This window comes from Erpetoichthys calabaricus, chromosome 9, assembly GCF_900747795.2.
Source record: "Erpetoichthys calabaricus chromosome 9, fErpCal1.3, whole genome shotgun sequence".
NCBI classification, from domain to species: Eukaryota; Metazoa; Chordata; class Cladistia; order Polypteriformes; family Polypteridae; genus Erpetoichthys; species Erpetoichthys calabaricus.
Genome location: NC_041402.2, coordinates 43,137,494 through 43,194,287, shown reverse-complemented (window position 1 = coordinate 43,194,287; position 56,794 = coordinate 43,137,494). Strand labels below are relative to the sequence as shown.

Genomic DNA, 56,794 nt, shown 5'->3' with positions numbered 1-56,794 from the left:
TATCGCGAATGTAATGGATTCTCTGTCCTGTCGGAGGAAGAGAAAGCCCGTTTAAGAAGTACGTAGTGTTTCACACACATAGAGCACATAGAAGAACACATACAAAACAAAGCATTTAACATGCTACTTTAGTTACAATGGTATTTGAGAAACTAATAAATTAAAGATTTTAACATGACGTTTATGATGTTCTACTTTAATAACAAAATAAACTATGTGATTAAAGTGGAATTTTCAAGATTAAAGTTCTGTGCTTTTTTCCCCACTGTGTCCCTATTTTTTTTTCTTTTCTCTGTACCCTAATAAGCTTTCATATGACACTCAGACGGTGGGCTATGACTCGCCTTTTCACGGCGACTTTGATATCTGACAACTTTTTTTTTATTTCGGGCACTGTGCGACTTTGTGAACTTGAACTTTTGAGTTTCTCTGACACTCTGTCACTCGATCAACTTCCTTTTGTTGTTTATACCACTGTTTAAACCAACAAATAGTACATTTTTCCTTGCCTACACTTGGTATTCGCTGAAATTCTTCTATTTTCCCCTGTGCCTTTGCCATTGTCTTTTTCACAGAACGCTGAGCTTAAGGGCTATTTATATTGATTTGCATATTCAAAGAGGCGTAATTCTGGGAGGAGTTTGGGAGTGGCGGCAGGCGCATGCACGTGCGTAACTTTTCACGCTGACCGGGATTTATGGAGTGGAAGAACATGGAAGTTGGCGAACGCACAGATTTGTGCATCTGGATTTTTTTTGTGTGTACGCACATTTACGCTTTTGTCCGTACACCATGTTTTAATGTGAATTCTACGTACGGCATTATGCATGAGGCCCCAGGTGTGCATGTTGTCTTTTTCATGTGTGTTTACTGCAGCAACCAAAGAAAACCTACAGGGAACAATGACCAGGCCAGATGAGACAACAGAACACTAACCACTGCATTTCTTAATCTTTTATATAAAGATATGAACTGATGTCCCTACAGTTGCCAATTGCGAACAGTGCAGGTACACACACCTTAATGCCGTGTAAGATGCTAAATAGTTATTTTAGTACTGTACCCCTGAATGGCATGATTTATCTAAAGGACCTTATATCTCGTCTTCAGACTGATTCAAATAGTGCAAACAGCCAGATAGGTATTCCAAAAGCTGAACTCTGGACTGAGAATCATCTGGGATCAAGGCCTTTAATTTTGCCACACAAGGAACTAAAATTCTTGTTATAGATTAAATGTACTATACAGCAGGCCCATGAGACACTAGCTGGTAAACATGTAACCCTGTACTCTCATTTGTATTGGTGTTGGTCACAGTAGTAGTTGGTGCTTAGACATTGGAGTTCTTTGAAAGTCTGAGTGACTATGCTGTCATTTATCAAATGGTGCAGACACAACCTAACAAAAACAGCTTACCAGCTTGGCAAAACAATTATACCAAGAGGTTACTAAAGGTTGCTAAAATTTGTGGGAAAAAATGCAAGAGTTTTTTATGCACTAAGCCTACGATAATTAATTTCACATCTTCCAAAAAAAAAAAAACACTTGGCTTGTATAACCTGCTAATGCATGATTGAACAGCCTTTATTTTAGACAGTGCCTTTGTAAAGTGAACACCATCCAAATATGGATTACAGCTGTAATGCTTTACAGTGCTTTGCAAACAGCTGAAGCAATGAAAATTGGTGTATGTCATATTATCAGTCAATGGCAAGGTTTAAAACCAGAGCGTTATGATTTACAGTCCAATACCATATCTACTTGGCCAAAGTGACGTTTTACAGTTAAATTATACAACACGTGTGGAAATACATACAGAATACATCTGCATTTTTTTCCCAGCTGTGTGGGGCTAAAATGAAATTAGGAGGGAGTCTTAGCAATGTTTGACATATTTTGATGTTTTTATACTGTATGTATTTAACCCTCTTCCCCAAGTCATTAGTCCTCCGATTAAAGGTATATGTAGGGCCAACTACTGTAAGGCTTCAGTTAACTGTCAGGACTGCCAGTAACCTACCAGTTACCTTAAGAGGCATTTTATGGCAAAAAAATACTCCTTAAAAGAGATCCAAAAATAGTTACTGATGCTTAACAGTTTAGCTACAAACCAATTTCTACAACTGTAAGGAGGCAATGAAGCACAAATGGAGCCATAGCTAAAATGCAGATTTGTCATAGCAGAGTGCTGTTTTGCTAAAAATCCCTAGAGATAATCATGCCCTAAATTCATTCTGAAATGCTTCCAGGCACTTCTTTGCCTCAGGACATGGTTAACCTCTCATCAACGAAGTAAACAGCAATTATGTTTCCAATGTATAAATTTCTACAAATGAATCCTAATCATATAAGCAGATCTACAACAAAATGCCTGGAAAGAAGGAATGCAGTGATTTGAAAGGCAGAACTAAACCTCTTAGAAATCACGGGATAGAATTTGAAATGAGAAAACCCTCAAATGTTGCTAAATAAAAGCAGTCCGCCACTGCAGAATGGGATGAAAAATCCTTCATGGCGCTGGGAGTGACTGAACAATTACATGAAATGTATGGTTACATTTATTACTGGTAAAATAAAGGTTTTATCACTAGTTACTAAACCTGCAAAAGAATGTTCAACTATCCAACTAACTAAGTTCTACGTGTTTATTAATTTAATGTAAAAAATTAAGAAATATTCAGAAAATTGGATACAGTTGCATAGAACTGAGCACGCAATGACCCAAAATAAGGCACAGATGTAATTGAGGATTGCCAGTGAGTGTTGAAGTATTGAATGTTGAAAATGCAGCAATTAAAATGTTTATTTGTATAAATTATATTGTTGTTAGTTACAGTACATGGAACAGTAAGCGACATGGGCAATATCAAGGGTATCTTTTTGTGTGGTTTAAGGGATGTGGTCATACAGTCAGTTAGCGCAGTGGGAAAGATTAAGCTGGCGACCTTTTGGTTTACAGTCTAAATGTCTAAGCTACTAGATCACATTTTCTGTTTATCTGTAATTTTGGGCCACACCTGTGCTTTTGTGTCTGTTATCTATGTCTGTCTTTTAGTAATGTGTATATATATATATATATATAATATATATATTTACAGGTATACACACACATTATATATTTAACAATATTTAAAAATGTAAATGTTTCATTCTTATATAAAATATAGAGATCAAAACAAATATAAATGCTTCAATATATAAAGTACTGTATGTCAAAATGGTATAGAATTCCACAAGAAAGCTGGCATCACACCTACCAGTGTGAGCATTAAAAGACTTTGCCGGTGATTCTGAGACAAAAATGGGTTTTCCTGGTGATCTTTTCAGTTCTGAAGCAGATGGTTTGATTATGAAATTACTTTCTTGATCGGTCTGTCAGGAACTTGGCTGCCTTGAAAGTGCAAGGTGGCTTTGTTGTGGTGTCGGAAGTAGTTTGTTTTTTTTTGTTTTTTTTTTTTGATTGTGTTTACTTCATTTGAAAAGATTCAAGCTTTGCTTCTTCCAACCTTTCTATGTTGCTTATGTGTTTCTGTGGCTCCTTGCTTTGAATGTTCATGTCCACTCTTGAGGTTTTTCCATTCATGTCTGGATCCACAACTCTGTATTTCTGTTCTCAATCAACAGGTAGAGTGTTATTTGTTCATCAGTTCCTTTATCGTTTTTCTCTGTATTTGTTTACACCGCTCTTCTTTTGATTTTTTGATCAGCTAGTCATCATTGTAGTTATCCATGGGCATGGTGGTAGTAGGAAGCTGCTGTCTTAAGGTATGACGGTGATGAACAATCATCTTTTAAAGGACAGAATATTTTGTGATGTTGTTACATCCTCTAGTCTCAAAATTGTACCACTAAACTCTCCTGTTGAAGCGCCACAATAATTGTCAAATAAATATATGCATTAAAGCAAAACAATACATCCCAAACTTAATTCTGTGAATTCACATCTCCTGAACAAATGTCCAAGCTCCAAATGCACACACGTTGATTTGATTTAAAAAAATAAATAAATAAACGCTATCATTCAAACTGATGGGGGAACTTCTAAGGTTTTTGTTTTCCATGTGGAAAGTGCTCCTTTGCAAAATTCCTAAAAGATAAAAATAAAAAGTGAATGCATTTGAGGATTATATATATTATGTGATTCCAAAAAATGCTTGATTAAGAACCAAAACTATTAAGCATCAATGTGATAGGAGGACTACAAGATTTATAAGTTGAATCAAATAATAAATACCTGCAAGTCATATGTGAATGAAACTTAAAGCAGCTTCCTTAAACAAAGGTTATTCATATGAAAAGGGACTATCTATGGTGTTATGACTGGAATATGAATTTTTATACATTTTTTTAGTATTAATTGTCTATGTAGGCGTTTTCTTGTTATGGAGAATCCATTGTATTGTTAGTTTCCACTTTTTTATGTTGTTCATGTGTTGCTATTTTGTTTTCATAGGTGCCACTCTTTTGGGGTATTTTTGCTAACCTATCGTCTATGGGGGGGAGGAGCAAAAGCTTTAGATTCTTCAAAAATTTCAATCTCCGATTTTCGACAGATTTTGACGTTTTAGGGTCCCCTGATACTGAAAACATCAATATCTTGATGATGGCTGTATGCCTGTGTGTGTGTGCGTGTTTTTGTGAGCTAAAATGGCTAGACAGAAAAATACCAAACTCGAAACTTGAGCCAGTTATGAGATGACAATGTGCCAATTAGTTTTTGAGCCAAATAGTGGAAGAGAAAGAGGCACTCTAGAGGAACCCTCAAATACCATAATTCTTCAATAAATTATGAATTCTTCTCGTCAATTGCTATCATAATGACCTATTTTATAATCAGAAAGATCAGCATCAAAGCGGTAAATAATTGCTGAAATGTTATAGAATAGTTTGGGCAACTTGGTGCAAAGCTTACTGACGCTTACATCCAGATTTTTGTTGACTGTTGCTCTCATCATAATCACAACAGTATAAAGGTCAGTGTGATTCACTTCCAGGTTGTCCAAGACTGTCATGAATCTGTACAATTTAACTTTCAGAAATAAAAACTTTAAAGGTCATAAAGTTTTGCTGGACTTCTGATACTGAGTTTTGTTTAGTGTTCAAGATTATATGTTTCATTTAGATTTTGACCCTAGCCTTCCTCTTGAACATGTTTTACACACTGGTCCTTTCTCTAAAAACCTTTAACTTGCTGTGTCAAGGTAAATTACATAGTTGAATAAGAACTCATTTTAGCATTCTTTAATTTGAATGCTAAAAATCAGAGCAAAAAAGTGGGGAACAGGAAAATGCAAATTTACAGTCTGCATGGAAGGAAAGTGTTAAGAAGTGTAAATGAATATAGTGGAAACCAAGGGCGCGTACAGCTGCCCTAACCCGACACAGACAGACAGAGATACAAGTGGGACACACAACACCCTTTATTTCAGAGCTGGGAAGCGCTTTTTCCTTGCTCCCCAGAACATAGCACAATACAGCACCAAAGTATGTATAGTAATCCCTCGCTATATCGCGCTTCGACTTTCGCGGCTTCACTCTATCACGGATCTTATATGTAAGCATATTTAAATATATATCGCCGATTTTTTGTTGGTTCGTGGGTTTCAGTGGACAATGGGTCTTTTAATTTCTGGTACATGCTTCCTCAGTTGGTTTGCCCAGTTGATTTCATACAAGGGACCCTATTGGCAGATGGCTGAGAAGCTACCCAATCAGAGCACATATTACGTATTAAATAAAACTCCTCAAATATATTGTGAGCAGGGGGGCTGTTTGCACCCCTAGAGGATACGGACGCTCCTCAAAAAACGCTGAAAGACTACCTTCACATTGCTCCCTTCCTTGCTGGGCTTACTTGTTACTTTGTTGCGCGATATGCTTCCTGCACGGTGCTTCGCATACTTAAAAGCCCAAACAGCACCTATTGATTTTTGATTGTTTGCTTTTCTCTCTCTCTCTCTTGCTCTGACATTCTCTGCTCCTGACGGAGGGGGTGTGAGCAGGGGGGCTGTTCGCACTCCTAGAGGATACGGACGCTCGTATGAAAATGGAGAAAGACTACCTTCACATTGCTCTCTTCCTTGCTGGGCTTATTTGCAGCTGCTTTGTCAAGCGATATGCTTCCCGCAAGGTGCTTCACATACTTAAAAGCTCAAACAGCACCTATCGGTTTTTGATTGTTTGCTTTTCTTTCTCTCTCTCTCTCTGACATTCTCTGCTCCTGATGCGCACTCCTTTGAAGAGGAAGAGATGTTTGCATTCTTTTAATTGTGAGACGGAACTGTCATCTCTGTCTTGTCATGGAGCACAGTTTAAACTTTTGAAAAAGAGACAAATGTTTGTTTGCAATGTTTGAATAAAGTTCCTGTCTCTCTACAACCTCCTGTGTTTCTGTGCAAATCTGTGACCCAAGCGTGACAATATAAAAATAAACATATAAACATATGGTTTTTACTTCGCGGATTTTCACCTTTCGCAGGGGGTTCTGGAACGCAACCCCCGTGATGGAGGAGGGATCACTGTAAAGGCAATTCTTTCTTTCCTTCCATTTCCCAGTCCTTCTTCCTCCACTTCTCTTCCGGCAGGCTTTGTCTTTCTTCCTCCCGACTCTGGCCTCCTGAGTAGTGGCAGCTGGCTCCTTTTATAGGACACCTTGAAGCACTCCATGTGTCCAACGACCTTCTTTTAGTAGCACTTCCAGGTGTGGCGGAAGTGCTGCCAAACAGGGCTCAGCAAATGTCCAGGTGCTCCCTGGCAGTGGCCACAGCCCCAGCAGGATTGACCTTCCATGATCCAAATCTGTTACCCCGCCGCAACCTTTTTGTACTAATCAACTGGCCCTTGCAGTGTCTTCCACTGCCATTCAATGTTCCATAACAGACATTCTGTGTGCTCCTGGCACTGTTCTTTTCTTGTCAGCCATGTTGTGTGGCCACTCTGCTGCTCACCATGCAAAGGACCTGATGCCTAATAACGTGATGGAGAGAGACTGCCCCTCCAATTCTTTGGTCAATTATGATTTTTCTCTTGAGCATGGAGTGTATGAGTCGCATTTACAATGAAAATGGCCATTTAGCCTGTGCAATGTTTTTCACTGTCAGCAGAGCTTTTCGTTGTTCTTTTCCTGTCAGCCGGTGCGTGCCCATGCTGCTGCTTGTTGTGAGAAAGCAGAAGACCAATTTTCTGGCTGAGGTAGCCTGTACCTCCAATGCTTGGGCTGTGTTATGCATATCACAGCATAAGCACTTGATTAAGACTAAAATCAAGGTTCAAGGCTCAGTGGTCCATGAATTTTTGCATAACACAGGCCTTAGCATTTCATATATAGATAATAAGGAAACAGTCAGTCAGTTTCTGTATCTTGTAGTAAATTTAATTTAATGACTGAATAGAAAGAATTATTAATTTCTAAAATGAAACCTTTATGTGTTCTAGATGTACAACCAAGCAAATGGCTACATTCACATCAAATACTATAAAGTAATAGGTGCCTGCCAAGAGTTTGCAGTATATCCAAAGTGTTTAAGGTGGCATGGACTTGATTGACTGTGCAGCAATAATCAGACAGCAGATTTACATGTTGAATTTTTGAGATTAGCACTGTCAGAGGATATTCCAACATAAAAAGGCTTAAAAAATTTGGCTGCTATTTTTCTAGGAAGGTGTCCCAGAGTGTAAAATCAATATATTTTGAAACTAAGGACTGCTTATATAAAGTTTAAATTTTGCTTAGATTAACCAGGATGAACTATAAGGCAATTTAACTACTGGGAAAATTCACATTAAAAGTATTCTCTCTTACACATTCTTCCTGTGTTGTGCCAGTAATTTAAAGCTTTAATGCATCTGTTTCAGTCAGTTTATAACTCAACAGTTGAGGTAATGTAAAACAGTGCAGATGCTACAGTGGCAAAAACTTGTTCACTTTGTAACTTGGGAACAGAAAAGGGTTCAGTAGTGTCTGGTGAAGGTTTGCCTAACTCTGATCTGAAATTCCTTGGGGCTATATGTGCTTTTGAACTTCCATCCATCCATTTTCCAACCCGCTGAATCCAAACACAGGGTCACGGGGGTCTGCTGGAGCCAATCCCAGCCAACACAGGGCACAAGGCAGGAACCAATCCCAGGCAGGGTGCAAACCCACACAAACACACCCACACACCAAGCACACACTAGGGCCAATTTAGAATCGCCAATCCACCTAACCTGCATGTCTTTGGACTGTGGGAGGAAACCGGAGCGCCCGGAGGAAACCCATGCAGACACGGGGAGAACATGCAAACTCCACGCAGGGAGGACCCGGGAAGCGAACCCAGGTCTCTTAACTGCGAGGCAGCAGCGCTACCACTGTGCCGCCTGCTTTTGAACTTGTCAGAGTGATATAAACCTAGAATGCAGTCATGGGAATGGTAACCTGTGTGGTTTGCTGCTTGTATAGGTCAAAGGACGATTGTAGTCCGTTGTGTTACAGGGATTCTCATACACCACAGGTAAAGCTGGGTCTGGAACAGAAACATTATGGGTGTCCCATGGACATGTATCTGAGGAGTGTGTAATGGAACTGTTACAGGTGGAAACTTAGAATTAAACTTCAGGATATTGGAAAACGGGTAGCGCTGCTGCCTCGCAGTTGGGAGACCTGGGGACCTGGGTTCGCTTCCCGGGTCCTCCCTGTGTGGAGTTTGCATGTTCTCCCTGTGTCTGCATGGGTTTCCTCCGGGCGCTCCGGTTTCCTCCCACAGTCCAAAGACATGCAGGTTAAGTGGATTGGTGATTCTAAATTCGCCCTAGTGTGTGCTTGGTGTGTGGGTGTGTGTGTCCTGTGGTGGGTTGGCACCCTGCCCGGGATTGGTTCCTGCCTTGTGCCCTGTGTTGGCTGGGATTGGCTCCAGAAGACCCCTGTGACCCTGTGTTCGGATTCAGCGGGTTGGATAATGGATGGATGGATGGATGGCTTATCCATTACATAGAACAAATGTGGGGTCTTTTTTCATAAGATACTCACTATACTAACTATTTAGTTATATACTACTATATAACTAAAATATAACAAACGTTTCTTGCACAGAGAGACTCACAGTATTCAGCTTGGGGAAAGATTATATGTTAAATACTGTGTGTTGTGTATATATACAGTCAAAGTAAAAAGTATATGAACCCTTTGGAATTATCTGGTTTACTGCATGAATTGGTCATAAAAGTGATCTGATCTTCATCTAAGTCACAGGTACTGATATACACAATGAGCTTAAGTCAATGACACACAAAAAATTCTACTCTTTCATGTCTTTATTTCACAAACGCATTCAACGTTCACAGTGGTATTGGAAAACGTAAGTGAACCTTGGGATTTAATAACTGGTTGACCCTCCTTTGGCAGCAATGACCTCTACCAGGCGCTTCCTGTAACTGCAGATCAGACCTGCACATCGTGTGGGGGGAATTTTAGCCCATTCTTCCCTGCAGAACTGCCTTAACTCTTCCATATTCTTTGGTTGTCTTCTGTGTATGGCTCTCTTCAAGTCATTCCACAGCATCTCAATAGGATTGAGATCTGGGCTCTGACTGAGCCACTCCAAAAGGCGGAGTTTGTTCTTCTGAAGCCATTGTGCTGTGGATTTGCTGCGATGTTTGGGGTCATTGTCCTGTTGCATCACCCAGCCTCTTCTGAGCTTAAGTTGATGGACAGACACCCTCACATTATCCTGGAGAATTTGTTGATAAACTTGTGAATTCATTTTCCCCTCAATGATGGCAAGCTGTCCAGGCCCTTATGCAGCAAAACAGGCCCAAATCATGATGTTCCCTCCACCATACTTTACTGTAGGGATGATGTTTTGATGTTGATATGCAGTGTCCATTTTACTCCAAATGAAGTTCTGCTTGTTCCTTCCAAATAGTTCAATTTTGGTTTCATCACTCTACAAAACATTTTCCCAGTACCGTTTTGAAGTGTCCAAGTGCTCTTTCGCAAACTTCAGGCGTTCGGCAATTTTCTTTTTTAATAGCAGTGGCTTCCTTCTTGGTGTTCTGCCATGGACTCTTTTCTTGTTCAGTGTTTTGCGTATAGTTGACTCATGAACACAGATGTTAGCCAGTTCTAATGACTTCTTCAAGTCCTTTGCTGTCACTCTAGGGTTCTTCTTTACCTCATTGCTGATTTTGCATTGTACTCTTGGGGTCATCTTGGCAGGGCGCCCACTTCCAGGCAGAGTAGCCACAATACCAAATTGTCTCCATTTATAGACAACTTGCCTAATGGTAGACTGATGAATATCTAAAATCTTTGACATGACTTTGTAACCCTTTCCAGCCTTATATAGATTAACAATTCTCGATCGTAGCTCTTCAGACAGCTCTTTTGTGCGAGGTGTGATTCCCTTCTGGATAGGCTTCTTGTCAAAAACTTAAACTTTATAGTGTTTTTTTATCAATCAAAGTAATTCTAGGCCACACCGCTGAACTCGTTTCATTAAATGGACTCCAGGTGTGCTAAATTCGGACTGCAATGAGCTTTTTAAAAAGTCATTAGCTTAGGGTTCACTTACTTTTTCCAACCTTCAGTTTCACAGTTTGAATGATTTATTCAATATGGTCAAAAGTTTGCTGAAAATCTGTGTATCTTTAGTTATAGGAGACTGTGTTTGTTCATTATTGTGACTGACATAAAGATCCGACCATGTTTTATATGGGAATTAGACATAAATATAGATAATTCCTAGGGGTTCACGTACTTTTTACTTTGACTGTATTTGTATATGTATATACAGTATATGTATATGTATGTGTATTCTTATGTGGAAAATAGCAAAATAGCTGATACAGCTCAGGAGTCTGGCCACTGATGTATGGTGGCCCCCTCCAAGACCTTTTTCTACCTTGTTCACGCTGCTGCCGGGATAGACTGCAGCCCTGTGTGACCCTAAATTGGATTAAGTGGGGTTCAGTATATTATGTTTTATGATATTGTATGTATGGACGTGAGTTTCATAAGAATGAATTCAACTGAATGATTTTATTTTTTTTTACAACTATAAAGTGCCTTGTTTGTGCATGTACAGAATGAAAAACAGAGATATATAACTGTATCTCAAAGACCTACCAAGAACTGACTTAGAAAATTAACCAGTTTTATGAAGCCATCATGGAGACAAAGAAAGGAGGCCCACACATTTCAGTATTAATGTAAGTAATTTGTGATGTTACTGAAATTGAAAAGTGCTGTCTTAAATAGGCTAGCTGAACATCTGTCCATTTTAATGTTGTATGTTCAGTCTTATTTATATTGAAGTCACAGATCTTTTTAAAGGCTAGTTATATTAATAATTCTAGAATGCAGTGCAATTGGAAGTGTGCTTTACATTTTAGAGATTAGCTTCCTGTTTATGTTATCATTATTTTGCATCCATGTAACTTCACAAGGTAAAGAAATCTGAGGTCCCTTCCTGGTATTTATTATGTATACATCAAGAATCCAGTAACAAATTACACAAAATGATCAATTAGCTATAAGAGACCACGGTAAACAGGATATAAATGAGGCTTGAGGTTGTTTATGACCTGCGGGTTCTGTGCACTTAAACATTTCAGAATGTAATGCATCACTCTGTTGCAGCTGCTTACTCTGTTTATTGTGTTAGAGAGAAAATAAAGTTTTGATGAAATCCTGCCTTTCAGTCCAAAAAGCCTTGGCATTTTCCAGAACTTGTTTGGTATTTTGTAAGATGTATTCTGTAAACCGTCTCCCCCATTGTGAAATAAATTATATGTATGCAGATTGTTTACTTTAAAATTAACTTACCACATAATGTACCAGCTTAATAAGAAATATTTACTGGACTCATCCTTCTTAATAGAATAAAAAGCTCTTCCACTTAAAAGTGTTGTGTTTTTGTACAGGATATTTAATAGTATCATGTCAGACAGCTTGTCAATAATAAGTGGATGAGATCACAAGGATAACTAAAACTCTAGGCTATGGTCGGGTTTACATAGCATTGTTTAAGAGAGTTCAAAGACAATGTGGAAGTCAGAATGAAACTAATGCCAACCCATATTCTTTCCTTAAATTACCTGATTATTTGAGCACAAGGACATTTCTTTAAATGATTAAGTTTTGAACACAATTTCCTGTACATGGCATGTTGTGACTATTTTAATGTCATGAATTATTCTAAATACGTATTGTGCCCAAAGCACCAAAATGGCAGCACCCATGAAAACCAAAATTGAGAAAGAATGATATCATGAAAACAATAATAAAAATATAAACAATCATATAAAATGTAATGTTCCTGACCATACTTAATGCTTAACATTCCCAGCGATTACTTGTTGTTTTCTGTATTTAAGCCAATTTAAGTCTGCCTACACTGTACTTACACTTTGTCTCCTATGGATAGTTTCATTACCCTTTTATAGTAGAAATGGAAGGAGTCCTCTGAGAAAATGTATACTGACACGTGGAAAATGTGGAAACTTCACACAGACAATGGCCAGGCTAGGAATTGAATTCGGAACCTCAGAGTAATGGGGCAGCAGTGCTAATGACTGAGCTATCCGAGCAAAACCACCTTTTCATTGTACTTCTTGAAAATAGCAGCCATCCTACCTCCAGTTGACGCACTTAATGATGGTCTTCAATTTTGTTTCAGCAGTTCACTGATCTTCACACCTTGCTCCGCTGTACACTTCTGAGCTCTGGTGTAGAAATACATACTAGAAAAAATGATAAAAACAGAAAACTGGAGTTAGAGTATCTAATTACATGATACATATGTTCTCATCATCATCCATTCATCCATTTCTGTCTGGTGTTTTTTTATATAGTAGGGGTTGCCACAGAGGTGTAGGCTGTTTAAATCTCTAGAGCTGCAAAAACAGACGGAAAGCAATGTTAAAAATGTAAAATGCCACACCTAAAATCTCAGGATGGTTTAAACCCCTTTTATAAATTAAAATCCTGCATCTGATCCCTTAAAATTGGAATCTTGTTTTTAAATCCGATAGCCAATTTAGTTATACACATACTTTTCTCTAAGACAGATGTGCTAAGGCACTAAACAGCTGTTCATGCTGGAGTCTGAGCAACATAATACACCTTCCAATTCCTACAGATGTAAACATATGGACACAACTGTGGAGTGTAATAGTGTTATGTAAATTACTTTTTACAAAAGTATCAGATATACAGTAGATAAGTATAGTCATGGCCAAAATTATCAGCACCCCTGGAATTTTCCCAGAAAATGCACCATTTCTCCCAGAAAATTGTTGCAATTACAAATGTTTTGGTATACACATGTTTATTTCCTTTATGTGCATTGGAACAACGCAAAAAACAGAGAAAAAAAGCCAAATCTGACATCATTTCACACAAAACTCAAAAACCGGGCTGGGCAAAATTATTGGCACCCTCTACTTAATATTTGGTTGCACACCCTTTGGAAAAAATAACTGAAATCAATCGTTTCCTATAACCATCAACAAGCTTGTTACACCTCTCAGCTGGAATTTCCAACCACTCTTCTTTTGCAAACTGCTCAAGGTCTCTCAGATTTGAAGGGCGCCTTCTCCCAACAGCAATTTTGAGATCTCTCCATAAGTGTTCAATCAGATTTAGATCCGGACTCATTGCTGGCCACTTCAGAACTCTCCAGCGCTTTGTCTTCAACCATTTCTGGGTGCTTTTAGAGGTATGTTTGGGGTCGTTGTCGTGCTGGAACACCCATGACCTCTGACGCAGACCCAGCTTTCTGACACTGGGCCCTACTTTGCGCCCCAATATCGTTTGGTAGTCTTCAGATTTCATGATGCCTTGCACACAGTCAAGGCATCCAGTGCCAGAGGCAGCAAAACATCCCCAAAACATCTTAGAATCTCCGCCATGTTTGACTGTAGATACTGTGTTCTTTTCTTCGTAGGCCTCATTCCGTTTTCTGTAAACAGTAGAATGATGAGCATTACCAAAAAGCTCTACCTTGGTCTCATCTGTCCACAAGACATTCGCTCAGAAGGATTTTGGCTTCCTCAAGTACATTTTGGCAAACTCCAGTCTGGCTTTTTTATGTTTCTGTGTCAGCAGTGGGGTCCTTCTGGCTCTCCGGCCATAATATTTCATTTCTTTCAGATGGTGACGGATAGTTCGAGCTGACACTATTGCACCCTGAGTCTGCAGAACAGCTTGAATATGTTTTGAAGTTGATTGGGGTTGTTTATCCACTATTCGGACTATCCTTCGTTGCAGTTTTTTATCAATTTTTCTCTTCTGTCCACGTCCAGGGAGATTAGCTACAGTGCCATGTGTTGTGAACTTCTTGATTATGTTGCGCACAGTGGACAAAGGAACATGAAGATCTCTGGAAATGGACTTGTAGCCTTGAGATTGTTGATATTTTTCCACAATTTTTGTTCTCAAGTCCTCAGACAATTCTCTGCTCTTCTTTCTGTTCTCCATGCTTAGTGTGGCACACTCAGACACACAACAGAAAGGTTGAGTCAACTTTTCTCCATTTTAACTGGCTTCAGGTATGATTGCTATATTGCCAGCACCTGTTTCTTGCCACAGGTGAGTTCAAACGAGCATCATATGCTTGAAATAAAACGATTTACCCACAATTTTGAAAAGGTGCCAATAATTTTGTCCGGCCCATTTTTGGAGTTCTATGTGACATGATGTCAGATTTGTCTTTTTGTCAGTTTTTTGTGTTGTTCCAATGCACATAAAGGACATAAACATGTATATACAAAAAAATTTGTAATTGCAGCAATTTTCTGGGAGAAATGGTGCATTTTCTGGGAAAATTCCAGGGGTACCGATAATTTCGGCCATGACTGTAAATGTGCCTCAATCACTGTGCAGCCACTGACATGCAAAAGTTATAAAATATGTATATTTATTTGTTTTAGGACTGAATATAGAAGGTTGAATACATATATGCTGACTAAAGTAATGGTCTTTGCCAGTGTAAAAGAGCATCGAACTGAGCCCACAGTTCACTTTACTTTTGAGAAGGTAATTTGTTCATTGGAGTATTTTTACTTGATTTACCAAAGATCAAAAAGCAAACATGTTTGTCTTCTACTTATAATTGCATGATTCATAGTAGTTCTGCTTTTTCTCCACTAGGCTGCACCCTAAAGTTTTCTGTTAGTTTCAGGTGTTCCACTTTCACGCCCATTAAAATGCCTTTGTAACAGAAGAAAAATGTTGTTGGACCAGCACTGAAAGCCGAAGAAAGCTGACAGCTATTTTGGCACAGAGTCACGTGAATCAAGGTACTGGCTGGCACAGGAGCAAGGCAGACACCTGCACTGTGCTGAACATCAGGTCCATCACAGGTATTACTGTAATTTAAAACAAATCCTACATATCTGTTTTAAAACAAGGGGACAATTCTTCAGCATGTTAATCAGTTTTCCAGGAAAGCACTTTGAATTTCATTTGATCAGGGCTACTAAGATGTGCTGTGCCAACTGCTTTCAGATCGTCACATTGTCTTTTCAGGGTGTAGAGGCAAACACAAATTCTATTTATAATTAAATAACAATGATGTTGCATATGTTCTGTGGTTAAAGCAAATTGGATTTTGTATATCATCTCTAATATATTTTCTAACTTACTGATTTGAGGTGGGCTTCCATGTCAGGGAAATTCCACTCATTCAGAGGCAGGCTGGCATTAAATGGCTGTTAGGAAAAAATAATGTAGTAGAAAAAAAAGATAAAAAATGCTTTGTAACTGTACTGTAATGATGTGACCAGGGCAGGGCTGTTTTAATGAAGTCTAGCAGAGACTGACTCTGCTTAATCACATCTAAAGCATTTGGAAATTCTATTCAAGTACTGCATACTCCCCCTGCTGATGAACTATAAATGTTATGATCTTTGACAACTTTCTCAGATCTTCATTATTTCTATGTGTTCTCCTTTCATTGCATAGCCATAACCGTATGAAATGAAAGCTCAGTGTGTCGCCCTCTCCAGTAACAATAGGCACTCTTGTTATATCTGTTCATATTTCAAACAGATTACCTACTTCATTTTCTTAAGGAGTCACAGACTAGCCTGCCATCAGCAGGACTCCAGTCAATCAGAAGTATACACTCTGAGCTTGAGGCAAGTTTATCAGACAATATGCTTTTGGACAGTGAGGATAAATCAGAGTCTGAGGCAAACATCTATGCATGCACAGGGAGAAAACGCAAACGCCAGGCCGACACCAAGTATAATTAAATAAACAAGTAGGTCTACCTGTCATGATACTTGTTCTTATTATATGTACAGTACATTAAGTAACCATTGCCAACCTAAGACTGATTACTTTGATTTATAATAAATCAAACACCATTGTTTCAGCTCTTTTACAGATTGAATATTTGAATTATTTTAGAGTTTGATCCATTTTTCCTGAAACCCTTTATAGACGAAATCATTGCAAAAGTGAATAGATAGCTAATTAAGTTGCTTTGCAACTCACGTCCAAGACAGAGGAAGACTCCAGCGTTTGTGGATGACTGCGCAGAAGCACTTGCAAATCTTCCAAATTCATGTCTACATTTTCTGTATTCTCTGTCATTTCGGGCCTGCAAACCAAAATAATGTAGATTAACATAAAATCTGTTGTGAAAAGGACAGACCGTTCATTCTAACTAGCCAAGGCTAATAAATCCCATTTGCCTAATTTCTCCAAAATATTGAGTCCCACAAAGTCCTACTGTCTACCACAGTGGTCCCCAACCTTTTTGACAGCAAGGACCACTTTATTAGATGCAAATTTTTCCACACACCGGTCGGGGGGGGGGGGGGGGGGCAGTTTTATACACAATTTACATAACATTTCTATTATTATTAAGTTATTAAGCAGTTCGCATACGTTTGCAACCTGAGATTTTTCTTCTTTTTTTGCATATAACAAAGACATATGCTTTGCATTTGCCATTCCAACAGACTGCACATCACAAACATTAACACTGTTCGTGTCTGCCGTTTCTATAGGAGGGTGACAATGAGTTAAATTCCAATGGATGTTTTTCTAATGTTGACAAGCAATAAGCAAAAGGTATCACTGAAAACCACAGAAAACAAAAACAGCAAAAAAAAAAAAAAAAAAAACAGTACGAGGAAAGTTCGAAGAAAGAATTTTTTTTACAATGTTTCTGTTTGGGGATCGTTGTGCAAACGTGCACATCTGAGCTGCGACCACAGATCTAACTGCTCTGTGGATGATTCATTCAGGCATTTCAAGGTCACTTCGTTGTAATGAAAGCATCTGCTGAATGTACTTCGTAGTAACGCGATTTCTATAGACTCGTGTCATATGGGGAAACTGTCGGGACTGTAACAATACTTTGTTGTAATACTCTCTCACTTCGGTCTCTCTCCTCTCTCTGCGCCGCTGCAAATCCCCGCCCGCCAAGCGTTCTGAAAAGTCTGAGTGAGTCTCCGTTGCCGGCAGTTCTCTCGCAGCCCGGCTGTCAGACGGCAGGTAGTGGGTCGCGGACCGGTGGTTGGGGACCCCTGGTCTACCACATGACTTGGTAGTTTCTTCCCAGTGTCTGTAGTTTACTGCATAAAGAGAATTTTCCATTTGTGCAAAATCTACCTTTAACAAGTTGTTATCTGTGTTTCTGTGTTCTTGTTAAAGAACTCTTTTAAAACAACATAATTCCTGTTCTAATTTAAATCATTCAGTCATGTCACTTCTTAATCTCTATTTGCTTAAAGTGAAATGGTTCAGCTCCTTCAGTCTTTATTCATAACTCATACCTCTTAGCTTCAGAATCAGCCTAGTTGTTCTTCTCTTCAGTTTCTATAGTGCTGCTAATTCTTTTTTTCTAATATGGAGACCTAACCTGTACACAGTACTCCAGATGAGGCTTATGTGTTATACAGCTTAACAATAACGTCACTTCATTTGTACTCCACACATCATGATATACACTATATGGACAAAAGTATTGGAACACACCTCTTAATTATTGAATTCAGGAATGCCACAGGTGTATAACATCAAGCACCTAGCCATGCAGTATCTGTTTACAAACATTTGTAAAACAAAATGGGTTGTTCTGAAGAGCTCAGTGACTTCAAGTGTGGTAATAAGATAGAATACCAACTACCACGTAAAGTCACAGAGTTGGATCAACAACTGCTAAGATGATTCCATAGCTGAAGAGTTCCAAACTTCCACTGGCATTAATGTAAGCACAAAAACTGTGCAGCGGGAGCTTCGTGAAATAGGTTTCAATGGCCGAGCAGCTGCATGCAAGCCTCACATCACCAATTCCAATGCCAAGCATCGAATGGAGTTGTGTAAAGCATACTGCTACTGGACTGTGGAGCGGGGGAAACATATTCTATAGCGTGACGAATCACACTTCTCTGGCAGTCAGATGGGCGAATCTGGCTTTGGTGGATACCTGGAGAATGTTTTTGCCTGACTGTATTGTGCCAACTGTGAAGCTTGGTGTAGGAGGGATAATGGTGTGGGGCTATTTTAAAGGGTTTGGGCTAGGCCCCTTACTTCACGTGAAGGGCAATCTTAATGCTTCAGCATACCAAGACCTTTTGGACAACACTATACTTCCAACTTTGTGGAAAGAGTTTGGGGTAGGCCTTTTTCTATTCCAGTATGACTGTGCCCCAATGCACAAAGCAAGGCCCATAAAGACACGGTTGGATGAGTTTGGTGTGGAAGAACTTGACTGGCCCACACAAATCCCTGTCTTCAACCCCAGCGAACTTGGAATGGAGATTGCGAGTCAAGCCTTCTCATCCAACATCAGTGCCTGACCTCATAAATACTCTACATAATGAATGGGCACAAATTCTCACAGCAACACATCAGAATCTTGTGGAAAGCCTTCCAAGAAGAGTGGAAGCTGTTATAGCTGCAAAGAGGAGACCAACACCATATTAAAGACTATGCATTTAAATGCATTGTCAATAAAATACCTTTTGGTGTAATGGTCAGGCGTCCCAATACTTTTGTCCTTATAGTGTTTATAATCTAACATTCTGTTAGCTTTTTAATGCCTTCTATACGTGGTCTGGATGTATATTACAAGTCCTCTACAACTAGGTCTTTCTCATCAGGTGTACTTTCAAGTTTCAAACCTCCAGTTCATGTAATTAAACATTTTTACTTCCTAAGTGTAAAACTTACTTACATTTACTTACATTAGACTTAATTTTCTGCAGACTTGCCCAAGTCCATTTGTAATGGTTCAGTTGGTTTTTGATTATTTAAAGTTAATCACCTTCTACTTTATATTCTTATCATGATCATAGTGACTTACAAGATTTAGAGTTCAATGATGGAAGGATGGATTGTGCCTGTCTATACTGGACACCTTATGTCATTTTTTTGCAATTGGATTCTAGGTGCTTGAAGCAATCTGCTCAGGGACCCACAGTATCTCAGATTTGGAGCCTGAGCCGGCAGCATTGATGCCCTACTCTGCAGGCAAAGCTACCTACAAAGAGTGCATTACTGTACTACTGAGGCAATATATTAAGGTCAAAGTCAAAGTGAACTTTATTGTCATCTCAACCATATACAAGTATACAGATAGACGAAATCATGAAGCTCAGGGTCCACAGTGTAACAACATGATGTACAAATAATAAATTACAAATAGAATTAAAGTTTAAATTTAAAATTAAAACACACAAGACAAGACATTGTGCAGAGACAAGACAAAGAAGTATCAGCAATATTAACGTGCAGTTAGCAATATGAACATTGATGCAATGTATGGTATTTGCAATCTAGATATATAAATACTGTATAGTCAATAGATATATAATATAATAAATAAATAATAAATAATAGATTGTGGCACACGGCTGGGGGTGGCACCCAGCCGGGACGCCCAGGAAGACAGGAGGAGGGCTCATACCTCCTCCAGACCACGAGGGGGTGACCACCCTGGTTGCTTTGGGGGCCACGGGTACAGAGCTTGGAAGTTCAGCCCTGTAGGGACCCATGGTCACCACCAGGGGGCGCCCCCATGCCTGAAGTTTCCTGGACCCCAGTACTTCCGCCACACATGGAAGTGCTGGGGGGAAGATGTGTGGGGACACCCGGAGTGTTTCCGGGGATACAGCCGGCACTTCCGCCACACTGGGGCGTGTCAGTGGGAGATTGCTGGTACACACCTGGAGCACATCCGGGTACAGATAAAAGGGGCCGCCTCCCTTCACAAGGAGGCTGGAGTCGGGAGAGAAGGTGGACAAGGTCTCAGGAGGAGACACAGAGGCGGCATGAAGAGAAAGGCAGTGTGGTTGGCCTGGACTTTGGGGAGTCTATGGGTTGTGGAGCACTGAACTTTGTAAATAGAACTTGTAAATAAACGTGTGGTGGTGACTTTAAACATGTCTGCCTGTCTGTGTCTGGGACTCGTTCAACAAGATATATATAATACAGAAATAATCAGTGTATGACAATAGATGTTTAAGACATGTGTAAACAATGACAGGTCAGAATGTTTCACGGCAGAAGGATATCAAGAGTGTCAAAATACTTAAAGGTCAGTATGAAATTTTCAGTTCTTTTCTACATGCACACTCGTCTTTGCAGGAAAGTGGCTTGCATGTATAAAAGTTCTGTTTTTTTAGAGGTGGTTGAGGCAGTGTGGAAGATCCCAGGGGACAGCATGGTGTTAAGGTGTCTAACAGCTTGGGGGTAAAAACTCTCCTGCAGTCTGGCAGATCTGGCTTTGATGCTGCAGTATCTTCTCTTGGATGGCAGAAGTGTGAAAAGTCCATGTGAAGGGTGTAAGGGGTCCTGCACAATGCTGCAGGCCTTGCAGACACTGCGTTTGTAAAATATGTCCTATAGTGAAGGGAGAGGCACCCCAATAATGTTCTCTGCTGTCTTCACTATCCTTTGCAGGCGCTTGCGGTCGAATATGTTACAGTTGCCATACCAGTCAGTGATGCAGCTGGTCAGAACTCTCTCAGTGGGTACCTCTGTAGAACATGGTGAGAATGGAAGGGGGAAGACTTGCTCACTTCAGCCGCCTCAGGAAGTGTAGTCTCTGCTGGGCTTTCTTGATTAGTGATGAGGTATTATGTGTCCACATAAGTTCCTCAGTTATGTTCACACCGAGGAACTTGGTACTCCTAACAGTCTCCACATCTAAATCATTGATGCTGAGTGGGATGTGGGCAGGATGTGATTTTCTGAAGTCCACAATTATCTGTTTTGTCTTGTCAACATTGAGAGATGGATTGTTGTCTTCACACCATGCAGACAGCCATTCCACCTCATCTCTGTATGCTGTTTCATCATCCCTGCTTATCAGTCCCAGCACCATCGTATCATCTGCAAACTTTGCATCCGGCGCCGCCGTGAGTGGCAGCCTTTTCAGCAGCTCCGTGTATTGTGAATTTCCCATTGGGATTAATAAAGTATCTATCTATCTATCTATCTATCTATCTATCTATCTATCTATCTATCTATCTATCTATCTATCTATCTATCTATCTATCTATCTATCTATCTATCTATCTATCTATCTATCTATCTATCTATCTATCTAACTTGATGATGTGTGGTTGGTGTTGTGCATGGCTGTGCAGTCGTGAGTCAGCTGGTGTTATTATAATAAGAGCCACCACACGGGTGTAAATGGTGAGGACAACTACTTAAATGCTTCAGTTGTCCCAGAAGAAAAGTAATGAGAGTCCACGTACTGCATTTTTCTTTCATAAAAATGATGATAAATGCAACATTTAAACTAATTAGTTCCTGAAAACAATTACCTCCTTAGAGCTGTATATTTCTTGGTTAAAAATTCACAAATTAATGCTAGCAGTGTGTTTTGCTTATTCTCAAGTTTCAATGTCATGGGCTTTAGAGTATTGAGAGATACCTGCTGTACTTACCGCTCAACACCTGGATGCTTGGCTCTTTTCTCAGAGAGCCCTCCAGAGGTCCCCAAAGCTCGGCCTTCCAAGACAGACTGTACCATAGAAACTGGCAGGACAGGCGGTTCAGCGCACACCTCACAGGAGCCTAGAGGCACAGCCTCCCCACATGCTTGGACGCTGGGACTTGCTGGCTCTTGTTTGATCAACATCAAGCACTTGTCCCTGGCAGCAGAAAGACAAAATGTGTGAAATTAGTGATAATCTAACTTTTAAAATAGTCAGGAAAGCAATTTTAGTTGAAGATTTTATTGTGAACACTCATCTTTGCCCTAAAATTGTTTTAGTCTAGTACAGGGTTGCATGGGCCAGAGACAATCCTGACAGCACTAGGTGAAAGGTACTAGTTCATTTCAGGGCCCACATATGCACAGTCACTCTTACAGGCGACAATTAAATGAAAATGTCCACAAATGGCATATGAGAAGAAAACCAAAGAACATGGAGAAAACCATGTGGAACATGCAAACTGCACACGGACACTGATTAGTCGAGATCTGAACCCAGGACCGTGGAGCTGCAGGTCAGCAGCATTTACTCTATCACTGCAAAACTGTATTGGCAACACAGATTATATGAAAAATTACGCAACATGTTCTTATCCTGTATGGTACAAGTGTAGCTGTCCATTAATTCTAGAAAGATGTACGTTAGCACACAGTAATTCAGTGAGATTTATTACTCCCAAGACTAACAGCATGCTTTAAAAAGGTCAAGTTAATTGTCATGTGTATATAGTCTCTTAAGAAGAGTTGGCAAAATACAAAACAAAAACAAATAAATAAAAAGTACAACATGTAGTATGCAACATATATACATACAAATACATAAAGTACAATGTGTACATATAGTATGTATGGACAGCAGGGTTGTAACACTGCTTTTCATGGTTCAGAGAAACAATGTGAATGATCATTAGAAAATGATTCTGAGATAGAACAATCCTCGTGAGAAATGTTTTTTTATCTCTAAATGTAGCTGACTATTGGTTCACTTATGGCTGGGCCAGACTTGCACAGGAATTTGAGTTTTGTTCTGTCAATGCAACATCCTCACCTGGACTCTTCTGATGGTGTTGGCAGGGTTAGAGAAGCTGACTGAGACATGTCTGTAACATCAGAAATGATTGGTCCACTTGCTATTTCTGTGTTGTTGGAGCACATGGCACCTTCTGAGGAGGGCTGCAAGAAAAGAAGAATATATTTTAAAAGCAATGCCACCTATGTTGAGCACTCTCAAATGACATCTGGAATAATTATTTAGAAAATGATTTGACAGAGTTACTATTTAAATTTTGTCAGTTGCCTGGGAAGACATTGTGGAACAGGCTAGTAGCAAGGCTGAAAAAGTTACTTTTGGATTAGCTAGAGGCTGAGCTGTACCTGTGCCATTTACTCCTTCCTGATTTCCTCTGTTGCAGATTTTTGACATTGAATGTTTTTAATATCTTTAACCAAAATCTAATATTAGTTAAAGGGATCTGAATGAACAAATAACACATTTTGTAATGAATTTCTTTTTTTTTTAAATAACAAATTTAACCAACACCAACTGGGATTGTGTGAAAAAGTATTTATACCCTAGTTAAATGAACTTGAGTCAGTAAAACACAGCCAGTCCTGCTTAACATAAATCTCACTTATTTTGTCCCTTCCCATTGTAGGCAAGCTACAAACACATAACACCACAGTAAAAGGACATTTCTGAACAGATTAGGAAAAGGGGGTTGAGGGGGTTGATATCTCTCACTTCTGCAAGGGATTATAGGGCGGCTATTTCTAAGGTTCTGGGCCCCTACCAAACCATATTGACAGATGAAATCTTAAAATTGAAAATACAGGCTGTCCGCAATTACTTCAAGGAAGCAGCATATAGTGATCCCTGGAAGTTCCTAACATCCATTCACATCCAAAGAATGGCAGGCTTCCATTGCTTCAGCAAAGCTCAATGTTCATGAGTGTTTTATAGGCAGATAAGATATAAGTGGAACATTTTGGACAATAGGTGTCCCATTTTGTCTAGCGTAAAGCAAGCACAACTTTCCATGGTAAGAGCTTAATACCAACAGTCAAACACAGTGATGATAGCATGATAGTGTGGAGTTGCATGATCAGATGTCAACATCTATATGTTTACATCTTTAGAAATTAATTTATTATTGGATTCTCATCTGGACTTTTTCCCTAGAAATCTTGGTGCAGTGCATTACGAGCATGGCGAGTGGTTTCATCAGGACATTTCTGAAATGGAAATGAGATACTAAGGCAAGTGGAGTCCCAGTGTGCTTGTTGACTATTTCTGCCAAATACAGCAGAAAATTGAACACTCCTTCCCTTTAGCTGAGATACTTCCAGTCTGCATATATAGTATAAATATATGTTCATGGTAAATTTTAATTATGTGTCACTTTGAATATTTGCATGACAAAGTCTGATTTAGATATTTGAATTCAGCATGGAAAATACTGTAAGATTCACCTATATTGATTCATGGGACAAAAATAAGTTACATTTTGTTATCCAGCATAATGTGTTCTTAGATTTGTATACCTTAAGCTGTCAGGCAAGTTAATGGATTTAAGTCTAGTGAAATTCCTGCCATGTTTGTTTATATTTGCTCTGTGACAGCTTTTTTGTTGAAGAAGTCCTTTGACCATATGCAGTTGTGGTATGATACTGTCTGCTTTTGTCTTCTCCACCAAGGGTTTATGACACTGTCGGGCAACCAGTGCGCTGTGGAATTTTCTAGGGGTGCAGTGAAAACTTTTGTAAAATATTTAAAATTGCTAGTGTTTTTGAACTTTTGGAAGCTCTTATCTCTGTGAGCAAGGTTTTTCAACACTTACGGAAAAGAAGTCTAAGAAACGCGAGAGACTTCAAATGATCGACAAGGAAATGCGCGTCTGTCTTTCGAAAATTGATCCTCACATCAATTTCATATGTGCTGAAAAACAATCTCAACGTTCACATTAATTAAATTTAAGATTTATCCTTTGATTCCTTTATTAATAAAATGTCTTTCAAACTTGTAAAATTAACTGTTTTTATTGGTGATTGTCCATAGATTGTGTCGTCACGACTTTATTTATGGGCAGTCCCTCAGGTGCGCCACGAAAGAAAATTTTTGGACTTAGTGCACCGCAACTCGAAAAAGGTTGCCTTTCGCTGGTTTATGAGAAATATAGTCGTGCTCATAAGTTTAAATACCCTGGCAGAATTTGTGAAATATTGGTCATTGTTTGGAAAATATAAGGAATCATCCAGAAAACTTTCATTTTAATTAGGGAGTGTGCTCATGCAAGGCAATTTATCACCTAATTGTGTGTGCCCTTTTAAAAATTATAATGATAACTGAAATCACCCAAATGGGCCTGATCAAAAGTTTACATGCCCTTGAATGTTGGGGCTGATAATATACATACAGAATGACACACAGATGTTCAAACTAGGGGTAATTGAGGGAGAGTGTCCACACCTGTAACCATTTGGATTATAATTGGTGTCTGTATATAAATAGTCAATTAAAATTCAGGCAGAGCTGCACAGGCTTTGCTGGATAGCAAGCCACGGGGCGAGCAAAAGAACTTGTCAAAGGACCTGCGAGAAAAAGTTGTTGGTTTGTATAAATCAGTAAAAGGATATCAAAAGATTTCCTGAGATCTGAAAATGCCTGCCAGGAATGTTCAAACTCTGATTAAGAACCGGAAAGTTAGAAGTCCTGTTATTACCAGACCACAGTCAGGTAGACCAACCAAGATTTCACCCACAACTGCCAGGATCATTTGTCGAGTTGCCAAGAAAAAGCCACAAACAACTTTGGCTGAGATACAGGCTTCTTTGCAAATTAGTGGTGCTGCTGTTTCAAGATGCACAATAAGGTGGTACTTGAACAAAAGTGGACTGTGTAGTCGAGTTGCAAGAAAAAAAGCCTTTACTGTGCCAACATCACAAAACAGCCTAATTACAAGATGTCAAATAGCATCTAGACAAGCCACAAAACTTTTGGAACAAAGTCCTTTGGAGTGATGAGAGCAAAATTGAACTTTATGGTCACAACCATAAATGCTGTGTTTGGAGAGGACACAACAAGGCCCATGACGTAAAGTAAACCATCCCTACTGTGAAGTATGAAGGTGGATCTCTGATGTTCTGGGGGTGTATGAGCTACAGTGGCACAGGTAACTTAGTGAAAATTTATGGCAAGATGACTGCAGCATGTTACCAGAAAATATTGGAGGACAACTTGCATTCATCAGCCTGGAAGCTGCACATTTGACGCACTTGTGTTTTGGATCATTGTCATTTTGGAAGATCCAAATCCAAGTTGACCTTTCGGTTGGTACAGCAAAGAAAAGTGAAGGTGGTGAAGTGGCCATCACAGTCTCCTGACTTCAATTTCATTGAGACACTTTGGGGAGATCTCAGACATACAGTTCATACAAGGGAACCCTAGAAATTACAAGACCTGGAGGCTTTTTGCCAAGAAGAATGGGCTGCTCTACCACCTGAGAAAATCAAGGGTCTCATCCACAACTATTACAAAAGACTGCATGCCATCATTGATGGTAAAGGGGTCAATAAACAGTATTAAGAACTAAGGGTATGCAAACTTTTGAACAGGGACCATCTCATTATTTTCCTTATTACTATGTTTTGTTAAATGGTTGGGCTGTTCTGTGATGTTTTATAATTTAACTTGGATTCCATTGAAAGTACAATAAATGTTTATTGCCTGTTCAGTCACCTTTTCTTTAAAGTATGGTAAATATCTTACAAATTCTTCCAGGGTATGTAAACTTATGAACACAACTGTATATGAAGGCAAGTAAAGCAAGAATGTTCATTGCATTCATGCAGAAGACACCCTGTAACTTAAGCTCTTAAAAGTAAGTGACAGTTAGGCTCAATTGTATCATGTGGTCTGTATAATCATATAGGCAAATTGATTTTGTGGCCAGGGCGATGGACTGTAAACTACTACGCTGTTGCATTCCCACCACTGACTCGCTGTACAACCCTGAGCAAGTTGTTAAGCTTCCTGTAATTAAAACTATTAAAAGAAAATCTACCAATTGTTCAGTGGTCTTGTAAAGCACCTTGGGATGGTGTCCACTATAGCAACGTGCAGTAAAAAGGTAATACATTCACTCTTTGTGCCACTCATTCCAATTGAAAAATCCTGAATGATTGTCAACCATCCATTTTCCAATGCAGGGGTTTGAAGTACTGAACACAGTACAGAAAGCAAACATGAACATTCATTGATGACGAGCCAGTTTAATATCAGGAATCAGTACTGCTTTGCCCTGACCAGGGGCCTCATGTATAAACGGTGCATATGCACAAAAATGTTGCGTACACCCATTTCCACTCTTACTTCGAAAGGTTTAAAAACTAAACTTGGCATAAAGCCATGCACATTTTCACGGTAGCCCCCTACCTTGCGTACACACGTTTCTGCTTGGTTTTGCAAACTGCAGGCACCCAGCGTCACAGCAGTGCTACTGCTTCTGTGATCTGCTTTTCTTTTTTTAGATTCACATCTATGATACAGGTTTATCAAATGTACAGAAATTAATTGCATATTGTTTACAAATTTAACTCACTTAATTGTAATCCTTTTGTAACAATAACATGGTGCATGGAAAAGCCAAACTATCCAAAATTCATGGTTGCTTTAGCATTGTTAGAAGACTTGCAAATGGAAGAATTAGAAGAGAGTATGTATTTACAAATAATGGCTTCTAAGTCGATGTCAGTTTCCAAGTGCTATCCTCTTGGAGCTGTGTTCTGAACTGGCGGCGGCTTTACAAAGGCAGACTTTGAAGAATTGTGCTCTACCTGCTCCTTTTAAAGTCCTACCCACTCTCAGGTTTTTAGCCAAGGGAGCTTTTCAACGTGAACTTGCTGATGATCGGGTATTTCTCAGTCATCACTGAGTCATGCCATTCCAGCTGTATAGATAAGATTTCCTTGCACTGTGGTTGCATCAAAGAGCAATTTGCAGCAACGTCTGGTTTTCCAGTTGTAATCAGAACGGTTAACTGCATGCACATTGCTATTGCAATGATTCCGGACAAGTTACATCAGCCAGGGATGAATCACCAAATGAATGAGCTGACATTACATCATCTATAGCTGGAGAATCTATAAAAACGATAGATCCGCACAGTGCAGGGGCTTTTTCCAACTAGTGCGGCAAAAGGCAAGGAGTCCTTTTAAGGATTGTGAGTCATCCCAAAGTAAAGAGCAAAGAATCGGTCCGTTGTGGTGCTCAGTGCCGTCACTACGCTATAAAGGCGCCTTCAGATAATGAATTTGCTTATGTAAATAGAAAGTATTTTCAGTCTATTAATGTGCTGCTCTGTAGTGCACAGAAAGTGTGCTGCAGTGTGCAAGTATGTACCTGAAGAGAGGTGTTATGATGAGCCTGACTATGCCCCACCAAATGATCACCCAAGTTGTACAGCGTTACAGCTTCATTTAATTGTAATTAGCAGAATGTTAAAACAGGTAATCAGATGCAGCATTTTTTTTTAACCAGTTCATTTAATTTGTGGTCAATATCATATAGTACAGCCCTTATATTTCTTAGTTCATTGGACACATCTCTTACAGCATCCACTATTCCATTTTGTGACTCCTGAACAGCATCCGTCAGCACACAGCCAGATGGTCTTCCTGCAGTTTCCGAGGCAGAGGTGTGTGTGAGGCCAGTGCCCGAAGACTACTTAGCACAGCAGCACCATCACTGCCTGAGCATTGCATGGGGGTCAGTTTTTGTAATATTGTCTGAAACAGAATAAACAGATGGTGGGCTGCAACTCATCTTTTCATGTCAACTGTGATATCTGACCACTTCTTTTTTCTTTCGGGAACACTGCAACTTTCTGAACTTGATGTTTCGAGTGTCTCCGCCACACTTTTGTTTCTTATACCACTGTGTAAGCCAACAAATAGTACATTTTTCCTTGCCTTGCATTCACTTTTTTCATTGTTTTTTAACCAAATGCTGAATGGAAGATGATATTTATATTGATTTGCATATTAAAATATGCAAAAACTCAGGGTGGGGCTGTAGGTGTGTGCACGTGCGTTAAATTTCACATTCATTCGGATTTGTAAAGGGGAAGTGTGTGGAACTTGCCAAACGCACAGATTTATGCATCTGGATTTTTTTGTCCTTATGCTATGCTTTAGTGTGAATTCTACACATGGCATTATACATGAGGCCCCAGGGCTGTTTCCTGCCTTGCACTCAGGGCTGTCAGGAAATGCAGTGGCTACCCTCTCCTTGACCCTGAATTGAATTAAGCATATTTGATAATGTTGCTGTTGAGTACGTATTTGGGTTTTGTGATGGAACACAAATTGATAGAACAAAAATACACAGAGAAAACATCTCAACTCTATATGCAACACATTTCAGCCAGAACCTGAACTGGGGTTCAAGTACTATGAAATCACAATTCCATTGCTGCATCACTGATGCATCATGAACTACAGCCATTTCTAAACACTTTAAAATGGGTTGTGTGTCTTTAAAATCAGCTCATTTAGTAAGTTTACCTTATGTTTCACCTCTTTGAATAAAATAAAAATGCACTGATTTAAATTGTTTTTGCATAGTGTGTTTTTTTCAAATGCCTGTTAGATTATCTCTTGGGATAATCTTCACTCAAAGGCCTACTTTGTGATTCCTACCCATTCACAAGTACCAAAAATGGCTTTTACTTCTTATCACAGGCACATCCTGTGTGTTTTTAGCTTTCTTATCTGATTTTGTACTTACTGACTGAATAAAGTAGGTTTCATGAAGATCTTCCATTGACAGTAGGTGGCCAAATTTGGAAATCGGAGGGGAAGTTGACCCATCATCCAGCATCAGAGGTCTGTGAGGAGTAAAAACAGAACCAGTGATATTTATTTCATTTATGGTGTATGAAGTTCAGAAACATCAAGTATCACATAAGATGTGTATGTTATTTTAGAGAAATTAATGGAGTTGTATGTGTTTATGAATTAGAGGAACCTTATACAATATATGTATTGTGAGAGAAGAAAAGACGGCTGTGCATAGATGATGCCTGAGATTGTGTATTGTAAAGAGTAGTGATAATCTGGAGCCCACATAATGAACCTTCCAGAACATGAATGATCTGGACTGGTCTCAAATCAATACTATATCCTCAGCTTCACATCTGTCATACCATAAAGAACTGGATGCAGGCAGTAGCGTAGCGTGGGTGTCAGCCGCCCGGGGCGGAGGAAAATTCCGCCGCCCCCTTATTTAGGTATGGTTCAAATTTTTACAAGATATTATTATTATTTATTGTGAAATTTTGCCGCCCCCTAAAAGTGCCACCCGGGGCGGGTCGCCCCTGCCGCCCCCACTACGCTACGCCACTGGATGCAGGGTACACACATTTACAAATGTGGTGTGAGGCGGAGAGTCAAGAGGTAAGTATCTGGTTTAGCTGTTCTGGAGGAGCACGGTACACCAAGTAAGTACTGGTAAAGCATATCCCAGATAGGAAATGGGAAGACTGTCTGACTGGAAACACTGGGGAACTGCAGACTTTCAGCTGTTCTTCCTGTTGAAGTGACTCAGTCCCCCCATCCAACAGATCTGCCCTACTCTGGATGGCCCATTCATTTCACATTCAAGTTAAGGTTGCTGTTATGTATGCTTATGGATGAGAGGCCTATGTTATGGAGTCCAGATTATGTATATAAATGTGTGAATGCAGCTACTTGAAAAGTGCGCCATGACAGACATAGTGGTTATAATGTGCTAGCCACTGCAAAGACGGGACAGACTTGAGTATAGTAAACCTTGAAATTAGACATATTGTGTCATATAGCAATGCACTTTGTCCACTGTATAAAACTTTTTCTTGCAAATATTTGTATTATAGAAAAAGTTATAAAGTATGTTAATTGTACATAAGCTTCAGTAAAACAAAGCTACAAGATTTAAAGAAATCATACAATTGACCCCATATATCACAGAAACCAAGCTAAAAGCCTTACTTACAACAGAGAGCTAATTAGAAATAACCACAAACGCATTGACTGTACTATACTATCTCATATTAATTAAAAACATGGGAGTTTAGCAAACCAACATTAGAATAACACTAATGAAATCTTTCCAGAGTCTAAAGAAACTGCACTGTTTTATGCAAGGAAAATTAGATTTTTTTTTAGTTTCAATAACACCTCATTTTCCTATTGAGTTACAGAGTGTGCATTCAGATTCTTCGAACTGAGCAGAATCATTCAACACACTAACAGAGTAGTGAAGAAAAGACTGGACAGTTTGTTAGAAGTAGTGCTATACAAATATGGGATTGACCAGAGAGAGACTTCTTTTAATATGAACTTTTGAGAAACACTGTCAATGTGCACAGACAGTGTCCATTCAGCTAACTGTGTGATCTCTAAAGACAAATGGTTCCACCAGAACCTATTGAGGTGTCCATAGGAGAAGGGTTGAATAATCATCTTTTGTATTTGTACAATCATCAAGCTAATTAACTGTAACACAGTAGATTATGAAAAGTGCAAAAGAGGCGATTATTTCTTTTTAAAATATTATTGTTTCCCCTTCCCATCTATTTCTCCCTTTGCATTTTAACTTTTCATAATTTTTGAACACATTTCTTCACTTTTAGAATCCCACGGTGGTGCTTTAAGGATGTCCCAAAGACGCACATCATTGCAGTCCAAACAGATGAACAAGTCCTCCAACTGAACAAGGTCGGTATTTTGAAAACACAAATTAGCCAGAGAGTTTCAGACTGCCTGCACCAAACACAGCCCTTGGGAGGTCGACCCCAAACCATTCCCAGCCTCCCTGTTGTTGTGTTCAGTATTGTTTGTTCAATTCCTAGCTGGAAGGCAATGGCATGCAGTGTCCTTGGAGAGTTAAGGTGAAAGCAAAACATTCAGGATGTTACTATTGTAGTAGGGGTCTATTTAGGGCTAAAAGATACAGTTTAAAAGGGAATATTTGCTTGGCAAGGTCATCTTCTAGCATGGAGCCTGAGTCCTGAAGGGTCCTAACAACTGCTGGTTTTTACTTCAACCAATATCTTAATTAGAACTCATTTATTTGCTGCTAAAGCAATATGTTTTTTAGGATTCATTTTAATTAACTCGCTTGTTACACACATTTTATTTTCAAGTAGTTGCAATTAAGTTTTAATTGTTTTCTCTTTTCTTAACCAGTTAATAACAAAATGCAAATTACAAAGAAACCACCCTCTCCCCAGCTAACTTGGTTTAATTTACAATGGTGAATGTGCATCATGAAGTCAGTCAGTCAGTCAGTCATTATCCAACCCACTATATCCTATCACGGGGGTCTACTGGAGCCAATCCCAGCCAGCACAGGGTGCAAGGCAGGTACAAATCCCGGGCAGGGTGCCAGCCCACCACAGGGCACACACACACCCACACACCAAGCACACACTAGGGACAATTTAGGATCGCCAATGCACCTAACCTGCATGTCTTTGGACTGTGGGAGGAAACCGGAGCACCAGGAGGAAACCCACGCAGATACGGGAAGAACATGCAAACTCCATGAAGGGAGGACCCGGGAATCGAACCCAGGTCTCCTTACATAGAGACAGCAGCGCTATCACTGTGTCACCGTGTCACCCTGCATCATGAAGTGACTGTGTTAATAAAATGTTTAGAAATAAATGAGGGAGGAAAGGGAGAGGATTATGAAATGCAAATCTGTTCTGGTTCACAAAACATGTGGTAATATTCTTAGAAAAGAAAACTTTACAATGTACTTAAAATTTGTCTTGGATGAATGAAACAAGCTAAACAGCTAAACACCAAGTTTCATTAACAGCAGTGACTGTCTTCTAGTCAGGAATAAAAATCTGAGGCCACTGAGGCTCTCAAGAAGCATGAGTGAAAATCCCTGTCTTAAGAGATGCATTTTTCTTAGGTCCCTTCTCCATAACCTTATCTTATGTTATCTTAACACAATTTCTGCATCTGATCAAATTTATTTTCATGTGTTCATAGTACAAAGATGTTCTTTCTTGAATTTCTCCTTAGATCAGTTGACAAAAATACAATGCCAAATATAATAAATAAATGCATAAATGAATAGATAAAAATCATACTTAGCATGCAAGTATTTTATAATGCAGTATACACTATTATGTTGCAAAATTTGTTCTTGTGATTGACTGTTCAGCAGCCTTATGACTTGTGCTTAGGAGTTTTTCCTGAATCTGCTAGTCTGACTGCTAGCGACCCTGTACCATTTGTCACAAGTGGGAATGAGAAAGTGTCTTTGCAAGATGGCCGAATTGACAAAAATACATAATTAGACAAATAATAAAAAAGACAATAATATTAACATGCATAATGTCAATCAACAGATCAAAAACAAAAAAGAGACATAAAAAATCCAGAGGGGAACCTCTGGCTTACACATAACACAAAGGCAGGTGAGAAGGAGAGGTTTTGGAAAAGGACAGGGGTTAATAGATTTCTTTCGAACTAAAAAAATACATACAAAGTAACAAGACTGAAAAAGAGCTTAAGTTTCTTGATGACAGTAACTAGTAAAGCTGAGTCATTATCATGTGTAGGTTTGCATCAGTGTAGTCCTTCCAAAAGAAACTCCTGTCTTTTCAGTTCCAGCATGCTTACAGCACTCTTTTACTTATCTTCTTCAGTTAGGGCAAAAAGTAAAATAAATAAATAAATAAAATAAATTCAAAGGGCCTAGCTGACAGGGCTCTTTCCATAGAACATCATCAACAGAGGCCTCCAAACAGATCGAGTCAGCAGATCTGACTCAGCGGTTCACCTCAATTCACTGTAGCTGCAGCAACTTGGGATCAGTCAGGTGACTCATTCAAGCTGATCCCTGCAATTCGCTAAGAAAATTAACAGCTAGCACCACCCCCCAGTGCCCCACTCCCTCCCACAAACATGAACTGCACTACTCACAATTTCCGTTTCATTCCAACGCTGCTGTGGGGGTTGGACTGAATGTGGGTGAACAGGAACTGGATTAGCTGTAAACAGAGATCAAAAGCAAAGTGCATGAGCCCTGTGACAGAGCAAATGACAGCAACATAAAGAGTAGAAAGGGCAGCAGGAAGCACAGAGTTCAGTCTTACTGGACAGCACCAGAGGTGTCCATCCTTTATCAGTACCAGCAATACACTCCAGTCCATCTTCCTCAAGATGTAACATGTTGGCAGGTGGTGTAACACATATTTCAGTTAGTACATAGCACACGGTGAGTTTGCTTTGCAGATACTGACCTTGTTCATAACTTTTTGTTGATGAGTGTGATTCTGTCTCAGGGAGACCACCTCTCTCCAGAGAACTTCATTTTGACTAAAATGAAAGAATAAAATACAAACACTGAGATACAGGAGCAAAAAGACTTTTAAATCTGGTGTATTTCATATGTATAATATAGGCAGTGGGGTCTAGTCTTGTAAGCATTAAGTCCCAACCCACCAACTCACAAGATCCTAAACAAGCTGCATCTTCCAGTTCAAATATTTCTCCAAACAGAACACTTAAAAGTATCTAAAAACGAAACAGTAGGTGGAATTGCACGTTTAGTAAAGGCAGGAACATGTTTACTTCAACACTCTTTTGAGAGGCATACACATTTTCCTTACAGAGGACTGGCAATGTCTGTAGTATTATACTTTATCTTTACGGGTTTTTTGGAATTTATTTTATCTGCATACCATTGTTTACACAGCGCAGAGTTGCATCACATAAACATGGTCAGGTGTCAGTGACATTAGGAGAAGCTCCACAGTAAATATTGCGACGAATCGGTGTAGCGATATCCTTCAAGTGGATAAAACTCAAAATCTTCAGTGATAGTTAGTTTGCTTATCAAGTAGGCCAAGTGCTAGGTTTTGTTTTAGGTTATTTGGATCTCTTTTTTGACTCTCGATTTTGATTTTTGATTTGCCCCAGTACTTTGTTCACTTGTGTTTCTCCTGGTTTTGCCCCTGCCTGACCTGAACTCGATTCTAATCTTGTGTTACTATCTCCCAGTCCTTTTCTTAAACGTTTTATTCAGAAACATGTTGTTAATTTAATTATGTCTCATGTGACCCATGACATCAAGCCATGCTATAATAATAGAATAGTGCTGTGCATGTCACTGCATTCAAACTTTTATTAATTAATGGAAATATTTGTTAGGGTTAGGGTTAGGGTCATCTGATGACTTTTCCAGCAATTTTCAGCCATAGCCTTCATATAATCTTAGTGAGTCAGAGGCATCGCGTAATGTGACATACCTAGTGACGCACTGCAAACATGTCCATGACTGTGATTTTGTCTTTAACTGATGAGTGCTCATCAAAAAATACAATGTATTTAATACAGCAACGAGGAATAAGGAACACGGCTGTTTTGGACGTCACAAACAGAACAGAAGCTCGCCCGTCTGATGTCTCATGTTTTGCGTACCATGACAGAATGTAAGAAGGAAAAAAAATGGCAGAGGCAGGCAAAACTCATTGTACCTGTTAACTCTTCATACACCGGCGTCTCAATCAGGTAATACATTGTTTGCTGTCATAAAAATGGGCAAGCTCGATTGTGTTGGAAAGTTGTTGTCTAGCGAGTGTAAATTGACATGGTCTAGCGATGAGATCAGCAAGTGCAGTCAGCAAGATTGATGTACCCAACAACAGTTTTTGTTTTGTTTTGAATTTGGTGATCATTCAAAATGCCTTTAGTGTTTTGACATTCTCCAGCAACCTCAATGATCCTTTTGTTTACCCCAAAAAGAAATGGCCCTTTGGATCCCTCTCACTCTTTAACTAAATCTATCTGATCTCATTCTATTCAAACACTACAGACACTCAAATGACAATGCGGAGGTGAGTCTTAACATTCATGTTTTAGCTGTATCCTCACATTTTCTTAAGCATATTTTTCTAATGAAAATTGACAGAACTTGAATTTTATTTTCGCTTTGGCACTTTTCATGAACTGCTTATTTTATCATACTGCCTGAATTAACTCTTGCCAAAGACCAGTGCCCAGTCTGATTTATCTTACAGTTAAAAGTGTGTTAATTGTATTATCCATCCATCCATTATCCAACTGGCTATATTCTAACACAATTGTATTATCAATTTGTAATTTTGCTCATTGTAATACTGTCTCAACAGTTAAGTGCTGTTCATAATGAAACATGTTCACTAGTATATTTAAAAAACACTACACCTTTTCATTAAAGAAAGGCTTGCTTTTACTCATTTGACTTATTTTTCAACCTTTTACTATTAAACACACCCCTGAGCCCTGTAAATTTTACCAGCCCCACTCCACCCATTCACAATTAGCGGTATCAGAAGAATGTATGTTAAGCAACACTCAGCAAGTGGAGTGGTGCATATGCATGAGGAGAAACAAGTCTAACAGCATTCACAAGAAGGGCAATAATGCATTTTTCAAATCCTGTACATTGTTCATTTTATATTGAAGACCAAAATAGCATTGCAGTCTTAGTACTGTAGTAGGAAGTCAAACAAAATGGCACCTTTTATTGGCTAACTGAAAAGCACGTTACGGATGGGCGTGTGGGGTTCAACCTCTGGCCACCTTGTTATATAATATGAAATATCAGGTTTGTAAAACTGGTACTATGATACTAACTGTTTCATATCCTGCATCTGGCAGTCCATGCTCTCCTGTTGACTTCGAAGAACTTGCATCTCATAGAGCAGTTTACTGAGGTCCTCTTGGCGGACCTTTGTCTCCTCACTTTTCAGAATGGACACCTAATATGAATTCAAGTGACAGCAGAGTGAAGACAGGAAATTAAGATCAGACATTTCTATATGGCAAAAAAAAAAAAACCAAGGCAAATATATGAATAATAATAATAATACAAAAGCCTTTAATGCTATTGATCTTTGAAGATCATTAAAGCAATTCTAAATACAAACCCATTGGGTTATGAAAGGGGTTGTATGGTGTGATAGTGAGTAGCGCCTGCTGCCTTATAGATTCAGTGTTCACTCACTCTGATTGTTTGTGCGGAGTTATTCTGCAGAAATATACCTTAGCAGACTGCATTCCGTTACTCATTGTCACCAGTGTCAAAGGTCAATGAAAAGCCAATGTTTAACTTCTGCAGTATGTTATGCATTCATAATCACAAAGGGAGGAATAAATATTGAGAGAAACATGGCCAGTCTAACAAACATTAATAACATGCACTGTAGTGAATGAATGCCTCTCCGCAGAATTTATGAGGAAATGTACATGATTAAATGTTTGAAGGATACATTTTTTAATGAACAATCAAACCTATAATTCAGTAGTTTGGGAGTTTATAAAATGTAAATCTACAGCTTAGTGAGGATACAATATTTGATGGTTGTGAATTTACAAATCATTTCAAATCTTAAGCCTGGGCACAGTGTCTGTGTGTCAGTTTATGTTTTTAATAAGTTAGTGTGAAGTTTTTTTCCAGCCACACATTAGCTTAATTTGCTGGGTGAAAAACGGGTGTGGGGGCTGGGGGGGTGGTACATAACCAAGTTCTACAAACCACTGGCACTATGTCCAAAGTTGGCTCCATTATTGTGCCAGATGTGCCAAGATAAGCACCAACTAGCTACCTGTGATCCAAAAGTTAGGAAGTTGGTTTGAAAGTAAATGACTGTAGGGATAACATGATACATTATCCCATCTTATCTCATATTGCAGACCACTTTTCTTGGTAAGGGTCATGAATGATATGCCTGTCTATTTTCTATGTATACAAAATGGTGGATTATTTTCCTTTTGTTTATGAATTTGTTTTTGTTCCATGTGCTATATACTAAATGATTGTGACTTTGTGAGAAGCTTGCCTCATTTGAAGGGTTATGTTATACCTTGTATGACTGTGTAGGCAGTGTGGTGTAGTGGTTAAGGCTTTGGACATTAAACCCTGACGTTGTGGGTTCAAATTACTGATACTGTGTGACCCTGAGCAAGTCACTTGACCTGCCTACGCTCTAACTGGAAAACCAAAAGAAATGGAACCAGCCTTGGATAAAGGCATCAGTCAAATGAATAAATGTAAATGTACCCAGTGCTTCCAGGATAGTCGTATAGTCTTAGCAATCAAGTGTTGGACTAAGTGAATTAATAAAAAAAATAGTTTGTCTGATTGATTCATGACTGGACTGTGTGAGCAGTCAATATGATGACCTGAAGGTAGTATCGTTGTAATCATGTGCTGTGATGGAGTAACACCTATGATTTTGTGTTTTCATGAATTTCTGAACTTCCAGCCTCCTGAATGAACTGCCTTTAGCCTTGAAACCATCGAATGTGATGGATTAAAAGCCATCGGCTTTGTGAACAGGCAGTGTGTCTGTAAGTATATAAAGTTATGTGCTACTTTCAGGTATATGCCTATGATTTTTGTCATCTGGGACTGTACTGCATTAACAAGGCCGTGTTCCATAAACTTCACTTTTTGCTGGGTCAGTCTGCTTTGCCCTGGAGTCATGAGTCATGGTGTTCAGATCTCTGACTGAACAAAGTAATTCTCAGAATCATTCCTGGTATTACCGTCATCTGCCTTTCCAAATGTAACATCTGAACTCTTTGCCTCTCCCGTGAGCTTTGTGTGGTAATACTGTGGATTAATGCAACCGACGAAGCTGACAAAAAGCATTATTTCTCAGCTGTTGGTCTTCTGAGCTATTTAAAACAAATTGAGTGTGGAAGTTAGCTTCTGGACTGTTTTTTTCAGTTAGCTTTATTTTATGTGTGAATGTGTGTGGGTGTGTGTATATTTGTATGATTTAAGATAATAGACTCTCTGATGCAAACAATCAGAATCAGACCCAAGTTCATTTTAACTGCTTTTTCTGATGATGCACGCAATACATCATTGCAGCATTTTTAATTTCCTATAACATGTTTAAAAGCTTCACTTCAAATTGTGCATAGAACAAATCAATTAATGTGAGCCATGTACTTTTTGTTTTATAGTGTAATATTTTTGTAAAGTTTTACCTGTATTTCAACTAGATTTAGCCAAGACTCACCTGGATAAGAAACTAAATCTGTGTTGCCAGATCAGCTTGAGTAATCATTCAGTACCTGTGTGTGACGTTGCTGCCAAGCCCACCCTGCCCTGAAATCGCAAAGCTTTTGTTCTTTTCATTTTATGCATTTGAAAGCATATTGCGTTCATCTTAGAAATGTAATAAATGCTGGACAAGATGGTGTTTGTGTTTGGCTTGCCGTCTGTCGCTCTTGTCTCTACTTGCATTTGTTCTTCATTGGTGAATGGATTCAGTTCTTAGCTTTGTTATGATTGCCGAGCACTCTTTGACATTCGACTTGCTGACCTGGGTGAACAGAAAGTGGCTTCTATTGGAATTACCTGCTCACCTCTGGCGTGCTCTGCTTTGTGCACCTAAGAGGGGATGGAGAGGATACTGGACACTGGGAAAGCGCAGTGGTTTTGTTGGTGAGAATTGGATTTCATCTGGCTTTGTTTTCTGGGATGGATGCACTTTTGCTGAGCGTGGATCGGATCGTCACCATGTTGGTCCCTGGTGGTCCCTGGAGCCTAACTTGGAGATCAGCAGAATCTTTTGAAGTGTTTGGGTGTCAACTCGGGATGCATTTGTTTGGACAGGCAATTGGGTAGGGCTGTCATTTGTGGGTGTTTTTTACATTGTCATTGCTCTGTATTTTATTTAAATATTTAATTTTATTCTTTTTTATTGTTCAGTGCTTTGTGACTTTTGTCTGTGATAGGTGCATTATACATTTTTACTTACTTTAAAATGAATTTACCACACTTAATTACAAATTATAAAAAAACTGAGCAACGCATACCAAATCCAAGTATATTTGTTAACAGTCAGTGTGGGTTTAAACAAGCATGCTTGTGATTCAGTAATAGGGTACAATTTTTCTGAGGAAGTAACAAAAGTTTTTGATTAAGGGGATGCATCAACATTTATAATTGTCGTGCTGTGCTTGTACATTTACGTCTGCGTATTACGCTTATTTCAAAGGGAAAGTGACACTAAATAACAAAAGTGAAAGGACTTATTTTATAAATAAAACCCAAGAAGAACAAATGAAACAAAGCGTTGTACCTGTGAATTTGTGAAAGCAGAAAATAGAAGATGTTACGCCTTCTCTCCTTTTCTGTCTATTTTGTAAGTCTTTTGGAAATTGAATTTAATGGGAACCAAGGAACAGATGTTACCTAAAGTTGTCTGAAAGGCCTTTCACCAAAGTCAGATCTGCCAGTCATGGTGTGGCATTTGGACAACCAAAGAGTTTGTTTCATCATGGCGACAGCTAGCAGCTCTCAAAAGGCACCTTTGTCAATTTAAAATCCAGGTAATGTACATTTTATTTTGTTTATTGCCCATTATTTTAATGGGTATTGTATAGCTTTTACTATGTACCTTATGAAGGGTAGTGGTCTAATAAAAGAATTAAAGGAATTCAAGGTGCAGTGTGCAAATTTAGTGGAAGCAAAGGATTTGTGATCTAACTAACCGAGTAATTAGGTAATGTGGAGTCATTCCAAAGTCAGTTCTGGGGTTGTTGTGCATTTTTAATTTACTGTATATACCATATAAATAAAATGCTGGTTAATTATACAGGTGGCACTAAAGTAGGTGTAACAGCAGAATCATTACAGATGGAACTGGGCAGAATTTACACTTGAGGAGGTATGTGGCGGAAGGAGTATAGTTTAGAGTATTGTAAAGTTTTACATATAGGAAGTAAAAATATTAAATATGATTACACAATGGAGAGTCAGAAATGTGATAAAACACTTATGAGAAAGATTTGGGAGTCCTAAGGACTCATTACAGTCCACAACCAGGCCATATACAGAAGCGATTTAAAAAGACTAATAGGATGTTGGGTTAGTTAACGTGTCGTGTTGAGTACAAGTCTATGGAGGTTAGTTTGAAGTTATGCAGTACACAAGTGAGGAGTCTAAAATATTAAAAGAGAAGGGAGTGAGCCGAGGCTGAATAGCCTTTCCTTGTCAAATTATGTTTTCTTGTTATGTTAATTATCGGCAAGTTTTACAAAAGTGTATTTGTTCAGAATAATTTAGAAAATAACTGGGCCTGCCATTCTGATTATTAGTGGAAGATTTAAAAGTGTAACAGTTGTATTCTGAAAAACATAAGTGAGAGGACCTGCACATCAACATGCAATTGGTTTAAAAATGCCAAAGTCTACAATTCATGTACAACTATAGTGCTATAGATTTTACAATCCTCTAGGTTAAAATTATCTGTAATATTTTAAAAGAAAACTAGTTATCATTTACAGTAAATTTGTTTTTTCACTGTAGCTAAGCACATATGGACTAATGTGTTGTTTTGTTGCAATTGGTTAAATATTTTTTTTGCAAAAGTAGAATTAATATAGAGTTAAGTATTCAACATTGTAGAATTTGGACAGTTAAATGTGCAAGTGTATATATAATTGTGATACCTGTTATATTCATTTTCAGTTGTATAACTTATACATCTGCAATATATGCCCAATTCAAACACAAGAACATACACAATAAATGTCTCTCTCTTTTAACAAGAGTTTTTTTTATGACTTGAATCCCACAATTGGAGCTTTTAGCAGTTACTGGCCATACCAATGCTGGAAGTATTAGACTTTAAACCTCAAAATGTTTGATTCATTCTCACATCAAACTCACTAAATAATCGTGAATAAAGCACTTAACTTGCTTGTGTTCCACTTAAAAAATTTTGTGGCCCTTTGCAATGCATTTCTATCCTGCTGAAAAAGTCCATTGACCATTGAGTACATGGATATGGTGTGCAGATATTCTGAGGCGTATGGCAAGGGGCCTAATGTGCCATACAAAGCACACTCCCTAACAGCAGCCTGCAGTAGCAGCATTTGCAGCATTGACTCAAGGAATGTTTGCCAAATCCTATAATCAGCAGGAAGCAGGGTTCAAGTTTACATTTAATTTATGGTCACCTGTAAGGGCTGCAATGAAATCATCATGTGATATACTGTGTGTCAGGCATTTGCGATAATCATTCATTTTTAATATTCATGATTTGCAAAATCAAGTGATACTCTACTCAAAACAGTAGATGAATTTACTACTCCTCATTTCTTTAGGGATGGATGAAAATAATGCTAGGAGTCCACACTCACCTTTCTCTTGATGTGCTCCAAAAGGTGTTCATGTCCTTGTAAGAAATAGAGATGCTGGAATTCTGTGTCATCCCTTTCTGGTTTCACTAGGCCACTCTGCTCAATGTTGACTACTTTGCGAAACCCGTCTGATGGAAACAAATAAATAATATCACAACACACTCTGAGGGAGTGAATGTGAGGCTTAACAACAACATAGTTCACAGTAAAACATCTCCCATGTTGTGACACAGTCTGGCAGGAACCCTAGCCAAGTGAAGTAATGTGTATAACAGGATCTTGGCTTGGTAGTGTTAAATGCTATACAGTCAGGTCAATAAGCATTTGGACAGTGACACAATTTTCATAATTTTGTCTCTCTACATCACCACAATGGATTTGAAACAAAGCAATCAAGATATGATTGAAGTGTAAATTTCAGCTTTAATTCAAGGGGTTCAACAAAAATATCATATGAGCCTTTTAGAAAAGACAGACATTTTATATATGGTTCCGTATGTTCAGCGGCTCAAAAGTATTTGGACAAACTCACATAATCATAATGATCATTTTCAATGTATGGTTGAAAATCCTTTAAAGTCAATGACTGCCTGAAGTCTGGAATTCATGGCCCTCTGCAGGTACTGGTTTTCCACTCCAGTGATACTTTGCCAGGCCTTTAATACAGCTATTTTCAATTGTTGCTTGTTCGCTGGACTTTCTGCCATCAGTTTTGTCTTCAGTAAGTGAAATGCATGTCCAGTTGGATTGATGTCAGTTGATTGATTTGGCCATTGAAGAATATTCCACTTCTTTGCCTTGTAAAGCACTTGGTTGGCTTTCGCAGTATGTTTTGGCTTGGTACTGTGAAGCATCGTCCTATTCAGTTTTGCAGTATTTGGCTGAATCTGAGCAAATAGTATAGCCCTGTACATTTCAGAATTCATCCTGGTACTTCTGCCAGCAGTCGTTTCATCAATAAACACCAGAGTCTGATTTCCATTCAAAGCCATGCATGATCATGCCATAACACTGCCTCTATCATCTGATGATGTGGTATTCATCAGATCCTGAGCTGTTTCTTCTCTTCTCCATACTCCTCTCTCTCCAACATTCTGGTGTATATTGATATTAGTTTCCTTTGTCCAAAGAAAATTGTTCCAGAACTGGACAAACTTTTAAAAAATGTTTTCTGGCAAAGTCTAATCTGTCCTTCCTATGCTTGAGGTTTACCAGTGGTTTGCAGCCTGTGCTAAACCCTCTGTCTTGAAGTCTTCTCATGATTGTAGATTTTGGCATAATGGCTTACCTCCTGGAGGGTGTTCTTGGATTGGCTAAATGTTGTGAAGGTTTTTTCTTCACCAAGGACAGAATTCTGTAATCATTCAGGACAGTTGTCTTCTGTTGTTTTTCAGACCTTCTGGTGTTGCTGCACTCACAAGTGTGTTCCTTCTTTTAAAGAATGTACCAAATAGTTGATGTGACCACTCATCGTGTTTCTGTTATCTCTCGAATGGGTTTGTTTTGTTTTCTCAGACTAATGATGGACTGTTTTTGCTTGAGTGGACAGCTCTTTGAACCTCACATTGAGAGTTCACAGTGACAGCTTCCAAATGCAAATTCCACACTTGGAATCAACTCCAAACCTTTTACCTGCTTAATAGTTAATGAAATAATGTGGGATCTGCTCCCACCTGGCCATGGAACAGCTTGTCATTCAAATGTCCAAATACTTTTGAGCCCCTGAAAATAGGGGACCTTGAATAAAATGGCTGTCATTCCTAAACAGCTAATACGATATTTTTGTTAAACCCCTTAAATTAAAGTTGAAAGTCTACAACTCAATCACATAATGATTGCTTTATTTCACATCCATTGTGGTGGTATACAGAGCCAGAATTATGAAAATTGTGTCACTGTCCAAATACTAATGAACCTGACTGTATGTGAACATTTTAGTCCAGCTGAGCTACCTGTCAGGAAGAACTAGTCTGTAATGAGAACCAGAAGCCACTGTAGTCTTTCAGGAATAAAGTGTGATAATACAGATCTAGTAAAACATAAATACAAAGAGGACCTAAGAATTATTACTGGAGTATTATTTCAGACACAATAATTAAAAAAAAAATTTAAACTGGATAGTCTGCCTAAATATTCAGATGTTCTACTGTGTTGAACCTAAGTGGACTCTTCATGAAATATTCAGGCTCCATGATTCATCTTAGAAACATACCAAGTGGTATCATCCTTTACTGCCTACTGTGCAAATTCTACTCTTGACTTTCCACACTTATAAAGTAGAAATGTAAAACTATATCTTTAAATAATCTGTGAGAGTGTTGGAAAATGGATCTTCCAATTACGTTTTCATCTGATAAATTCAAGTCAGCCCCAGATAAACTACACTGTTCCTCCATCTGTACAAAACATGACCTAACGCAGCCCACAACTGTAGATACTACATAAATAGCTCCAGAGACAATACACTATCTTTACTTTTTAGAGATACTTTCAGGCATCTTCTGCCTTGATATCATGTTTTGGGTTATGTTTCTAAAACCTTCACGTATTTATCAGACAGCCTTGCTGCCACAATAACCCTAATCCTCACCACCTATACTTGGAGTTCTATCTCATGGAGTGTTGCTGCTTTATGAAAATCCTGTGATGATTGACTGTAAGAGCCATTTTTAGTAATTTAATATGTTTAAGCTCTGACCTCCAAAGGTCATGCGAAAAGACAATTTCCCCTCAGGCACTGATAAATTAAATCAAATACCAAAATAAATTACTATGACTGGCATTATATTAATATATAGATAAAGAGATAATGCAAGGTTTAACCTTAGCCCCCCTTATAGTCATTTTGCTCAATACTTACAAGCTACACTGCCAACTCCTCAGTTCATCTTGCTCAAATCAAATAATTGTAATCCAGCTATTATAACATAATGGGATTCTGATGTCTTTTTTTATTTACAATTTGAGAAAATCACATATATTTACTTTGTGAGGAATTTGTTTTAGAATCATTTTTCAATGATGTTCTCAGTAATTGAACAGGCTAAAACACTGCCAATCTTTTGGATATCCCAAAATCATTTATTAGTTCAAATCTTTCCATTTTTTTCTTGCTTTTTGCTGATATTTTACTGATATACAAATGACACCAATAAGGTAAAAAAAAATTCCACTATAAAAATATACATTAATGGTACCTAACAAATGTGAATCCAACCACCAGGTCCAAAACGGGTCAATACAAGGGATTTTATAGGTGGAAAACCCATGAATTTATAAGATCTACTCTCTAGCAGAATTGACTGAGATACTTGAAATGAAATTCCTGACATTCAATGGGCTCTTTAGACAATGTTAAACTGCATATGGCCATCCAGCCCCACAATTAGGCTCGGCTTTCCACGCATTAATCAATAATAATACTCACACATGTTTAGTTGCCGAACAAAGCTTGCCATGTTGTTGTGTTTAAAATATTTCGGCAAAACCTCCTTGGCAAATCTTCCCTGGTCAAACACATGGAAACTCGTCCCTGTCTAGAAAACAAGAGAGTGTGAGAATACGTATACCCCATGAATGGAGTGCACTCTTACAAAGCTGTTCCACAAGCTGCTGTGCTTGTTATTTTTTTGTATATACTACAACCGGAAGCCTCCTTCACTTTTTTCCTAAATGTAAGCTGGGCTGCCCCAGCTAAGGCTGTTGAAACTGATTACATAGATTGATTACCAAAATAAAAAACTTACCAATGCTATGAATCATCCGTCCTTTGGTTTGTATACCTAAACTAGTCCATCAGTGGGCACACTAACTTATTCAGGGGGTCATTTTGCCAGTTAACCTACCAGCATTTATGGTACATTCAAGAAAAGCTCATCCTTAAAAGGAACCCCCGCGAACAGGAGAGGTCATGTAAAGTCCACATCGAAGTCATCCCAGTTGGGAATAAAGCCAGAGTTCAAGCGCTGTGAGATTATATCACTTGAAATTGTGACGCAGTGTAGCCTGCAATTAAAACCATATAATAATCTTTAAAATTTCTCTTGCATAGATTCCAGCAAATTGTGACATAGCTGAGAAGAAGCTATGGGCCAGCATTGCTAACCAGTTTACTAGCACACTGTCGATAGTAATTTAATAAGAGGTACAGCTAATTTGTTCTCTTTATCAGCTCTTCATTTTGCATAAATCATACAATAATGTCTTTTGAGTGTTGATAGGTTTACAAATTGTTATTTGCATCTTTTTGATTACAATTGCTCGGTCTGATTTGAATTTTTATATTTTAGTTTTGTTTATAATCTGTGTTTTATCAATTGTTCGGTATCCTTGAGTGTTTAGAAAGACGCCTACAAATAAATAAAAAGTATTATTATTGTTATGCTGATGATAAGCAGCTATACCTCAAAGTTAGACCTGACATCATTTCATCAGTAAAAATGCCAATGGAGTGCTTTGAGGATATTAAATATTGAATGGCACAAGATTTCTTACAATTACTGTATATGAAAATAAAACAGAGGTCATTAATCTTGGTTCTACCACATTTGCAGTGGAAATCGGCACTCAATTAGGCTTTTTGTTTGCAATGATTCATAATGATGTCAGGAACCTGGGTATCATCTTTGAGTCATCACTAAGCTTTCATAAACAGATTTCTTTGGTAGTGAATGCCAGTTTTTATCAGCTGAACCAACATGTTTTCTTTCACAGAAGGAGTTGGAAATGGTTGTTCATATCTTTATCACATCTCGGCTAGACTATTGTAATTCCTTATATGTGGGACTGTCCAAATCTGCTCTGTCGCTCCTTCAGCCTGTTCAAAACGCAGCAGCTAGATTTTTAATTGGGTCTAGAAAAAAGGATCACATCTCCCCTGTACGAGCCTCTCCTTACTGGCTACCAGTGAGATGTCGCACTGATTTTAAAATGGTGGTGTTTGTGTTTAAAGCCTTGCACAGTCTCACTCCAAAATACATCTGCAATCTCCTTCACCCCTTCTCGGCACCGGGGGGATTGAGGTCATCTGGACAACTAGTCCTCATAGTTCCAAGACCTTGGCTGAAGTCTAGCGGTGACAGAGCTTTCTCATCTGTTGCTCCTAGGCTTTGGAATGACCTGCCTCTGCACATCAGACCTTCATCCTCATTCAAGGTTTTTAAAACTCGGCCTACTTGTTTTCTTCCACCTTTCACTGTGTATAATGGACTGTGGCAGATGGTTTTAATTTGTTGTATTTATTGATTTGCTTCTGTATGATTGATTTTACTGTGTTTATTTTAATGCTCATTTGTACAGTGCTTTATTGTTTTAAATGTGCTTTTATAAATAAATATGACTCAAGTAAAGTCAAGTCAAGTCAAGTTGGGGAGCATGCACCGCTACAACCCCCCAGGCAGACACGTGGTCCAGTCCCACCCTCTCTCTGCCACAGCCAGGTGCTATGTGGGCGACCCCTTGGCCTGATCCAGCCACTCATGTCTCCAACAATGAGGATCTTATGAGCCGGATCACCCTCGGGGAAATGCACCACATGGCCATAGTTTCGTAACTGACGCTCCCTCACAATGCAGGTAATGTGCCTCATTCGGGACTCCATGAGCAACCGCTCATTCGACACAAAGTCAAACCAATGGTACCCAAAGATTTTCTGGAGAGACACAGTACCAAAGGAGTACAGTCTAATAATTGTGAATTTCCCCTTGGGATTAATAAAGTATCCATCTATCTATCTATCTGTCTATCTATCTATCTTCATCTCAGGTCACTGGATAGCGTCCATGTCTCGCAACCATATAGCAAGACAGGAAGCACCAGGACTCTAAAGACTTGGACCTTCGTCCTTTTGCGTAGATATCGGGAGCACCACACACCCCTTTCCAGCGACCTCATGACCCCCCATGCTCTCCCAATCTGTCTACTGACTTCATTGGAAGAGTCACCAGAGACAAGAATGTCACTACCAAGGTAAGTAAACTTCTCAACAAGGTCGACACTCTCTCCACAAACGGACACACTGCTGATGGCTGTGCCCAAGAGGTCATTAAAGGCCTGGATCTTGGTTTTTATCCAAGACACTCGCAAGCCCAGACACTCAGACTCCTCACTCAGTCCCTCAAGTGCCGCAATCAGAGCCTCCATTGACTCCGCGAAGATCACAGCATCATCAGCAAAGTCAAGATCCGTGAATCTTTCTTCACCAACAGATGCCCCATAGCTGCTGGACTTCACGACCTTGCCCAACACCCAGTCCATACAAGCATTGAACACAGTAGGAGCAAAAACGCACCCCTGACGAACGCCATAATCAGCTGGGAAAAACACAGGTTCTGCCTCCACTCTGCACAGCACTCACAGTACCAGTGTACAGGCCGGCCATGATATCCAACAACCACAGGGCAGCAATATGACTCACTGACTGAGTAATAGACATTTTTTCTATATATTGTGTGTAGCTATATTGTTTCCTTTCATGAACTGTATAACGTGCATAAAGTGTAAATCTTACCAAACAAACTGTCTCTAGTTGGCCAGTATGCCATTTGGTCTGACAGCACATTCCTGGATTGTCTGTGGAAATTACGCATAAACACAAGTAGAACATGCAAAACGCATACGGGAAACACTGCAACAAGGCACTGGAGGTGGAGGAGCACACACGCTGATACAGCGCATTGCCTCACCCACCACATGACAAACCAATTCAGGATCCCAGATTAGGACTCGAGTGCAGCCATGTAATGGGTGACACCTCAGCACCACACTAGTTCAGATAAAATGGAATCAGTGTGAGGTTTTTTATGGTGGCTGGAGTGCCAATTCTGCCACCAACCCTCAAGTTTATCCCTGCAGATTGGAGGGCCTACATGCAGGGCTGGATGCAGATTGACGTCATACCCAGGCACTGGACTTAAAAAAAAAAAAAAAAAAAAATCAGTGAGGGTACAATGTTACCATATATTTGTCACAGTTATTTAAAGATTTTATCCCAAGTAATAAAAGTCAGTATTAGCAGTTTAAATCGCTCAGTGAGGGGAGGTGAACTGGTAAACGTGGTTGTCCATGCATGTTCTCCCTGTGTCCCTGAATGGGTCCATTCAGACTGCGGGTGTGTTGTGATGGTCCCTTAGATGGACTACCACCAACTTTAGGGCTGGATTCTGCTATGCACCTGCCAGGATTGCCCCACTGCTGTCTTCAGCTGGATTGTACAGAACTGGAAATGTGACATCAGCTGCTCCAAGTAGACCACACTGGCATTGTGCTCAGAATGGACTTTTAAAATTCTGCGAATTTAAAACTTTGAACACAATAGTCTTAAAAAAGGTAGGTCTGTAGCGTCACAAGTTTGGCACCAAGCAAAAAAAAAACAAAAAAACAAAGACAAAATCCGTGTAGGTCAGTCAGTAGGTCAACTTTAGGAGTTCAGGCTCAAATATGGCTCATGACCTGCACACTTTCACACTGCCTTATTACTACAATCAATCATATTTTTAATTTTATTACAGCACCTACATTTAGTAGTCTTTACATTTCATTTACAGTCTATAAGCATTTCAAAAACCAACTAAGAACAAATTGCAAGTAGGATTAAAGCCAAGGAATAGCCAATTAAAATGAGAAAGGACTTTTCAAGTGGACAGTGCAGCCTAATCTCTAAGGAGATGGGAGTTCATCCCAGGAGTCACTTGTCCTTTGTACCTTATGACTGTAGAAACCACACTCTGCAATGCATTCCAAGCACTTTGGGGTACTGCTTACCGCAGAACGATAATTGATTACATTTATATAGCGCTCTTCAAGCTAATCAAAGTGCTTTACATAGAAAGTGGAGTACCACTTTAACCGATGTACAGCGTCCACCTGGATGATGCACCAATACGCTCAACACACCTTAGCTGTTAGGTGGTGAAGGAGTGAGAGAGAGTTAGCCAGATAGGGACAAGGGATGATGAGAGGGCAAAAATAACCAGGCTGTGGTGGGCAATTTAGCCAAGACATCGGGAAACACCCTACTGTTTTTGAAAGATGCCCAGGGATCTTTTATGACGACAGAGAATCATCCAAAGGACAGCTCTATGTTTTCAGTGCAGTACCCTCATCAGTGCACTGGGGGCATTGGGATCCACACATAGACACAGAGGGCAAGCGCTCCCTGCTGGCCACACCAACACCTCTACCAGCAGCAATCCAAGCTTTTCCGGGTTGGACTCCAATTCAAGTACTGACTGGGCCTACACACGCTTGACGTCAGGTGGGTGACTTGTTCTGAAGTGCAGGTGGTATGGCTGCTGGCTATATGAGATAAGGCAGACACCAGAAATGGAAATAAGATGGACTGCTAACACTACATGAACATAGTGTAAAAGCACAGGAAGGTGACGCCCAACTCCCCTCTTCATGATATCTTTAATGGGTGGTAACAAATGGACTAAATTTCTTTTCTTTAATATCACTTTCTTTTGAAGGTACATGCTGTGCCAATTCTCCTCCTGAAGCACGTTGGCTCTGCAGGGTGTATTACCACCCCATAGTGCCTACCTGGAGGGAATTCTGTGTGAGATTTGTGTTTGAATGGATTCCTCGGTGAACTCCTCTTTCATTACAGAGTACAAAAGACCTACGATGCAAAAAATGCATATGTAACAACTAGACAAAAATGGGAGTTGTTTTGCATTTATTTAGCAAAAACAAAATCTGCCAATGGGTAAGCACAATTGACTTCACAAGATTTCTTAAAGTATGCTAAATAATTGCAAATACACATTTTTTGATAAGTCCATAATTCTTACAATAAGGAAAATAAGATTTAACGTCATGATAAAAATAGTTTTCACTTGCTTAGATTTCATTTTTTGCAGTGAACTGAAAATATTCACTTGACAATATGTTACCTAACTGTGAATGTGTTCTTAGTAAATCTTTTTTTAAACCCACTTGCCAATAACTTTGTCTAAGCTAAATGGTTAATGGACAGCATAGCTGCTAAAATAGTGAATTGAAACCCGTAACGCTGCTGGTTCAGTTTCTGCTACAGAAGCCTCGAGTGACCCTGAGGTTCTGCACACTCGTAATATACTAGTGGGTATGGTGTACACTATATGCATAACACTCTACAAAAAGTCTTTACTATAAGGATTTTATTTTTAGATTGAAAGTCTCTGAGCACTGCTTGTCCATATGGGCTATCATTAAGATGTTAATAAGGATCTGGGGATTTGTTCACTTTAGTAAATGCCGTCTCAACGGTTTAAGTGAATCCTTTAAGAGGCCAAGCATCAGTTCTGACTTATCTCTAAAGATTTCATGTCGATGGAATGTGATAAGCGTCTTCCCATGGCTAACTGGTTGAGCTCAAGAGCGGCTCACAGTGTAATGTACTAATAAATTTGTTTGCCACTTTGAGCAATGGGGGTGGCGCAGGTAGTAGCGCTGCTGCCTCGCAGTAAGGAGACCAGGATTCGCATCCTGGTTTGCATCCTCCCTGTGTAGAGTTTTCATGCTCTCTCCATGTCTCGTGGGTTTCCTCTTGGTACTCTGGTTTGCTACCACAGTCCAAAGACATGAAGGTTAGGTGGATTGGCGACCCTAAATTGGCGCTTATGTGATGTGTGTGTGTGTGTGTGTTTGTTCATCCTGCTATGGGCTGGCACCCTGTCCAGGGTTTGTTCCTGCCCTGTGCCCCATAGGCTCCAGCAGACCCTTTTTCAGGACTAAGCAGGTTTGACAATGATTGACTTTGAGCAATGGCTTCACAATCGAGGTGCTTACTTTATACCGAGTCTCTCACGTTGGAGTTCCACCTAAAAAAACTGCATACCTGCACAAAGATTTCTACAGTGAGAGCCAGACGCAGAATAATTGATCTGTCCAGCACCACACTGTGGCCACTGGGGTCTTTCCTGTCCCCCTCCTTAGAGTCTAATGCCACACCGTCTCCATGTTGACTGCTGTCTGATCTGCTTGTGTGTGAGGTGGCTCTTCTGGTCAAAACAGCTTAGGCAGCCTATGAACTGGCTTGTGTAGTCCAAATGAAATAAGTCTGTAAATGAGTTTTAAAGCATTTTAGAATATGTTTTTTGTTTCACTCATTCTTCAGGTTTTCATTACTTTATATTTCTTCCCAGGTTTTTAACACTGTAGGCGAGTCCTCTGTATTTTGAAATCCTTCACATCCATTTCGACAGGTGAATGAAAGACGCCAGACGTGATGGCAGTATGTGATGTTTCTTAATTAAGAGGTGTCTAACAGCATCATGAAGGTAAGCTCCTGATATCGTTTATTTATTTATTTTTTAATTAATTTCTGTCAAGTGCTCTTCACTAAGTGCAAGGTTTTAGCATTGCAACAAGTTTAAGAGTAAATTAAAAGTTATGTGAAGTACAAACATAAAATGACAGATTAGGCTGAGCTCATGATAAACACAGGATTAATTCTCTATAAAAAGAAATTCACCAAACTTGAGCTCAGGTGAATAGAGTAATTACAGAATGGATTTACGATAAAAGACGTCGATGCCTGCTACTTAAATTATGTCTGCCTCTATCACAGAAGGCAGATTAAAGAAAATATTAAAAATGGCCTTACAATTGACATCTGATCACGACATTCAAAAAGAAGTCCATATGAAGTAAAAGCGATGTAATGGAGACTCGGTCTTTGTGGATAGAAGGCCGACATGTCTAAATAATACCTGTGAAATGTAACGCAACAGACATTTCCTTGCAGAAACCCAGGGAAATGCCAGCATGAAAAAGTGGCCAAAAAGACGTCTAAATATATAAAAAATAATTAAAAGACAATGGAGGGATTATCAAAGTTGGTCTATAATGTACAAGTAAAAATCATAATTAAATGACCAATATCTTTAGCTCTACCTAAAGACAGGTTCGCCTCTTCAAGTTCCATAGTGGACATAAAAACAACAAAACGCATAATGTGGGGTCGCCTGTGTTTGTGTGCCCTCCAAACAGGATGCCCCCTGCAGCTATATTCTTTATTGGAAGAGGGATCCCGCCAATCAAGCATCAGGTGGTCAAAGCAAAGAGCAATCATCTTGACTCCAAAACCTGGAATGCTCTACAACTTCCTGTTTTTGTACAGCACCGCGTGTTAGAATTCAGTGTGAACGATGCTAATGCTGCTATTCATGAATTGATTCAGTGTTTTTGGTGGGATCTGTCATTCTCGCCTCCTTTATCAAACATCCATCCATCCATTTTCCAACCCGCTGAATCCAAACACAGGGTCACGGGGGTCTGCTGGAGCCAATCCCAGCCAACACAGGGCACAAGGCAGGAAACAATCCTGGGCAGGGTGCCAACCCACCGCAGGGCTCCTTTATCAAACAGACTTAACTAACTTGCAGCCTCTCTTGTATACTTCATGGCAGTTCTTTTAGAAATGCTGGCATCTCCTGCACATATCACTTGGCAAACGAGATGAGCTTTGTTGAAAAATGTTGTGAAATGTACTTCCTTCTCAGCACTAAACACCTTTGTTCTTTTAGTCCAAAGCATCGAAAGGGCGTTTTTGTTTTTTATTTGTAAGAGTTTTAGAGATACTGTTTGCTAACTCTAGGGAGAGGGAAGTCTGGGCATCTCTGCTCAAGCTGCTGCCCCCGCGACCCGACCTCGGATAAGCGGAAGAGGATGGATGGATGTTTGCTAACTCTTCAAGTTATCATTGATTTTCATGTGTACATAAAACATTAAAAGCCCTACTTGCTTTTTTTTCACCAACCTGTGCCTATAGTACAGTATCAGCAATGATGAATATTATATATTAAAAAGACAAGAAGCAATCATGTTGCTTTATGACCTGTTTATGAAGACTGTCTCCTGAATTGAGTGGTGCAAATGAGCAGAGGGGAGAAAAAAGTGACTGCGGTGGATGACCGACATCTTTAATAATCCTGTTAGCTTTTCTAAAGAAATGTGTGTTATGCACAGTATGTCCAAGGCAGAACTCCAACATGTATCAGTAATATGATGAGCCAACTTCACCACTGTTTGTAGTGCTGAAACAAGAAGGTGCCATACCAGGATTTAATGCCCTAGGCTGTCAGTTATTTTAAATTACAGATGCCAAGTTTGCCAAACAAACCTCTCATTATCAGCTTGTAAATCTATTTTCTGTTTCCTGAACCCACTCTTTCTCTTACATGGTCACTCAGAACCAAAGCCTTGGTATAAGACAGGCATCAGCCCTGGACGTGACGTAAAACTTACACTCAATGTAGAGCTTCCACTTGACATGCATGGCTTTGATAAAAAATACAATCCACATGGACACCAGGAGCTCCACTTGGCGACCAGATCAGCAGTCAAAGCCAAGGCCCTGGAGCTTCTGCATTTACGCTGTTCTTCTACATGAGACATGTTGGCATTCTGACCCATGATCTCTGCTAGCAATATACAGTTTACAAAATCAGTGTTCACTCAGCAAATACGGAACCTGCAATGAAAAGCTCGAAATTATTGTAGCTCCACATCCTGGGCTGGTGGCATTGTAACCCACGGTGACTCCTAAGTGTTGAAAAGCGGGTGTTGGAAAAATGAATGGAAGGATGACACAGAAAGGAAAATAACAAAACAACCACCTAGAGTTTTTCACAGAGCATCATAACCACATTCGGATTAAGTTGCAGACCACCTGGTAGTGTGGTGGTCAGTGAAGCTGCTGCTTCACAGATCCAGCATCCTGGGTTCAAATCTTACACCCCGATGTTCTCACTGTGCCTGCTTAGGTATTCCTCACACACCCACAAAAACCTACGGGTTAGGCTGACTGGCGATTCCGTGCTTGCATGATTGGGTCCCGTGTTGGACTTGTGGCCTCCCCAGTACTGCCGGAATAGTTGCTGGGCCCTAATAACCCTGAATTGGATTAAGCAATTGGGTTGAGAACGATCTAATAGAAGCTATTCAGGAGAGACGGCTTGAATGTTTCAAAGAATATTTATTCTAAGAGTGAGTACTAATCAATTTCATTTCATTAAAGGAGAATTTCACAGGCTCATTTGGTGTTTTAAAACTAAAAACTAGTGAAAAAACAAATAACGATGACTGGTCAATTTTACATTACAGATCTCAAGTTTTCTGTTTGTAATCTAAAGTTTTATTTTGAATTTCTTTAAAAGGCACCTTATTATCATACTTGCTAAGAAAGTCATTATACAACATACTAAATGACAATAAAAATATGACTGAGCAACCGACATTCTCGGTAGATGTTATTGATAATGACAATCGGATGTAGAAACAAGGTCCAAACTAATAAGAAATGAGAAACATCATCAAGCATATTAACTTACAAATTTTTTCACCTTTTAAAATGTGTTATTTGTCTGTTATTTGGCATTTGGGAGCAACCTGAGAAAGCTGGATTAGTTTACATTGTGGTTTCTTTCATGAGAATATTTACGGTAGATAGAACATCATCTTTTCCTTTGTCAACTCATGGTATGACCTAACTGAAATTATTTATTATGAGACTTGAATATTAATCACACTAGAAAATAAACAGTGACAGAAAAACTGGTACATCCATAACTGCAAGTATGCTGGAACAGAAATCACATTAATAGAAGGCAGTCAAGATAGAAAGAATGATATCTCAAAATTAAATAAGAACTTGATGTGCCACATCAGTAAGCATTCAGTCGTAACAGTAAATGAGCGCCCTTCGATCTTAAATAATCACACTTCCAGTGAACATCTCCCCCATCAAAGACTTACAGAGCTCCAGCAGATGAGATGGTTGGTTTCAGGGTCTTCTACCAGAGTCCACAGTTTTGTTAAGAAAGCCGACACATTACTGGCATACCCACCCTCCACGGTGAGGGTACTCTGAGACTCCTGCATCTCTCTTTCTCTCTCGCTTTCTTCCACAATGAATTACACTCTGGCAAAACACGGAGAGGCCTAGTCCATTTCTGTGCACGTGTGTCTGCCCTCGTTTCTTCTGACATTGTCCATCATGCAGCTGGTCAGCTGTGCCCAAAGAAGCCCAAGTCAGCAAAAATCGGACTGCCTGTTAATGCCGTGAATAGGGCAGACAATGGCCATTATCATAATGTGGTGAATAATACAGCACATGTAGTCACGCCCTGGGCACAATAATGGAAAAAAAAGAAGCACCAGCAACAGCTGAAATGGACAACTGAATAAGAGGCTCAGGGCTGCACTATCATTTGTTTCAAGGAATTCAATGAATACCAAGCAATTTTTTCCCACTATGTTAGGAACAAGTCGACCATTTATTAAATGTGCTAAATGACTTGTTAAAGGGGCTGCTGGAACAAAATAGTTTAACTGATTATCTGTTGAGTCAAACATCTGCAGAGTCATCAACATAATGTGGTGTGATATAATCCCTCCATGCTGCTTCATTTCAGAGAGGACGACAGGATTCCTCAAGCCTAGTCACTTTTACTTAAGAGTCTCATTTCAGTGCCATATTTAACAGAGACACATTCTGAGATTTTAAAAGAAAGAAGCAAATTCTACAATATCACTGATCGGGGCTCTTGAGAGGCTGAGCGAGGAGTCTGAGCGTCTGGACTTTGCGAGTATCCCGGATAAAAAGCAAAATCTAGGCCTTTAATGAACTGTTGGGGACAGCCATCAGCAGTGTGTCTGTCTGC

The 56,794-nt window shown here is 39.3% G+C and overlaps 1 protein-coding gene across 1 annotated transcript; it reads right to left on the bottom strand.

Annotated features, from left to right (window-relative positions):
• Positions 1-3,695: 3,695 nt before the first annotated feature.
• On the bottom strand, positions 3,696-56,489 carry hsf4 (heat shock transcription factor 4). Its single transcript, XM_028808883.2, has 13 exons — positions 55,887-56,489; positions 45,574-45,682; positions 42,147-42,274; positions 36,618-36,742; positions 34,241-34,316; positions 33,921-33,988; positions 29,725-29,824; positions 22,990-23,114; positions 21,892-22,098; positions 16,478-16,583; positions 15,622-15,687; positions 12,611-12,717; positions 3,696-4,087 (listed from the first exon to the last, which is right to left on the bottom strand). The coding sequence occupies exons 1-12, from the start codon at positions 56,010-56,012 to the stop codon at positions 12,658-12,660; spliced, it is 1,296 nt and encodes a 431-aa protein (XP_028664716.2). The 5' UTR covers positions 56,013-56,489; the 3' UTR covers positions 3,696-4,087; positions 12,611-12,657.
• Positions 56,490-56,794: the final 305 nt, after the last annotated feature.

Bases quoted from the DNA above. Each gene is read 5' to 3' on its own strand.
- hsf4 (XM_028808883.2), bottom strand. From the start codon at position 56,012: ATGCAGGAGTCTCAGAGTACCCTCACCGTGGAGGGTGGGTATGCCAGT. The intron at 29,825-33,920 runs GTGAGTAGTGCA...TACTCCTCACAG, and splicing joins GTTGGAATGAAACGGAAATT to ACCTCTGATGCTGGATGATG. The intron at 12,718-15,621 runs GTAAGTTAGAAA...CATTTTTTCTAG, and splicing joins TGGAAGCCCACCTCAAATCA to TATGTATTTCTACACCAGAG.